The sequence below is a fragment of the Balaenoptera borealis genome (assembly GCF_965194805.1).
Source record: "Balaenoptera borealis genome assembly, chromosome: 10".
Classification (NCBI taxonomy): Eukaryota; Metazoa; Chordata; class Mammalia; order Artiodactyla; family Balaenopteridae; genus Balaenoptera; species Balaenoptera borealis.
In genome coordinates this window covers 77649764-77721852 of record NC_138874.1, presented here as the reverse complement: position 1 = coordinate 77721852, position 72089 = coordinate 77649764, and positions in this window count along the sequence as shown.

Here is a 72089-nt window from a genome sequence, read left to right as displayed (position 1 = left end):
AACACTTTGTGTTAGATCTCTCAGGATGTGAAACACATAAAGTTTGAAGATTTTATGTAGGTTGGTGTTTGAGCCCACTTGGATCCAAAAGTTCCGATGTAGAATGGCCTCAGACAAGGGTGGCTCTGTGGGTACCCAGATGGACTAGGCATTAGAGCTCTGGTCTTGGGAACTTGAGCAAGGATGATTCATAGCCAAGCTGGTAATAAGGGAATGAAATAACACTCAGAGCCACCCTCATTCAAAAGACCAGGCTGGCCTAGGCTGGGACTTGGCATGAAACAACAGCAATAGGCAGAGGAAGGAAGCCCCCAAAAACTCAGCAGTGGCCTTGTATACTAGCAAGTGACAGCAGAACAAACTGAGGGATGCCAGTATTCTTCCAGGCAGGATCTCCAGAGGCTCAGAGCCCAGAATATTTAAGAAACTCTCACCCACTTACCCCATATGTACATCAAAGTCAGCTTAATATTAACCATAAATGTAAAACTTTCATGTGTGCCAACATTAAAATGCCTTTTTTCTATATTTTCAGATGAAAAATAAAAAGTGAACTTATCTTGTTGATGCCTTTATTTTGCTGGTGATCTAAGCCTTTGCTTACTTACTCTATGTAAAGGGTAAGCACTAGCTCTTCCCCTCTTGAAAAGGGAAGAGTAAGGACCTACTTTCTGTACTCATTTTGGATGATCTAGGTTGGCAAATAGGTAGCATTAAGAATATGATTCTGGACTTCATGCTAACCTAGACTGGTTTTGTATTTCTAGAACATAATTCTAATTTAATTTGAGAAATAAACAGTATGGTCTTATTCATACCCTGAGTGGTGTGAAATAATCCATATTTATTACAGCTAAAACATAAGGGAGAAAGTGCCAAGAAGCATATGAGAGGTTTAAATAAATAATTAATGGAAATTCAGACAATGGAGGCAATTTAACATTAGGAACCTAAAAGGATTTTTGGAGGAGTTTGTATACAGGCTCTAAGGGTGATGGAAGTGCAGGGATAACAGATGTAAAGAACAGCTTCTGACTCTAGGGCTGAGAGAGAGAACCCGAGGAAGGAACTAACTTGGAGGAGCTGTCCTCCACCCCAAGGCTGGGTCCAGGCTTCTCTGAAGAGAGTGTGGCTATGCCCACTGGACAGTGAAGTTTGTTAAGCGATGCAGGCAGGAGCTGTACTGAAGGAAACCACACACTGTGGGTACCAGAGAGACTTGTGGAGAAGCTGACAACTGGGATACTGATGAGACTCACTGAGAAGATGCCCGTGGTTGTACTGGCAAAACTCTTTGGAAGGGTGTGTGCTACTGAGCCCCCTCCTGCAGTGGCATGGGAGCCCCCTGCCCACTAGCAAGGATGCTGCCTGCTGGCAAGGAAGCCATCCATTGGCAGCTGAGCTGCTGGAGTAAGAGATACAGCACTAAACAAAGAAGAGAAACCCTCTTCCCCTTGTAGTGTCTCCTCCCCCCTCCACCCCAGCATCTTCTACTGACAAAGCATTGTACCAGCTGGCAAAGGAGAAACATGTCACAGGGCAAAGAAGGGTGGATTTGGACCTAAGAAGCAACAAATTGCTAACTGGCACAATGGCTACATATGTATATATGTCTCAAAATGATTGAAGAATCACTTATGTTCTACTTATATTCAGGCTTTGAAGTATCAGAGTAAAAGTTATCTGAGGGGAACTGAAAATCTGTTTTTAATTATCTCATTAAGGCACTGGCTATTTATATCTATAGCTCCTTTTGTCCACTCAGTAGCACAATTTAAGATTTCTCCACAGAGGTTAGATAGTTATATTTTACTGTCTTGGGGCAGTGGAGTGGGAACTGAACTTACTTCAGTTTTAATAATTATACACTTTTGGCCTAGACTGTGCCTTATAAGTTGCACCTACCAATCTGCATCTGCTGTCTACTTTCTCTGAATTCCTCATAGTATTTGGCTAAGGGTACTCTGGAATTTTTTTTTAAATTGAATTGGACCTAAAAAAAGAGTAAGTAATAAAATTACAGTCTTTGGAGTTAGACAGACCTGAGTTTAGATTCCAGATCTTTCACTTAAGTTTTGCGTGACCCTGAGTACATTATTTAATTTTTCTTAAGACACAATTTTCTCAGGTTTATAAAACCTATTTAATATGGTTGTTATGAGGATTGAATGAGACTGCCTATAAAAAGTTTAACATGGCACATAATAAGTCCTCAATAAATGGTAGCAATTATTAATAGAGTGCATTTCAAGTTTCATTGATTCTTAAAATGAATGAAAACATGACATATTTTTTGGTACAGTCTCCAAGCTGTGCTTCCATAAAATGAAAAAGCAAAAACACAAAAGGATGTCAAGAAGAGAACGGAATTCTTGACGAATGACTACTAAAACTAGGAAGTTCATCCCACAAAGGTAATAAAAACAGGAATTTACAAAAGGAATAATCAAATCCCGTTTGCATTTCATCAGACTGTGTTATAGGCCAAATCTGTTTTACTGTCTCATTTATGTGACAGATGGTGTGACAACTTATTGAACTGATAAATTGTTTTCAGTTATTTAATCACAGCGCAATCATCTTACTGTATTTTTACTCTCTTAATTTGAAACAGATTCAACCCTTTGTCCAGATGGTTTCCTGTACCTGCAGTGCCAGTCAGCAGGCTGGGCTGTACCCTTCAGACTGTTTTCCATACCACACTCTTGGAGACGACAGCATGCTTATGTCACAAGCCACGTCTGTCATGGCAGGATTTGTGTTTCTCCTCAGGTTAATAATATCTGATGGAGGCACCAGGTCTCCTTTCCTTAAAAGCAAGGATACCAGTTTAGGAAGAGGTGCTTCAAAGATCAAAACCAGGTCTGTGACAGTGACATGTGGGTTTGTGAATTGGGAATGGCAGTGTCAAATCTCTCCTAAAGCAAGGAAATAGCCCTTGCCTAGTAGAAAGGGAACATGGTGTATTGCTGGCTCCAATTAGAAGTTTTGCAAAGTAGCCATGTTCGCTGGCAGTTTCTTATGAAGTACTGTAAAGAATGTTAGAAAAATAAACTAGGAAAGAATGGGAAAGATATGAATTACAAGTAGATATGCGACTTCAAAGATGAGATCACAAAAGAGTCGCCTTCTCTCAGCTTTCACTTTGAAGAGAGATTTTTTTTGCTCTGGAGAGGTTGGATATTTTAAATTTCTAACTGGGATAACAAGTAAGCAGGAACTAAGAACTGAAATTCAAACCTGGCAAGTTAATAATGATAATAATAATAGCTATGTTTACTTAAAGACCTTAATAATATTAATTATTATTTATAGATTTTAATAATAATAGCAATAATAATAGTTACCAACATTTATTACTACTTATTATGTGCCAGATAGTTACATATATTAATCCATTTAATCCTCACTAAAAACCATGCTAGAACTTTTCACTGGTCAATTGTACATTAATATATTGAACAAACATTTACTTAGCACCTACCCTATTTCTGACACGTAGTATCGTTTCTTTCTCACAGCACTAAGAGGTAGGTACAATTGCCACCTTATGGATCTTTAGAGAGGTTAAGAAATTTATCAAGGCTACACAACTAGCAGGTGGTAGAAGTTGTTTTCAAATTCATATCTGACTCATAATGGTTCCTTTATTCCTGGCTACCTCTAATCCTACATCCCCTAACCTTTTCTTTCTGCCACTTATTAATAAGGAGCCCTTGGGAAAGCCCCTAACCTCTCTTAGGCTCAGTCTCCTTATTTGTGGCATCATCATCATCACCCATGTACCGCATGGGGTTGTTGTGAAGTTACATGAGGTATGACGTTAAATTTCTTAGAATACTGACTGACACGTAAGTAATTTTGGTTGAATCAAGCCATAGTGTGTTTCTTTTTATATTAGGAAACTTGATCCATTGACAGAATGTAATAATTTAAATAATAAAATTTAAATTATTATTATTTAATAATAATTTTAAACCTACATTCTCCATTTCCCTAATGCCTTTTTTTTTTTTTTTCTTCAAATAGCTCAAAACCTGGCAGGAACATACAGAGAAATATAAAGGATTACATTTAAAAAACCCAAAACTTAGTAGTTAAGAAACTGTTCTCTCTTATGTAAGCTTTCCATCCAACTCCAGGTCATCTGATTATTCAGAGAATGCTTGTCCAGTTTGGGCCCCTGAATTTTTTTCTTCTGTTGCCTTCCATCTAAGTAGTTTTCATAAAAGGAAAAGTTGAAATTAAAGACTAAACTGAAACATGTTCCTAATAGGAAGTTTTGCTTCCATGACAAAATGCATGGGAAATATAACCTCTACTAAAGAAATGCAGCAGAGCTTATGAATAGAAACGTTTTCAAATCAAATAGTTAAATATAAAAACAGCACCAAGAGTCCTGGCTTTGGATCTATTTGTTAGTTTTTCTCCTAAAGCACAAATTTTCCCTACCTGTGGTATTAGCAGACATTTTCCTATCTAAGAGCTGAGGAAAGGAAGGTACAGATAACCTAACAAGAACCACACTTAAGGAGTCTTGAACTGTATTAAAATCATTTCCTTTGTGACTGGGAAAATTCCAAATGGAAAGTTTTTTGTAATTTTAGATCTTTATCATGACTATGCTTATGGAAAAATCTATCTGGTAGACTAACATTAGAATGATAATAATCTTTCTGATAATTTCATGCCTGTCACTTGAACATATTTTACTGAAAGTCTGATGAAATCAGCTACAATTTTGGGGGGAAGCTGTAGCATATCTAGTTTAGACTGTATAAGTTTAGACTTACATAACAGTGAAAGTGAATTTAAAAGTGGAGCAATAAACTATTGTTTTCTGCCATAACAATATTTACAAGAAAATGAAATTCAATGATCTCTTTTATTAAACTCTGCCAAATTATGTTGTTTTTGTGTTTACATCTATTCTTTGTTTATTAAACAATGAATGTACAATCACTACTTATGATTATACCCTATTTTGCTTTCAGGAAAAAAAATAAGGCCTGTATATACTCTACTGAAAGATTTAAAAAATAAAAATAAAGTGATAAAGTGATAAGTATAATGAAGAACTAAAAAAGTTAAAAAAATAAGGTGAAACCAGCATTAAGATTAATACAGCATTTGCATGCCATGAGGTCCTATGTGGTTGCTAAAGATGGGCTGCAGATTTAGTTCTGAGCTTTCTAGTGATCAAAGCAAGAAAGATACATAATCATTTTTTCATTCAAGAAAAAGCAGTTAATCTTCTGGTATATGGTAGCTGCCCTTGAGGGCCCTAGGTATTATAATCTTCTAAAGAAAGGGGTACAAAATTAGGTATTCTTATATTAAAGCCCAACAATTTATTCAAGAGAAGCACATCTTTTCCTAATATTAAGACCTGAAAGAAAGTCTTCTTGAGGATCCTTATAAAACAAGTCTAATTAATTTTGACAGTAATTTTTACTATTCTGTGATGGCAAACAAGCAATTGCAATGACTCAATGAAGCAGTTGTTGTAAGGATGTTGTGTACAAAGTACAGAGAGAACCTGGGAGAAGGACACTTGAGTCAGCCTGAAGGAATCAGAGAAGTCTTCAAGGCTAGTTAGCACTTAGGTCATTCTTGAAAACTGATGAATTGCATAGTAGAAGTAGAACTGCCTGGCATTCCAAGCAAAGAGAAAAAGTAAATGTGAATGCATATAGGCCAAGAGAGAAAAGAATATTCAGGAATTCTAAGTAGTTTTCGTTTGCATTTGTACAAATTTTGAGCAACAGATAAAGATGAGTGGGTAAACAGGAAGTCAATTCATAAAGTGCCTTGAATGTCATGCAAAATGAGTACTACTTGATTTGCTACAAATGGAGAGCTATCGAAGGTTGACAAGTGATGATCAGATTTGTAAGTTAGAAAGGATAGAGGAAAACAAATACTGGAAAAGCTGGGAAAAGATTACAGGGTGGAGAGAAGGAAAGGGAACTAATAACCAGGGTCAGTGGTGATTAGACAGAACTTTACCTTTGGCAGTTATAACAGGACAAGAAAGACAATAGATCTGGGAAATATTTAGAAGCTTGAATATTCATGCATTGATTTGATTGAGGTCAACTCATACTGGTGTAAACATGGAACGGTTCTATCTTTCCAAAACTGCTTCTAACTACACACTCTCTTTTTCTCCTGTAAGACTCTTTACAATATCAGTATAATTTCATAATATTTTAGTCATTTTGGGCTCTTAAAAGTTTTTTCTCTCATTCAAAATTCTCCTCCTCCTTCAGCACAGACTAGACTTGTAGGAAGGGGCTCTTGGTTGGTCCTTCTCATTTCCTCCCCCTCCACGCTTCCTCTTGTCATATCCTTCAAGCCTGGATCTATCAATGGCAGAGTGGGGGGAGGGGAGACATTGAATTGAGCGACACGTAGCTACTGGCAGGTACCCTGTCCCCTTTCTTGGCCACTCCTTCTCAGGGTAAAGCAGTCTGTAGATAGACTTCCAAGTATTGGTTCTCTTTTGTGGGTACATTTGCTTTTTCTGGAGGATATGACAAGGCTGTCCCTCCTAGTTCTCTGACTTGGGAGATCTGGCTGTTGATTAGCCAGTTCCTTTCTTCCTCAGAGCTCCACTTTCCTCCTAGATTCCTACCAGGAGGTCTGTTTATCCCACAGCATTTTCCTGCTGAGGACCCCTTAACCACTGAATGCCCATGGCTCTTGGTGGGGTGGTGGTGGAGCCAGAAATATGACTTAGGCTTCAATCTCCAGTCTAAACCAGGGAAATTTAGATTTGTGCATCCTTGCCTGAGAACAGACTGCCTCCTGGTGCTCCCTGTCTCAGCTGCCCTGTTCTCTCTTGACCCTTTCTTCACACCCCAGCAACAGCAGGTGCTCTACAGTTTGATGGCTCAGCTAAGCATTCTTCATCAGTTCCCAACTCAGTGTGATGTGGAAAGGGAAGCTTTTGACACCTCTGATCTTGTAAGAGAGGAACAGAAAGGTTGAATGTTATCTTTTAGGGTGAAGTGGAAGCAGATGCGAGGATTAAAATTCTCTAAACTCTGCCTCTCCCCAGAAAATGACATCTGCTTTTCTTCTTCCAGTTCCTACCTGTGCCTCTAGCTGATAAAGACCATCAAAGTAGTTACTGTCAAACCTGGGGGAAAACTAAGGGTCTCAGCTAAGGAAAATAGATGATGTCCTCACTGAAATGCCTTGCTTTATTGATTACCTCCAGGCACAGAAAAAGATTTCAATCATTATCTCACATTGTTTTTGTTACAGAACTTTTGGGAAAATTGAATGTGAATGGTAAAGAGCCATTTAAAATATCTCCAAAATTGTTGCCTTGGGAATCTGAAGTAATGGTAACATCATCTACCAGCATAAATTACACAAAAAGATGAGGATGAGGATAGATGACGCTGTCTTCCATTTTAGAGATGTTTAGTTTGAGGTACTTTGGGAGAACCAGGTGGAGATGTTCATTGAATATTTGGATCCATACATCTGTGTCTCCAAAGAGGGAAACTTGGACTTTAGCTATAGATTTGAGAGTCACTAACTGAGTTGAAGCCATGGATATCAATTTCAAAAATATTAATACAATATTTTCCTAAACTAGAACAAAAATTCATTTTTCTCCCAAATTTGAAAATTTGCATAGAATTGTAGAATTTCATTAGGGAGATACCTCAGATGACATTTATTTGGCCTTGCTGATTTTTTTTTTAAGTAGAGAGTACTTATTATACTACTATAGTTAAGTATTAACATGAGCTTTTAATTCTCCGAAGATGCTCTAAACAAGGCAATTGCATATTATGTGAAAAACACCTCATATAGGTGCATTTCTATGGTAGTGAAGAACCTGTAATGTTTGTACTTTGTGATCAAAGGAGCAATTTTACCCTCTGATCCTACTATTATTCTTTATGGTTTGGGAACTTGGCAATTAAGACCACAGATTATTTTCTTGGTATCCATCACTTTGATAAATCTTAAACAGCTACATGAGTTCTTTAAAGGAAATAATAAATCTAATAAATATACCTTAGTAACCATTTCAGACTATATTTATGCCCTGAAATCTAAAGCCTTCATTAAGCTTTCTCAAAAGTTCTTGTAGAGAGTTAGAACATAGCTTCAAATGATATTTTCCAAATATTATGAGACTTTTACTGGGAAAGAGTCACAGATTTTTTTGGTCCTTTTATTGAATGAGATTAAATTTCACCAGCTCTTACAAACAGAATGCTGCATTCTTATTGAATTTAAATTTTTTCCTATTATTTCTTTAAAACTCCCTGTGCAATTTAACTAGGTTGTTATAAAAAGCATGCCCAAGTTAAATGGAATCAAAATTTCCCCAATTCTATTATCTCAGTTTATATGGAGATATTTCTCACCCACTCAAAGCAATTGCTTCACTAATAAAAATTAATTTTCTATACCACTTTAAGACAAGAAGCTTTTGGTTCAAATTTATAATTTTTAACAAGTGATACAAACTTTATATAGTGCTGGATTTTAGAAAGTGTGAATGCCTCTACAATCAATTTTATATAACTGATCAGATCAGCTGGTTATATACAAATTATTGAACAATCTACAGGTTTTAGAGAGGACCAAACTGAGCTGATGGTTCCCAGTGTAATTGTCAGCTACGTAGCTGTTGGAGTGCCGAGCCATCACTTTAGTTACAACATGATTGAGTTTGTGGCACTATGTTGATAAAGGTTATATTTATAAAAATGGCCTGATAACCACATATCAGTGCCAAAGGAAGAGATCACCACTATCCAGGAATTTAAAATTTGATAGATACTGTAGGACAAGGGATATTAGCACAGATCCCAGAACTTTATGGGAACCATTATATTAAGGAGGACTTTAAAGTAAATCAAATTTGGGGGAAATTATTCAAGGTTGTACAGTTCCATGCTTTTGGCTTTTGATCAAAGCATATAAAGAATTCAATCTTTATAACCCATGTCCTACTTGCTTAGTATCTCACTGTAGTCTTAGGTTTCAACAAGAAGTTGCACTTCTGCTGTGTTCTTTTGTACAACGATATGTATTTTGTTCCTTAGACATGTTGGAAATGCACTATCTGAGCATTAGGTAGGCATGTATAGATCGGTTTTTACATGTATTCCCACAAATAGGGTCTCTACCACATTAAAAATAGCTAGACCATGTTTCCTTAGACATTATATTTCCTTTTTGAATGCTAAAACTTTCATTTGAACTTTTTTAGTTGCTAGGTTTTCTTCTGATTTTCATAAATTAACGACACTGTCCTCCAAAAGAAAAAAAGAAAAATGCATCTAAGTGTCTTCAGGAACCACCAGTTAAAATAAAGAAATCTAGTTTTTCACAATATCTCGCTGTTTTTCTTTCTTTTTATATTCTCTCTCTGTTCCCCTACCTAGTATTCTCTTCTAGAAAGTTTTCATCATGTGATCAACAATGACCCTATGTATTTAGAGTCTAATTATTATTCTTATTTATTACTACTGACAAGTCATACTGTGGATAAACACAGAAATAATAAAAAAGAAACTGCATAAACCTAAAACCATAATTTTTCAAGATAGAGAATTATTGTGACATACATGTGTGTTTGCGAGTATATGATGTACAGACATTTTTATCATCATTTGTTAGCCCCCATGAATCAAATGGAGAAAATTTTATACACATCAGAAAGCCTTTAATCCAATTAGGGAAATAAAATATATTCACTTTTGAAAGTTCTGATGTTTTGTGATGCATTGAAAAAAGAGATGCTAGAATCATACTGTCCAGTACAGTAGTGACTGTATTTAGCACTTGCAATGTGGTTAGTGCAAATTGAGATATACTGTAAGTAAAAAATACATGCTGGGTTTCTTAGCATGGTAACACTTAGCATGGAAAACCAGAATGTAACATATTAATGCTTTGGTGTTGATTACATGTTGAAATGGTAATATTTTGGACATATTGAGTTAAATAAAATAATTATCAAATTAATTACACCTGTTTCTTCTTACTTTTGTAATCTAGGTACTAGAAAATTTTAAATTACATATATGGCTCAAATTATATTTGCATTGGATTGCACTCTGTAAGAGAACTCGTTTTGCACAAAAAAGCCTGAGCTAATTTAAGACACTTTGATATCAAAAATGATCATGTATCCTGAATTACAAAGTGTTTGCGGGAGGATGGTATTCTGGCAGAATTGTGTGTAAGTACATGTTAGTGTTTTTATAAATGTGATGGATGTTGTGTTGATATGTAAAACAAAGGGGTTGGTATTCCTATATTCCCATTAAATTGTCCTCCTTCATTAATTAAGGTAGCATCTGGGACTGACTATTCTTAACCTCAGGGAAGTGATGACCCAGTAGAATCCAGAGAACAAAAGTAAATATTTATTTCTAAGTTTTGAAAGCCTGGAGCTTGGGGCATAAACAAAAGATTTAGGGGGATACCCTAAGTACTCTGCGTGATTTTTTTCTTATCTCTAAAACTAAATAAAGCTTTTCCTAACTGGGGGAGGGTGGGGAGAAAGAGAGAGGGGAAGAAGATGCAAGAGTTTACGTAGCATCATATCCCTGAGAAAAGGCCTATGCCCTGCATTTCATATAGACCACCAACCTGGAAGTGGCCAGGGGGAAATAAAAGAATTCACACACTGGGGCCCTGAGTCTTAGGCAAACAAGGTAGCAAGATCCCAGAGTTCTGACTTTAACTCGGCACAGCACTGGGGCTGTAGGATAAAAATGATTAGATGGTTTCTTTGGGAACATGGCCTTATTTAGCCTCATTATATTTCCAGAAGCCCCAAAAAGTCAGGAGAGAGAGCACCTGCATGTTTCCTATGCCCTCAAGAGGAGCAGGGAAATAACCAAAAGTGAGTTGATTAAGGAAAAGTTTACAGACAAGGGAGAGAGATGTCAAAGTATAATAGCAACTAGTGTAGACAGAGAACCAAGCACAGCCTGAGATCGTGTACATGGAGAAACTAAAGCCAGATTCTCTTCTGATTCTAAGAGCTGATTGCTATTTCAAGAGTTCCTGGAATATGCATGATAACTGGGGAGAAAAAGAAAGAAGAAAAACTCTGAAATAAAAATTGGGTTGGTTGAGAAATACAAAGGAAGTTTAACTCTTGCATACTTGAATGTAATCTCATGAGCTTCATATCTTCTACATGATCATGAACCACTTTAAAATTCTGGATGATTTGAAAACATTTTTATTTAGTTTGTTTTATGAGCATGTATCTTACTAGTGAAAAAACAGAGTTATAAATATCACTTTGGTTTGTCTCCGGTGGCCAGTCCTCTGTCTAAAGGCCAATCCTGGGAAGACTTTTCGTAGCCTCTCTCTCTTTCTCTCTTTTTAAACCTCTACTTCTCCATTTGTACCAGAATCTGCTTTCTTTGAGCATTTTCAATGTCCAAAACTGTTTTTTTTCTTTTATATCTTCAATTTTTTGTTATTCAAATAAACAGAAAAGTTGAAACACTAGTACAGTGAATACTGTATTCATGTCACATAGATTCAACAATTAACCATCTACTGTATTTGTTTTATATCTTTCTCTCTATTAATACACACATTTTTTCTGAAATGTTTAAAAATAAATTTTAGACAATGTATACTTTCACCCTTAAATTCTTCAAAATGAGGAAATTGTGTTACATAAGTACAATACTAATAACACACCTATGAAAATTAACAAAAATCCCTTGTTATCATCTAATCTTTAGACCATATTCAAATTTCCCCACTTATGCCAAGGATGTGTTTTCTAGTTCTTTTTTTTTTTTTTTCTAAAGAAGAATTCCTTCTAGGTTCATACATTGTATGTACTGCTACATCTTTTTAGTTTCTTTTAGAAAGCAGTTCCTTCCACATACCCATTTTTTTTTAATGACATTTTTTTTGAAAAGCCCCGACCAGTTTCCTCATAAAATGTTCCACATTCTGAATTTGTTTAATTACTTCCTCATTGTGTAGTTTAATACATTCCCCTATCTCTTGTATTTCCTCTAAATTGAAATTTATGTCTACAGGCCTTATTAGATTCTGGGTAAACATTTTTGTCAAGACTACATTGCAGTGACATTGTGTATGTCACGTTGCATCACATCAGGACTGACATATGTCAGGTTCTACCACCATTTGATCTCTCGGCTAAGGTAGTTACTCTCCACTATGCAAACACATTTTCCCATCTGCAGTAAGTCATTTGTGGTGTTACTTTAGACTTTTTCTAACTCCATCCATCCTTCCTTCCTTCACCGCTTTGGTTCTTAACCAATTGCTTGCCTCAAGGAAGTTGAAGCTTCCTTTCTTCCTATCCATTAATTCAGGACAAACATGAGATTGTAATGATTCAGTGAAATAAAGTGTGTGAAACAGTTTGTAAACTGCAAAGTGCTTTGCAATTGTAAGATATCTTTATTCCTATAAAAAAGTAGTTTCAGATGATGCTGTGAGCAGCCTAAGGGGAAGCAGTGGTGATCTGGTACGTGCTCAAAAACCAGCTCTCCAAACAGAAAAGCCCTGCTTTTTAAATTTTGCCAATTTCTGTGGTGTTAATACTCTTACTCTGGCCAATTTCAAACTATCAGCTTGATGCCAACCAGACTGTAAAATTTCATAAAATTTAACAATCAACTCTTTTGAGCTTGAATAGGCCAGTTTCAGCACAAAACTGAGAGGATGACTGCAGAGGAGGGTTGCCAGATTAACAAATAAAAATACACCTGGTATTTGAGACATACCTATACTAAACAATTATTTGTTGTGGATCTGAGTTCAAATTTAACCAGGTGTTCTGTATTCCCTCCGGTAACCCTATGTAGAGGGCATGTTTCCATGTGTGTGTATGTGTGTGTGTCAGAGTGTAAGTGAGGAACCTAAAAAGACAGATATTAACCTTCTGCCCCCAACAACTCAACCACAGAGTCTCTGCAATTATTTGGTTAATTTACATTTTTTTCTTTCCTTCTTTTTATTTCCTTTGCTTTGTTCAGAGAAATGCTACACCAGAATTTTCCCAATTTATACTTTGTCTTTTTTTTTTTTAATTAGGGTATAGTTGCTTTACAATGTTGTATTAGTTTCTGCTGCACAGCAAAGTGAATCAGCTATATGTATACATATATCCCCTCTTTTTTGGATTTCCTTTATACTCTTGTCTTAATGCTAAGGCTTCAGGACGAAAAGGAGATTTTTTTTTTTTTTTAATTTATTTATTTTGGCTGTGTTGGGTCTTCGTTTCTGTGCGAGGGCTTTCTCCAGTTGCGGCAAGCGGGGGCCACTCTTCATCGCGGTGCGCGGGCCTCTCACTATCGCGGCCTCTCTTGTTGCGGAGCACAGGCTCCAGACACGCAGGCTCAGCAGTTGTGGCTCACGGGCGTAGTCGCTCCGCGGCATGTGGGATCTTCCCAGACCAGGGCTCAAACCCGTGTCCCCTGCATTGGCAGGCAGATTCTCAACCACTGCACCACCAGGGAAGCCCCGAAAAGGAGATTTTGAGAAGAAGAATTGAGAAGTTTGAGTAATAAAATGAACAATTTTTAAAAATTCTGAATTATTTAAAGAGGCTTTCTATCTTGACCAAACTCAATTCTAACACTTTTCAAAACATATGTAAGTAAACAAATATCAATCATTATTTAAAAGGCTAGAAATTAGAATTTTCTTTAGAGAGTATCTAAGAAAATAGTTAATAAAAACTTTGTTAGTTTATAATAACTCCCTTACGAATAGGCTTAATTGGCAGTATTTCGGTGAAGCAGTTCCTTTTAAAAGTATGCACGTGCAAAATAAGCTGAAGAACTGAGTTTGTCTCCAATTGCCATAATGAGGTAGGACATACTCTGCCCAGATAGTTATATTAAATATTATGTATTAAAGATATTTATCTTTCCAGTAAAAAGAATAGGAAGAGGACTTCCCTGGTGGCACAGTGGTTAAGAATCCGCCTGCCAATGCAGGAGACACCGGTTTGAGCCCTGGTCCAGGAAGATCCCACATGCGGCGGAGCAACTAAGCCAGTGCACCACAACTACTGAGCCTGCGCTCTAGAGCCCGCGAGCCACAACTACTGAAGCCCGCATGCCACAACTACTGGGCCTGTGCTCTAGAGCCCACGAGCCACAACTACTGAAGCCCACGTGCCTACAGCCCGTGCTCCATAACAAGAGAAGCCACCACAATGAGAAGCCCGTGCACCGCAACGAAGAGTAGCCCCCACTCGCCGCAACTAGAGAAAGCCTGAGTGCAGCAGCAAAGACCCAACGCAGCCAAAAAAAAAAAAAAAGAAGAGGAAGAAACACACTTTGGTTGTCATTGTTGTATGCTCAGTGTCGCATGAAAAAGTATGCTCTTTCCCCATCAGAAGAAAACCTGCATTTGACTATATGGTTTTGTAAGGCATACAAATTTGTTTGCTAAGGCTACCATTACAAAATACCACACACTGGGTAGCTTAAACAAGGGAAATTTATTTATTCATAGTTCTGGAAGCTAGAAATCCAAGATCAAAGTGTGGGCATGTCTGGTTTCTTCTGAGGCCTCACTCCTTGGCTTGCAGATGGCTACCTTCTCACTGTTTCCTCACATGGCCATTTCTCTGTGCACTCCCCTCTTGTGTTTGTGCCCTAAACTCTTCTTATAAGGATACCAGTCAGACTGGATTAGGGCCCACGCTAATGGCCTCATTTTAACTTAATCCCTTTTTTAAAGGCCCCACCTCCGAATACAGTCACATTCTGAGGTACTGGGGCTTAGGACTTCAACATATGGATTTTGGGGGGCCACAATTCAGCTCATAACAGCATACCTCTCTATAGTTAGTTTAAGAACATTAGAGTTGGAATATATATTTCTAATTTTTTCTCACCAGGAAAATAGTCAACAGTTCAACAATTCTAGTCAGCCTCCAAACCCAGATCATGCACTCTTTTGTCAAAGCCCTCCAATCTCTGCCTATCTTGCTCAAAATACAAAGTCTTTCCTACGTCCTACAAGACTGTACTCAGTCTGCTCTCCTCAACCTCCTGCCTCTCTCTGAACCTACTTCCCACTACTCTGTCACCTGGTCTCTCTACTTCAGTGCCCTCAGCCTCTGTGACAGACCTCTCACCTAAGGGCTTACGCACTTACCCTCCATGTGAAATGAACTTTCCCCAATCTCCTTTTTTCTTTCAATTATTCTTCCTTTAAATATTATCTTCTCATGAGAAGATCTCTGCCTGACCTTCTAATATATAGTCTCCCACTCTGACTTTCCTTGTTTTATGTTTTTCTCTGTTGCATTTACCAACATATTTAATATTTTATTTACTGATCTTGTTTATTATCTGTCTTCCCACAAGTACACATACTATGTTTTTGTCTGCTTTATTGACCATTATATTCCCTTCATTTTAGAACACTGCCTGGCAAATTGGAAATGCTTAATAAGCACTATGAATAAAATGAATGAATGAATGCTGAAGTTCAGTTTGCATTTATCTTCTTTCAAACTCTCTTGTTCTTACTATGGGGAGAGGAATACAAGCAGTATATTTCAGGCCTTGGAGGCAGAGAGAATTAGGCAAAAACTGAATAAACCACTTACCAATGCTTGGTTTTGGTCAAGAGTCTTATCCATCTGAGCCTCAGGCTACTCAGTGATAAAATAAATTACCTTTTTAAAGGAAAGGTGAGATTAAATCAGTAAAAGGATTAGCAGAGTGATATTGTGATTCTGAATTCAAATCTGAACTCAGAGAATGTTACACTTGATTAATCAGGTCTGTTTTGGAAAGGATGGGGGTGGAGCTGTCATAAATGCTAGACGATGTCCAGAGTCAAATACAGGCATTCCTCATTTTATTGTGTTTCACTTTATTGTGCCTCACAGATATTGCATTATTTACAAATTGAAGGTTTGTGGCAATCCTACGTGGAGCAATCTATTGGCTCCATTTATCCAACAGTATTTGCTCACTTCGTGTCTCTGTTTCACATTTTGGTAATTCTCACAATATTTCAAACTTTTTCATTATTATTATATTTGTTATGGTGATCTGTGATCAGTGATCTTTGATGTTACCATTGTAATTGTTTGGGGATAATTGTTTTATTGTGATATTCACTTTATTGCAGTAGTCTGAAACCAAACCTGTAATATCTCCAAGGGGTGCCTGTAATCTGTCTTTATGATCAGAAGGTCATAGCATGTTTGTTTATTAGCTTGTTTCTCCTTTCATTGCATAGAGATCAGCTTTGAAACCAGTTAAAGAAAATGATCACAACTTATGATCACAACTATGAGCTTTTTTTGGTTTCAAAGCTAAAAAACAAACTTAAAAATGAAGAAGGATTCTTTACTATCATTAATATCTTTTTTTGTCACATATATTTAATTTTATAATTTTATTTTCCATTTTTGCCCTGCCCTTTCAAATTTCTTAGAGAATTTTATGAGTTGGAAGGGATCTTTAAATTATTTTGTCTATATCATGAATTCTTACAAGTGAGGGAGGTAAAACCCATACTAAGACTTGCCCAAAGACACACATAGCTATCGAAGACCAGGAACAAATCTGAGATGCAGAAGAAAACTAACACTGCATGCCACATGAGGTTGGGAACATAAGAGTTTTTCACTGAGGAAACTGAGGCCTGGCTGAAGTTATATGAAATGGTCACAAGGTCACTTAACTGGAAAGTATCTCCTACCTGCAAGTCCAGTTCTTTCCCTTATACTATTCTGAGTCTTCTTTCTTTTTACTAATGAAGGATTACAATCCTGGACTTTGGTCTCCCACTGAGAGGTGCCTTGTTGCTTAATGGGGTCTCCTGGTCACAGTGAGTATGAACTAAATGGTGCTTTGTGAAGATTCCTCATGATTTAAATTGACTTGCATTTGTGAGACCACATTTGAATTTATAACCTAACAAAGTGCCACCATCTATTTTGAAAGAACACAACTCATGCATGATCTACCCTCTCCACTCACAGTGCCTACAAAATAATCATTCTTCTAAGGCTTTTATATTTCCTGAGACGAGTTTTCTTCCTCTTGCTTTTTCCTGAATGAGGAAGTGCTTATAATCTCACCTCTTAAATTACATTTTAAGGCCTCACAAACCATAGTAAAGGAAGGGACAGAGTCAGCACTAATTTCATAAACTATCTGTAAGGGAATTAATTACAACCTGACTTATTTTTCTTTTAGAAAGAAGTTGTAAAGGAATCCCATAAATTTTGAAAAAGGAATAAATTCTTTCTCAAAAGGGGTGAGAACTGTAGTAAAATGTTAAAATAGCACAAATTAAAGTTGACTGGCAAACCAAGTCAACCTGTAAAATCAAACCAAGCCCAAAGGGTAGTAAATATCACTCTGAAGAAAAATCAGTGTCTTTCCAGCAATAAAACTGATTAAAATATTACATTTAAATGTATACTGTGAAAGACATTCTGAGCCAAAATACACAAAAATTGTACATGTTGATTTTAAGTTGAGTTTAATATGTTTTCTCAAACTTAACTCTCAAAAGGGAAAAGATACTGATTTTTTTTTTCTGAAAAGCTGATACATGCTGGAAAAATAGTTAAATCAAGATGTTACCTCAAAAGTAGGGTCACCTTACTTGTCACCATATGAAATGGAAAATAGTTATTTCTTTATATATGTAATTAAATATATAAATAGTGTCATATAAATATATGTAAGTATATAAAAAGTGTCATTTCTAAACTTTCCACATGAGGCTTCTCTGTATCATAGTTTTCTCTCACCCTATTAAAATGTTATCTCTCGTTTCCACATGATCACTGAGTAGTTAGGAAAACAAATTAAATTTTACTTTATCCAAAGCAAATTATCATTTTTGTATGTCCATTGCCAAGAACTGTACCATGCTTACAGCAGATTCACTCAAATATCAATTGACTATCTTTAGAAAATTGAATACCTTTAGAAAATTGAATCTGCAAAAGGGATATTTATAATGTGTTCTTAAGTCAAATGATTGATTTAAGATCAGTTGCTTGTCATTATTTAGGGCAATCTCCCCTCCATTTTTTAAATAGTTAAGATTCAATTAAAGCTTCATGAAACTTTACTGATCTAATCTTCACTATAATGTAGACATAAGGAGCATTCTTTGGAATCATAAACCGGAAGATGAGCCTTACATGCCGCCAATTAGAACATTACTTGATTTCTTTGCATCTCAGTTTCCCCATCTATAAACTGGGGACAATATATGTACTTATAAGGATGTTGAAAAATTTTTATTAGTTAATGCATGTGAAGCATTTGGAACAATAATGGAAAATAGAAAAAAAATGCTAATCAATGTTTATTGTAATAATGGTTATAAATGTTATTTTTATATACTAATGATTTGGATAAGTGTAATATCTTTGGTATTTAAAATTTTTATTTACTTTTTTATTGGAGTATAATTGCTTTACAATGTTGTGTTAATTTCTGCTGTACAAAGAAGTGAATCAGCTATATGTATACATATATCCCTTCCCTCTTGGACCCCCCTCACACACCCCCATCCCACCCATCTCGGTCATCACAGAGCACCGAGCTGAGCTCCCAGTGCTGTACCACAGGTTCCCACTAGCTATCTATTTTACATATGGTAGTGTATTTATGTCAAACCTAATCTACCAATTCATCCCGCCCTCCCCTTCCCCCTCTGTGTCCACAGGTTCATTCTCTACATCTGCATCTTTATTCCTGCCCTGCAAAAGTGTATCTTTGGACCTCAGTTATCTCATTTAAAAAACTAGTGGTTGGGCTAGGTTGTCATTAATGACCTTTCCAACTCTAAAAGCTAATAATTCTATATCTCTAAAACAAGGTATATAAGGTCTGAAAGATCTACTACATAAATTCTATTCAAATATCTCACAGTGTTCTCCCCATTATTACAAATAATACATGATAGAAGTGATTTAAAATAGTGGAAAGTGCACGAGAGAATTTAAAGAAAGATGTACTTGGCTTCAACTCAACTCTGACAGTAGCTTGATTTGTCATTTTGTCAAGTTACATATTTATGGCCTGTGATTCTGTATTACACGTGCACTGCAAGAAGTGAAATGCCAGTCTATTATTTTATGCCAAACAAAACATGAACGATATAATGATTTTAACAACTTTCACAGATTTTTCACAAAGTTTCAAGAATCTTTGTATTCTACAAACTTGTACATACTCTAGCACATTGGGGGCCATGGTGAGCACTTAAAATGTTACCAATCAAGCTTAAAATACAATATTTAATGTAGGTTATCAACTTTACCACATTCCCTCCAGAAAAACTTCTAATTTCCTTCAAAGTTAATACAGGAAGGGAAAAAGAGATGTCCTAGAGAATCTTTCAACACTTGGTAGACAAAAATACAAGACACAAGTTATGTAACCTTCAGCAAGTTCTTTGGCTAAGTTTATAACATTTGGAAACCTCTAATTTGCATGTGCTTTCTTTGGATTTTTAAGTCTGTCCAATTTTGTCTGGTTTTAGAACATCATCATTGGAGGTCAAACAAATATTTTGGAATTTTGGCAAGTTCCACCAATCCACTCTGATGAGTTGGAGCTACACTTTCACACCTATCTTCAGTTTTCAAACAAAATGCCTTAGTGAAAATTGTAGGGGTTTATGATGAGTGAGTTAAAGGTCTTCTTTCTCTGCTTCATTTGATCCAAGATTTGAAAACACTAAGTGATGTGGTTAGCTGTGAGTGTGGTTTGGCATCCATAAAAATATTTTATACCCTTAAGTAGGCAAAATCTCTGACTATGGCATGATAGAACTATCAGTGAAATGTACTGTGGCAACATTATTACGTTTGAAGTGTTTATTAGTGTTTTATTTCATTTACGTCTTTGTGTCCTGCGATGGCTTAAATAAACATACACATTTTATTTCCTTTGACAGTATAAGGAGTTGTGCACTAAATATTTACTGCTAATTAGTTCATTAATAAATAAAGTTTTTTTGTAAACTCTCTGTTGGACAAATTGATGAAAGTAAGAAACTTTTTCTCTGAAAATAAAATAAAACTACGTTCACTTGTGTTTAGATATACAGAAAGACAATCTGGGTATTTCATTCCCTATTAAACCTGTTTTCTTGTACTACTCATTTTTTTGACAACAATTGAATACTTAGAGAAGTGAAAACCTATGCTCTTTATTGATTAATTAGTCCTTTATAACTTTTTGTAACCTCAATCATATTAATTTATCCAGCTAAACATATCTTTTTTAATAGCTAAAAGTATTCCTAAAGATAGATGTTATAAGAATATTTTTTCCAGATCTGTGCATTGTTACTTTGAAATCTAAAAATACTTTCGATGTATTGTCAATAGTATTCATAGGATCTTATAGTACTTGGTGTCTATTTTAATGGACCAGTACAAAATAAGTCTAATTTATACAAAAGTACCTTTAGCTTGGAAGTGACAAAAGAATATTTTATAAATGTGTTCCACATATAACTTTTAAAATAAAAACAGATCATCTCAATAAGTCCTATCCATTTTTTTTTTTTTTTAATTAATTTATTTATTTATTTTAGCTGTGTTGGGTCTTCATTTCTGTGTGAGGGCTTTCTCTAGTTGTGGGGAGCGGGGGCCACTCTTCATTGCGGTGCGCGGGCCGCTCACTATCGCGGCCTCTCTTGTTGCGGAGCACAGGCTCCAGATGTGCAGGCTCAGTAGTTGTGGCTCACGGGCCCAGTTGCTCCCCGGCATGTGGGATCTTCCCAGACCAGGGCTCGAACCCGTGTCCCCTGCATTGGCAGGCAGATTCTCAACCACTGCGCCACCAGGGAAGCCCAGTCCTATCCATTTTTACTGTGACTTTTCTCATTCAAATGCTTTTGTGAGGCTTCCTATTTATCTGTGAGACTGCAGTGAACTGTGAGCCTATCCCAGAGCCCTTGGATAGTTCATCGTACTCTTGATCCCCATGCTTCTATCTCTCTGAACAAAACAAACCTGTCCAGGTGACATTCCCTTAGGTACCCATTCTGCTGAACTAGTTAGAGGTGACATGTTACACTCATAAAGAATAAATGCATTTTTACAGATTTCTAAAGTTAATGCCTGCCTTTAGGAAGTGGGCATAAATTTCAGCATCTTTTCATATCGTTTAGAAAGAGTTTCAAGCAGATAAGCTAGTTTATTATTTTTAGAATCATACTCTATTATGTAGCTACTTGCCATCTAATATGCATTGATCTACTTTGGAGAGAACTGAGATAAATACAGTGTAGAGGTTAGGATGGTTTTCCAGGACGACTTGGGCTACTCCACTCAACTAATGGATGTCTGAATAACAGGAGACACCCATCACGTGAACTTTGGACTTGGCCCATGTTTATACAAGGGTTTCTCTGTTTTAGAGAGGGAAAGAATGATGTATATATGGCTGGTACTTTAAAGAAACACTGGGCTGTCTAGCCAGTCATTTAGTGAGGTAGGCTGTTGAATCAGTGGGGAAACTTCCAGGTATGGATCCTGGTCTATCCTTATGTAAGCAGTGAATCAACTTTCGGCCAGGCAGTGCTCAAATGACAAAGTTACTGGATGCCGTCTCCTCCACAGAATTTGATTTGTGCACAAAGTTAAAAAGATAGGTGCAGAAGTTACTAATTTCAATCTTTATGAGATTTTGAGAGAAGAAAGATACATTTTTTAAAAGAAAAAACTGAACTTGAAAAGAGAGTGGGACATTAGGAACCAAAAAAGCCCTGCAAAATAGCACAGACTTAGTAAAGAACTCACATTCTGTTTTAGGTTCCACAGCTGTGATGATCGAAATTTACCTGTGAATATTCAGCATCCCACTTTCTGTTTAATTCTCTTCCTTCTACCCCAGAGCGTCTTTTCCCTTTTCCCTTTTCCCTTTATTTTTAAGGCCAGTGTTCTAAAACAGCTATATGTTCTCTTAAACTAGTTCTAATCTTAGCAGATTGATTGTTGAGATAAGTTAACTGTTGTCCAGATACAGCCAATCAAAATCTGTAGGAATGACCCTGGATCCTGGGACATGAGTCTCTGGTTTAAATACATTAGGTTCTCCTTAGAAAGGACAGGGGTGGATTTCCCATTTCTAAAGAGTTTCTAACTTTATATTAAAGATTTATAAACTACATTGGCAAATACACAAAATTCAACACTCTCCATTTTCCATCGTCATTTTCTATAATCCCATATCACATTACTTATCACATCAACCTTTCACCCTTGTCAAATGGATCTTTTCGGTTTCTCCTAATAAATCACCTCCTAAATTTCTACTCATTCTCCTTTGTCCTAGCCCAGACTTCCTTCAATTAAAGCCTTTCCCAAAGACCATAAAGCCTTTCTTGACAATCTGTGCTCTCAAAAAGCCTTTCCATTTCAAAACGTCTGTGTTCCTATGGTTCAGCCCTTGTAATTCAGTCTCGCCAATGGAATCATTTGTAGTAATCTAACAGTGCCTAACTGTGTACTTTTTATATTGAAGACACTGTTTGGGTGCTAAACAACAAATTTTATTTAATCCTCCCAGAAATCAAATGAGGCAGACATTTTTTTAGAAAAGGAGGGGCAGAGACTGGGACCCTCCCCAGCAATCAAAGGCATGCTTATGATGTTGACCGCCATATTCCCCTGTGAAGACCCCCATGCGCTATGAGTATTTTATCTTTCATAGTACCCAGTTGTGTATGTATGTTTATTAACACTAAATAGAGACTGACAATGTCAAAATTAAATAGCAATTATATTTGGATATACATAGTCTCATATTATCTCACAATGACCTTGAAATCTGGAAGGAAATAAGAAAGAGTGACCACGAGATTGTACAGAAATTCTGTACATCATCACATTTACATGATATCTGAGAGTTCCAGAAGAGCCAAATCAGTTAATATTTGGAGGTCCAGGCATTCCTACTTTAGCTTATATTGCAGATACAACTTTTGCGTTCATTTTTAACTCTTCCTTTCACCTTTGACAAGAATCCAGAAGGGTGCAGGATGGGAGACAAAAACAGAAATGATGAGAAGATAATTATATGCTCAACCACACTGAACAATTGCTCCAAGACCTGATATAGTGAGAAGGATGCCATGAATCATGAGGTAAAAGACAGCTTCAGAGTTAAGTGGCTAACCACAGAAAACTGCATGTAAACCAATTAGCCCTCGAGAGACACAGAGAGTCCACAAATGCACAGCATGCATTTTTTTAAACCACTTACCTGGGAACAGGAGATAGTAATTGCAAAAATGAGATCATGAAAGTACTTACCCTGTGACCATATCAGGAGATGCTGGCGAAGTGCTATGCCAAGAATAAAAAATAAAAATAAAAAAGTGAGTGATTACATACTCTAGATGAATCTCCAATTTACTGCTTAGCCTAAAAATAATTTTCTTGCCCAATTTAAGTCCAACGGTATTTTCAGTGCTACAATAGTATAAAAACAAAGCAAAACAAAACAGTATTTCTTGCTTTCTTTCATGCTTTCCTCTCTTCCTCCCAACTCATGCTCACTCACACCAATAACAGGAGAGAACATGTATATAGCATAGGTGTGGGCTGTGTGTCTAAGAAGGCTTTCTGTGCAATTTGTTCTATATAACCATTTTTCAGGTAGACGACCAAAGACTTTTGTGAAAAGCAAGGGATCCAAACCTTTGACTTTTCTTTATATTTCATATGCAGCATTGAGTTTATTAGAAAACTAGTGAATAGTGAAGTACTGATTCATTAATAAGAAAAATAACACGACTTATTATAAGCCTAGCTGTCATAGGATTTCCCTCCCTGACTCCATCTTTACAAACTCAATATCATTTTAAAAATTACTTGATTTATATTTCCCTTTTCTTTAAAAAATATTTTTAAATACCCTTGAATCACATTTTCTAAAGCTTTTTACTTTTTTCTTTGATAAAAGTTCACACTTGCAATAGGCTTTTATATGTCATTACCAAATACTGTTCCAAAAGGAAATCCCAACATGGCAGAAAGCTATTAATACTAGCTATTAATAGTATTAAAATATTTAATACTATTTAATATTAATAGTATTAAAGCTATTAATATCTATACATTGTGAACTTTAAAAATGAGAATTACTTTAGGCAAAGGAAGAATGTGTCTATGAATTCGCCCCAATACACACACTATTGTAGGGGCCTTTGTATGTTGATTGAAACTCAACAAAACTTGCCCTTTAGTATTTATCCATGATAATGAGTTTTCTTTAGCTAACACTCACTACCACTGAGCACAGCAAGTGCTTATTGACAGCTGGTTATTTTCGAGATTAAATATATATTCTAACTGGTTCATAAACTATATTTGTACTTTTAACTCCACTTTGACTTAGACACCATAGTCATATGATTTGCAAATAATGCTGCACAGGAAAATTCTTTAGATACAGTTTGCCACAAGAGAAAATGGCAAAAACCTTTTAAAAATATTATACATACATTTTTGTGTAGAAAGATCAAATTATATTTTAGTTCACCTATGAAAGATTTAAAATATGGTTGGATATGCTTAGGTTTTGTTTTGTTGCTAATTTTGGAACCATACCATTGGAGAGGTTTTTAAGGCAATTAATTTCTTTAGGGAATAAGTAAAATAACTAGGTTTTTAAAAAATCTCTAATATAAATACAGAAATTCACCACCTTATAAGTAGATTATTTTGATAAAGTTCATTTATAAGTCAGTAGTTTGAAAGTTGGTGCACATGCTTACGGAGATAGCAAAGCTGAAAAAGTTTACTCAGTTTGGCACATTAGAACGGAAAAATAGTGGAAAAGAACATTCTTAAAATACCATTTTAGTATTTATTTCCTAATTCTTGAACTCCTTCATTATTCCATGTAGTAGTGCCTCAATAAACGTTTTAAATTTTATGACAAGAGGATTGTTAAATAAAAAATCTGAAAAATAAAATCTACACAGTGATGACATTTGTGGGAGAAAAGGTAAGTCTAAACAAAACCATATATTTATCTATATGCGTAAATACACGTGTGACAGAATAACATCTTGAAATATTAATCTCTTGGTTTCTCTATGTTTCTCTTTCTCTTACTTGAACCCCAAGGGCATTCTCAGCCCATAAGGAAGCAGAAGCATATATTCAAAGAAACTGCTGTCTAAGACAGAAGGATTTGGGTTTGTGTTCCAAGAGACAATTTTTCTGCTCACACGTCTATTTAAAGTGCATCCAGAGAGAAAGGAATAGGAAGACCAGAGTCCTCCATTGGGAAGGAGGAAACCTCTCAATAGGACCAAGGAGTAGAGTAGAAGGGAGTGGGGCTGCACTTCTGCTAGTGCCAAGATAGATCCCTTCCATCCATCCCTTGGAACTGTGTGTAATCCCCCAAGCACAGGGTCTGAGAATTGAACAATACGTGTGGAGATGACCAAAAAAGAAGTGTCCAGAGTCAGTTAGGAATTTCTAAAGATTTGCACAATAGGAAAATACAGGGAAAAGACCTAAAATGAAATACACCAAAGGGGATAATCTTTATATCTAGGGCAGTTTGTAGAACTAGCGGAGGAGGGAATCAAGGAGAATATTTGCATCATCTCAGGTTTAAAGGTTTTACAACAAGAAACTATTCTTTTAGTGTTTTGTGTAATTCAGATAATTTTAAATCATTGAGAAATTGGAATAAAATATTTTAAAAAGTATTTTCTTGACAGCTGGTTATGTTTTAAAATAGGAAGTTTAGAAAGTTATGAACTAAATGTTTGTATTCCCCCCAACTCATATGTTGAAATTCTAACCCCTGAAGTGATGGTATAGGAGGTGGGCCTTTGGAAGGTGATTAAGTCATGAGGGTAGAGCCCTCATGAATGGGATTAGTGCCCTTATAGAAGAGACACCAGAGAGCTCTATCTTTCCTGCTGCCCCTGAGGACATTGTAAGAGGACAGTATTCTATGAACTAGGAAACCAGCTCTCACCAGACACTGAATCTGCCAGCACCTTGATCTCGGACTGTGAGAAAAAAAAAATTCGGTAGTTCAGAAGCCACCAGTATATGGTAGTTTGTTATAGCAGACTGAACAGACTAAAACAGGAAGCATATAAGATTTTTACTGAGATTCTAAATGGCTCCTCTGAGTATTGCCAAGAGAATTATAAGTTGTGTTAGTCAGTCACCTGTAATTCATGCCAAAATATATTAATCTCCTTTCCTGTGACACAGTCACATCTCTGATCATTTATGATAATAATATATTTATCAGACATAATTTAGGTTGATTTGAGAGAGATGGAAAAATAGTCAAAATTGGAAGAGAAGGGGAAGCAAGAAAGTGACTAAAAAAGATATGTGCATATACCACTTGCTATTTATTTAGCATTTTCTGCATGCCAGCTACTAATGCTAGCCTTTTACATGAATTATATAATTAATTCTTCAAAATAACTTTATTAGATAGGTGTTATTATTAGTCCATTTTACAAATGACACAATTGAAGGACAAAAATCTAAGCAACTTGTCCAAGGTCACAGAGCTGGTAAGGAGGGAAGAAGAGAAGTAAACCTAGAAAGTCTAGCTCTAGAGCTATACTTATAGCCATGACATCATATTTCCTTCAGTTTATATAATAAAAATTTTCATAGAAGAAATTAACTGAAGCCAGATATGGAAAAACAGAAGAAAGTGGCATGTATAAAAGAAATGATACAGGAGATAATCTATTTTAGATCAAACTATTCCTTAAATTACCACTAGGTGGCAGTCATGGCTCAGGACAACTTAATTATTGTCAGGCGCAAGAGGGTTAAATAATAGGGCTTGGGGTGGTTATAAACTAGAGAAACTGTATAACCTCATTCAAATGTATGAGATGTTTATAAGTCATCTATGACTCTTAAAGGGACCTTTCTGACTTTGGCTTAAGACAAGTGTGGAATATGATCTATGAACATTTTAATTAATTCTTTCTGTGAACCTCAAAATTTGTTTCTGAAATTACTAATATCATTATCTTGATAAGGAAATAATCCTGTTCCCAGTATCATGCATGTGTATATATAAATATATAAGTTGATGAAAAGACTCCATCCTTTTACTTCAGGGTCATTATCAAAAAGATGATAATGCAACTCAAGATGAAAGTAAAATGGTAATTATTAGAAATAATTGTGGCATTGGACTATAATCAAGTGATATTTAGCTAGGGAATCTAGAATTACTGAGCCCCATAACCACTCTGACCTCATGAAGTTCCTGAGAAATACTCACAAGAGGGAAACACAAATGATAGACAAGTCCCACCCCTTTGTTACGGATTAAGTCCCTGATAATTACCCCCAGTTTGGAACTTGCTGGAAGACTGGACATTAACAAATGATTTGGGCTCAAGAACTAAGTGGAACTTCTGTCTTTTTTAGTTCCCTTACCACCAACTGGTTTCCAAAATGAAAAAAAAGAGTTTATTTAAAAGTCTAAATTCTTCCTGGCCTGTAGGAGCAGATGAGAGCTCTGGATAGTTGGCCTGCATTAAAGGGCCAGCTCTGGGGTCACTTTTTCCTATGGAGGCAGGAAAACAGCAGACAATGTAGTAGCAAAGTCCAAGAGAGAGAGCCACACCCAAGTGTTGGAACTTTTAGCACAGAGTGATCATGAAATGTGTAAATGTGATGAATCACTGTTCTAGAAGCTGTTGCCATCAAAAGAACATCTCCACATTTTTGCAGGCAGTCAGTATCAAGTGAGGAGAGGACTAAGAATTATGTCCCTCTCCATCACCACACATACAAATAAAGATAACAATATGCATTTTATTGTTTTTAGGCTTATGCTACTCAATACAAGAGCCATAGTCATCAGCAGATATTAAGAACTTGAAAATGTGAATGAGGAACTGGCGAGACTGAGAAACTGAATTTTTTATTTAATTTAATTTTAGTTAATTTCCATTTCCATTTAAAACCTGGAGTAGTGTATATGTATAAAATAGATAACTAATGAGAACCTACTGTATAGCACAGGGAACTCTACTCAGTGCTCTAAGGTGACCTAAATGGGAAGGAAATCCAAAAAGCAGGGGATATATATATACGTATAGCTGATTCACTTTGCTGTACAGCAGGAACTAACACAACATTGTAAAGCAAGTAAACTCCAATAAAACTTAATTTAAAAAAATTTTAAAAAGTGAAACCTGGAGTTGTGTAAAATATTTTTCTGTAGGAAAATACTGTTTCACTTTAACAGTAGTATTGCAGAAGATATTGCTACATTATAGTGAGTGTTGATAGTACATCCTTTCTAGTACTACAAATACATCATCAATCAAATCAATGTCAGTGGATTGATTGAATTCAGATGATTTTTGTAATGTATTCACATGAATTTTTTATTCAGGCAATGTGAGTTACAGTGCTACCTATGTAAGATGTAATTAAATTGAAATATGATTTTAATAATAATGTACTTAAATTATTTTTTGCATTAAAATAAGTAAGGGCAAATTTTCAGATTTAAACTAAATGCATACATTTGATGCGGAGCCAGTTTAAAAAGAAGTTTATTTTGATGGGAAGAGTAAAGAAAGAAGCTAGAAGAATGTATGTCAAAATTTAATAATGACAGGCAATTATATTACGTTGGGCGGATGAAAACAAAATAGCTGCTTGCTTGCTGTGTAAAATTTTTTTAACAATAAAATGGACACTATTAAGAGATTTTTTTAGCAAATGCATAGTAAATTTGATAATTAAATGTTGAACAAATTTTAGATTTTTTAACATGATCTGAGCTTTTAACCTTGACAAGCTATAACATAGCTTGGATTCTTGCACACACACAAAAATCATTTTTAGATCGATGGTAAAAAAAAATCATTATTTCAGTGATGGTAATTTTGTTAGATAATTACGAAAAAAAGACTGAAAAAGATATTTTACAAAAAGTTAAAAATTTCAATTAAATCATCAAACAATTACCAGCAGAACACAAACTTTCTGAAAATATTAAAGATCAATTGATAAAAAAAATTTGAAAAATCAAAATCTTTTGTTTAGGTTTAGAGATACTATATGAGATACTTCTCAATTAATATCATAGTTACAATATGTCTAAAAGGACTTTTAAATTTACAAAGAAATAAAATATAAAAATTTAAATTACCTACATGGCTCTCAGTATACTTCTATTGAGCAGCAATCATCTAAGCTATATTCAGAATAACTTGGGGAGTTGGACTGAGCTCTTAAGAATTTTGGAGTCTTATTTTGATCTAACATCTTTACAATGTTTGATTCCAGAGTACAATCTCAGAATGAAAGACAATGTGGTATATATTCCCCTCCTAACAGAATATTTTCCTGGTTTATCACACCCCTTAAGCATAATTTCTTTGACAATCACTTGGGCATACAGTATCCACATTAATTCCCCTCAAATCTGTGACTGCCCTTCCCCTCTACACCCTCTACACTGTTTCCTTATGATCTTCTACATGAAACCCTAATCCCCACATCCCCCTTCTCTAGAGGTCTTATCTTTTTTCTGTCCAAGTCCCTAAAAAAACCACTACTGCCCTCTTTTCCTTCCCTTTCTCCATTTCACGCACATCTGCTGATGCTAATTGGCTTCCTCTAAGGTCTCTTAGAAGGAATCAGACATTCTAATCAGCAGAGAGGTTATCATTTAGTCCATCTGGTTCTGAAAACTTTAAGAAGTTACTATCTACTTAATGAAAGACATGTCTCCTCACCTTTGTATAAACTTACAAAGAGGAAAGAAAACCCTGTGGGTTCATGCTTCCCTTGCTTCCAATTTGTGGCTCAGAAAAAAATCAGAATTACTATGGAACATGAGTCAAAAAGCTAAACCAAATGGACATATTTATCAGGCAAGGACTGATTTAGAAAGTGTTTTTGAAGATTAGCATGCAGAGAAGGACAAAGTTTAAAGTTAAAAACATGATCTGCAAAACTGAAATGTTATAACAAATTAAGTTTGAAATTGTTTTAATTGGTGTGTACATGTGGAAACAATAGAAAACCACCAAGTAGAAAATACATCTATTCAATTTTGAATGCACTCAGGCATTTTATGAATTATTTTATATTAGAATTCCAGGCAAGATAATATTATAGCTCTTTAGTAACAGCAAATTTATCCTATAATTAGTCTTTTCCATAGGCCTAGCAGAAATAAGAAATAACTTTGCAATGGTTTTCATGTAAATATTCATGTTTCTATTATGCTATTTAGGGTAATCACTCCATTTTCTGATTTTTTTAAAATCAGAAAATGCAGAATTCTAAGGTTACCAGTATTTTAAAAATATATATTTTGCCTATTCTTTAGGCTGATTACTTAATGCTGTAAGACACCTACCTCTCTGAATAGTGTGTCTCAGTTTTCTTTTCTTCAAACAGGGATAATAGTAGTTATCTACCTCATGGTGTTGTTTTGAGGATGAAATGAGATAATGTGCCTGACACAGAGACATGAAAATACTGTTATTATTATCATCATCTTCATTGTCCTTATCTAACCACTTTCAACATACTTGCATCCTGTTTCATTATCAAATATTTCTTAGAACATTTTCCTGCATATTGTTGCATTACATCATAAGTACATCTAACCTTTGCCACTTGAACTCTACATTCCCTGGTAACAAGAAAGAGAAATAACTTTATTGATCCATTAGTACCATTTTTATAATGTGTTACTGAATATGATAGCAAAGTTTGAGGGTATATCTTTTTTATACAATATACCCCTATTTGAGGAGTAAAAATTGGTTGCTGGGCTAACTGAAAGGTCGTTTTTCATTTGTTTTTACTTTTTCTTAGAGTGAAATACGCTTTACAGGCAACTTAAGGAATTTCCAAAGACAATTTTTATGAACGCAGTGTTTGCTAATTTCAGAACCTAATTCTGACAATATATGGGATTTGACTAGATTGGTCAAAATCTGCCTCTTGCCAATTTTGCTTAATTAGCTGTGAGTCTCTTAGCTTAGAATCATTAAGTCTCTTCCTCTCTTACATAGAAGTGAGAGGGAAGCCTGGGACTTGTGTATGCCTTTAGTGCCACATAGCTCTGTACAGATTCAAAAAGCATTGGCAAGTACTGAGGATTTTTGAATAAGAAGTGTAATTGAAATAATATTTTTTAAGACGCTAAACTAATTTTTAAAAACTGTCCCCCAAGTTTTGTTGCCTCATAACTCTCAATCCAGAGAATCAATTGCTTGCATTGCATCAGTGGGTACAATAGAGAATAAAGTCAATGTTCAATTTGGAATTTCAAGTTCAAATGGGTTTTTTTGGTTTGATTTTAGGGGCTTTATTTTGTTTTTTGGTTCAGAGCAAGGCAATATCTACCAAGTTAGGTTTTTGTGAAAAAAAAAAAAAAAAGATTTCTATATCCTAAATCTTCCTTTTTGTATCAAGGATGAAACTTGGGATTCAAGGCATAGAGCTTTGCCCTCCAATTCTATGAAGAAATATATAATGGAGGGTGCTTCCTTTAGGATAGAAAATGGAAATCGAAAGCTCTTCCACCTCCAAGATTAGTAAATGAGGGGCAGTGAAAAAACCAGGCAATTTAGGTGAGGATGAGCTTTCTGCCCAAGGATCCTTGGGTGGGGATGGGGAGGAAAAAAGGCAGTATGATAGAAACGCTGATCTGGATTCCAGACTGAGTGAGGGGAAATCCAAGCTTCTTGAGATTGAAGCTTGAGATCCAAGCTTCTTGTCTGCTTCTCTCTGCTTCATGCAACGTGGTGCTAGAAAGCTGGGTCTGTACAGGCAGGTGGAGGGTCTACATGTGCAGCCTTGGAGCAGCAAGCCTCTCTATAGCCTATATGTGATATGAAACAGGTCCTGATCCAGCATTTCTGTGAGATAGAAGAAGTAGGTGTCTGAGAATTAAAAGCATAACTAAATAAAATTAAGCATAACAACCAAAGGGTCACCATGGTTCAGGGTAAAGATACCACTGCAAAGTCAACAGCCCCAAGGAAACGTTACTGACCCTTTTGAGTCGGGCCCCAACAAGGGTCCTCCTGCCCCGTGTCCTTTGTGCCAAAAGAACAAGACTGAGTTGGGCTCAGAAGCAAAGGAAAGTTTTTTTTCTCTGATCAAAGAATGGAAAGGCAGGAGCTTACGCTCTGGAGGGCAAACTCTACATAATGAGCCACTGGCTGGGCTGCTTTATAGGGTTCTCATTAGCCGGAGGGGCTGAGGCCTTGCCAACGAGGCACAGGTGTGTTTCCCAGGGTGCTCCGGGACCACAGTGCCGGGTGCAGCGTCTCTGCGCACGGCCCGCCGCCGCCATCTTGCCGCGAGGCGCCGTGCGTAGCGCTTCTCCCCTCGCCAAGGTGGGGTGCAGCAGTTCTGTGCCCGGAACTCGAACCTGACGTGTTAGGTTCAAGGCCTCTGCACACAGTCTAGTTTCACAGGCAAGTGAAACTAGATGCAGCTAAAAAGAAAAGGTTAGACCTTATCACCTAGATTCCATCTTATTTTTCCCGAGGACGCCAGTGGGCTTTGCAGCTGACAGAAATGCCGCTAAGTCTCAGAGAATCAACGCTGCCAGAAAAAAAAGTCAGAGTTCAGCGCCCGACTAGCACAAGACAAAGAATTTGTTAAGCTTCATGGGACCAGTCCCTCTGCCTATCCTGAGGGCACAGACCTTGAGGACCATGGTCTGCAGATACTTCAGCAGTGAATGCAGCAGGGACGGAGACCAATGCCGAGATCGTCTGTTATTTCGCAGTCAGTCAGCAGGGCTAGCGGAGGATGACGTGTGGATCCAAGTTCGCTTTCCCTTGTCCTCATGCGATTACATGTCCTCAGATGCTCTCCTAAAGAGGTAAGAAATCCAAAATGATTATTTACCTTTAAAAGATTAAATTAACCTGAGAAACTTTTAAACCACAAGAGACAAAGTTATCATTCATCATTTTGTTTAGGGTACTTTTTTTTTTTTTTTTAATGAGAGAAATAGAGGATCAAGGGCAAGATGAGGTCGATCATAGAACATAACAAAGTATGATTTTTGCGTATCCAAACTGTAGTGTGTGAATTTTAACCTAAGTCCTGTAGGAGCATCCAAGTGCTGTTCAATCCTCCTCTTTCCTACTATGCAAACCGTACACTTTCTACACAGTGTAGAATGGAGTCTTTTTGCTAGCTAACTAACTCTGTTGTTAGTAAAGGTTAGAATATGTTAGAAATTCAGCACGTGAGTCAAATAGAATCAAAATGTTACTTTGAATGTAGAGTAGGAAATCTTTCTTTACATGTGAATCAGATAAGAGTGAAAAAGAAAAGCTATTCTCAGAGGAAAACCACCATTTGGGGATGGTGGTCAGTTGGCATGGTTATTTTGACTACCCTCCCACAGGTATCTAATGAATGAGGCTAACTAACCCCTTGGCTTGTTACAATAACAACTTGGCAGTTAGACATCCCCTGCCCCCCAAACAATGTTCCTGCTCCAGAAGATAATTGACAATGCCACACACTGAGATCATTTATATCCCCAGGGTGTTCTCTTGAAATTTATTTTTAGTTATTTGATGGCACATTTCTCCTGATCCACAAAAGTTTGCTTTTTTGCCTCTACATTCACATCTAACCAAACCACAAAATGAAGTTTCAATAAATAATTTCATATTCTTGCCCCTTAACATCTTTTCTACTTTAAAAAAAAAATCCCCACTTGTTTGCTGTTCAGATGTGCCTTTTATTTCAAGAAGCTAAAGAGGCAAATCATTTTTAATTGCCCTACAAATATTTACATCCTATACATCCTGTGATTACAGCAATTACACTTATCAGTTTTCCACCCCTGCTAAAGTAACCACAACATTGTCATGAGGAAATCATGATGAAGAAGAAAAAAATTGCTGCAGCACACTTTGAATATAGTAGAAGAAGAAATGCCATACCTCACTAACTTGAACTGCAAAATTATTTTCCACCCTCAGGAGCAATTGGTCTTTTCCCACCACTGATGGGCCACCACTGTTGCAGGATTTAACTGTTACCTCGGAAATACCAAAAAGATTGTTCTGTTACAATTCTGTGTCCTGTAAATACTTGAGTCATGCCTGTAATTGCCTTAAAATGCATTGCCTGCTGTGCTTGCTTTTGTCCAAGGGCAGTTTAGAAGGTCAGACTGAGAGCTTTAATAGCCTTGATTACTGGCTGTTACTTGGTTATGGAGTGACTGGCAGAAGAAGCAAGAGTTAATATTTGTGTCTTATTTACCAAAGAAATGCTTCTGGAGCTCTTTCATGGCATGATGATGTAATTCATTTTGATTCAGATATTTATTTAGGGTATTAGGTTGTTCTTGTTGTTGTTATTGTGTTTATGAAATTTGTAGCAAGTGCAGAACTTTCTGCTTGCAAATAGACCTTTGTAGTAATTCTAGTAATTTGATGAATCTATATAAATTCTGCACCTCAGAGGCCTCTTGGCTCTTTCCCTGGACTCTTGCTCTTGGAATAGGTTAGATTTAGAATCTGAAAATAGCAACACCAGTGCCAGGCTGGTTGGGGAGTATTGTGTGGTTCTGTCAAAGTACATGATGAGCTTTTCCGGAAGGCTCTGGGCCATTTCTGAAATTCGCTGAGAAAGAAGCACACTTGTGTTCCGTCTGCATGGAACAACAGTGACATCCAGTGCTAATACGGTTGATGCGAAGAGCCCAAAATAGTAACATCACATCATTTCTTGGTAAATGAACAAATATGATGACAAGGGAAATGTGGTGAAGATGAGTGTCTTCACTAACAGCTACTAACAACAGGGTCAAATGGTATTCAAGGTTAGAGAAAACATTTATGTAGCACATCCTAGCAGAAAGCAGTGCGCAGTCTTATGTTTCATTTCCAGCCTCACTTCTGAGAAATACTGACAGGACACGGGGCCCTCAGCACCCTCTCAGCTTATCTCTCGGGACCCTGTCTTCAGTTTTGCCTCTGAGATGGTGGCAGTGCCCTTGAACTCTCAGCGCTCTCTTAGTTTATCTCTCGGGACTCATGTATTATGGAGATAGTGATGCCATTCTACCACTTGATCATCAGTGCCAGGGGATCAGCATTCATTGATTTGCAAGTAATCTTTCCTCAGATGTAAGATGGTTAGAGACACCACCAAAGATATAGAAAAGCCCAAAGAGTTTGTAAATTTATTGGGTTTATTTAAAATTTTATTGCAGGCTATCTTCTCTCCAGATAAAGATTCACTACTTGGTGCTCTTTCTGTCATGACCAGCAAGCAATGAGAAAGCCATATGCTAGTCTGTCTAGTGCTTCACACCATGTGGGCGCTTACTGTAATGCCCTGTGTTGGAGAAGAACTACTTTCCGATGCTACAATAAAAAAACTTTCTCTATTTATTTGACTTTAGTAATAAATATTCCCTCAATAACTATCCCCTAATCAATCTAGAATGTATTGAATACCTAATACTAGCAGGCACAGTGCTAAGCCCTATTCACACGTTATCTTTAATGTTCACGTTATCCACATAAAGAAGCTTTTGTCTCCATTTTACAGATAAGGAAAATGAAGCTTAGAGGGGCTCAATAATTTGCCCAAGTTCCTGAAACTTGTAAGTGGGAATTTCAGGATTTGAACCCAGGCTTTCTGATACCACTGCACCCTTTGTGCAAATGTAGAGTCCTGAGCCTCATGGGTAGCATTTCAAGGACCCTTAAAGGCCATATAGCTGGACCATCCTATTGGTAAGAGCCTGTGATGGTTAATTTTATGTGCCAATTTGACTGGGCTTTGAGATCTCCAGACAGCTGGTTAAACAGTATTTCTAGGTGTGTCTGTGAGGTTGTTCTGGGAAGAGATTAATGTTTGAATTAGTAGGCTGAGTAAAGCAGATTGCCTTTCCCAATGCGGATGGACATCAATCAGTTGAGGGCCCAGATAGAACAAAATGGCAGAGGAAGGTTGAATTCACTATCTGCCTGATTTACCCTGTATATTCATATTTACACTTGAGTCTGCCCATTGAATTTTTACTTAGAAGAATGCTCTCCTCACAAAACCATATATGCAGAAGTTGTAACTGACAGTTACTCTTGGAGTTCAGCTTGTGGAAGATGATAAGAGTTCATTTCAGTGGTTCAGATCTTAAAATCTTAGATAGTGAATAAATCATTGTGCCCCCAAAAATCTGTCTATGCTGGTGAAGACTCAAATAATGCTTCTTTAATCAACAGCTGCATGAGGCTGTAGAAAGTTTACAAAAAAGCTTAGAGGAGAAAGTGTTACATTTTGTATTGCTGTCATTTTTGTTTGTTTCAGTGTATAGTCAAGGTCAAATTTTGAAGGGTGGTAAAGATGGAGAGTTAAAAAATGGAATATATTTAATTTGATGTTAATATGTTGGGGGCAGGTAAGGGCCAGGAATTTTGCAAACAGAAGTTTCTTGTTACCAACAATTGAAAAACTCTTCTCTATCATCACCTCAGAACAGAAGCAGGGTATGCTCTTTATCCAGAATGATAGGTTTAGTCATCATTTTTGAGTGTGTGCCAGCTTTGTTACTCTTGAATTCCTGGGGCAAAATGGCATATGTGGAGAAAATATAGTGTTACAGCCTCTTATTCTTAAAGCCCCTTTCAGGTAAAGCACATCTCCAATTAATTTCCTAGGTTTATTTCATATTTTACTGGTAGGATTACATACGTTTGTTATCCCCATAGTGGAAATATTCAAGCTGTCTTTATTGGGTCCTTGACCTACCTTTAACTCCAGTTTATGTACCTTCCTCAAAGACAATAACTGATTCGCAGATTGAACGTCCCCTTTTTCCTAAATCCCCATTCTAGCAATGCTTTGGCTCTGGTTTTCTCTTCTAGCACACATTGTAAACATGTATCAAAGAGAAGTTTCTTTGAAAACAAAATGAGTAAATGCACTGTCTCTGGAGTATTTATCTGGCTTCAAATCTTGGCTCTGTTACTGGCAAGTTGTGTGAGGTTGGGTACATAACTTATTTGGCCTCTCCTTTTTTATCTGTAAAATTGGGATAAAAACAGTACCTTCCCTGTAGGATTATTAAGATTATATAAATTCATAATTGTGAAGTGCTTACAAAAATGCCTGGCCCTTAGTGAATATTATGAAGTGTTTGCTAAATAAATAAAATAAGGAAATCTTAAGACTTTCCTTTCATCTCTCAATGTTTTCAGAGTGTGTTTGTGTCTTTTTCTGCCCAGCCATTCAGATTGCATTGCGTTGGTTTCTTTGCAATGATTTCAAATGAGCTTTTTAAATCTGTAATTTCCCCCTCTTATCTTGTTTCAGACATTTAAGATTCTTTTGCTAGGACCCTCCTTCATTGAGACTGAATAATAAAATAAGTCATAGTGTTAGTAATTTCTAACACTATTTGAGTACTTAATTATAAACCAGAAATGATACTAAGAACTTTACCTAAAATCTCCTTTAATCCTCACAAAAATCCTATAAAGTAAGTATAGCTATTATCCTCATATTAAATAAGAGATGTGAGAGATTAAGCCCCTTTCCCAAGGTCATACAAGTAGTGGCAAAGCCAGGCTAGCAACTGGATTTATCTGAAGCTTTTTATCACCACCCTTTTTACTCTGTTTAATGCACAGGTAGATCAAAAACACTTAGTTTACCTTTTGATTAGTCATCCTCTAGAAAGATGCTACTGCTATTGATGATGACAATAATATTAACAAAACAACAGCAACAAAAATAGCAGCTCTTTACTGAGAGCCTAGAATTGTCAGGTAGTTGTTCTCATTTAGGCCTTTAAAACTAATTAAACAAGGAGACCATTAGACTGAGGAGGCTCTAATACTATGACTGCCTACATAAGCAAACCAAAATCTAAGCCTGTAAATGCCTCACGGTTACAAAAGCAAAACGCTAAGGATAACCAATCACGAAAAGGCAACTAGCCTTTAAACTCTAGCCGATCAAATAGTCCTTTCTTTGCTTCTGCACTTTCTCTATATAGGTGTCTCTGCAGGCTTTTTGTACTCAGAGCACTCCTAGCCATTTCCTGTTTGGTGCTGCCTAATTCTAGTCAATAAATGCTCAAATGAACTCCTGAAATTTTTAATATGCCTCAGCTTATCTTTTAACAAGTGTTGAAATAACTTTCAAGGTCCAAGATGGAGCCACTTTTGTCTGGAATGCCACATCAGTAAACCAAAACTTATGTAACTTTCATGCTCCTGTAAATGTTCCACTTGACTTGAAACATAGTATATCATTGTTACCTAACTAGGTTCTTTTTGCCTGATGGGCAGCAAGCCACATTTGCAGTAGAGAGGGTTTATACAGTAAAGAGAGGGTTTATTTACAAGGCAGCTGGGCAAGAGAAGGGGGAACAAGACTCAGAGTCCCGCCTCCCAGGGAAGCAAGGGGCTCAGGGTATTTATGGGATAAAGAATAAAGAAGCAGGGCAGTCTGGGGCATGGGGAATGTGGGGAAAGGTGATTGGAAAAAGGTGCAATAATAATCATTCTGCACAGGTGTAACTAAGCTACAGGGCTCTGCACATTAAAAACTGGAGGCCTTTAGCAGGATCTGAGGGTGGAGTTTTTGATCTTCTGACGTCAGGAGGCCACCAACTGCACACGAGCACATGCCCAGTTGGAGGGTCAGTGGTCCTATCCAGTCTTAACCAGCTCAACTCATACTAGACACAGCTGACTCCAAGTTCCTGGAAAACAACTCAGGCAAACATCTTATTGTTTAGGCTGCATGCTGCTAAAAGGACCTTGATTAGTGAAGGCAGGTGCAATAGATCTGACTAATGATCACCCAGGGTTTTATTCAGTCAGCCAATCCCCAAAGCCAAGCCACTCCTGGGCCTTCTCACCCCAAACAAGGTTGACTACGTTGTGCCAGCCAATCAGATATTTTCTATTTGTCTTTTCATGGTCTTTATCCTATAAAAGTGTTTTGCTCCACCCCCCACCCCATTTGCACTTCTCTGGACTCTTGAGAATGGAGAGTGCCCACTTCATGAAGTATTAAATAAAGTTTGCTTTTATCACCTAAATTGTTTTCTTTAATCATTTTTTTTTAACAGTTTTCGGCAATGAGGGATGAGATCCAGAGCTGACTGCTAGCAGCCTATGGGGCCATGACATGGATGCGGCACCCACTGAACCCTTTGAATTCACCGTTCCTCTCAGCAGTACCATGGACTGTGGGTAAGTCACTCTCAGATTTGAGCTCCGCTCCCCTGCGTGCAGCTCTCTGATCCAAACAAACTTTATTTTAAAACAAAATTTTAAATAAATATATGTTATTCATGTATATTATTCCCAGAAAGATTCTGGGGTCCCAGAAAGGTTCTGGGATAATTATATGGGAGTCTGCAGCAGGTGGCAGCCATTAAGGGACTCAAAAAGAAGGAATTCCAATATCCACAATGGGTGGCAGCCATTAGGGGTCTCACAAAGCCTCAGGGCAAGTCTAAAGCATAAATCTCTGGGGGACTTGGAGAAATAAATTAAGACAAGAAATTTGTACTGTTTTGATCATAAAAATCCAAACCTAAATCTAAGTAGGCACCAGTATGACTATTAAAAGCCATCAGGGCTTCCATTGCTGTAAAGAAATCTCATGAAAGCTATAATAAATCTATTGCTAATGGAAATCTTCAAAGCCAAAACCGCAAAAATGGTGGGCACAGATATTTAAAAGCTGGTAGAGTGCTCACCACCTAACTCTAAGACTCCTAGGCTATGATAAAGTGGTAACAGAACCGGTTAGATTGACACTAGGTCACCAGCCAACCTCAAAAAAATTTCCATGCAATGAGGTACACTGTAAAACACCACACACTCCCCAGCCCAGCAACACTTCCTCTTATGTATTAATTTAGCTTTGAGAGAACCAATGCTTAGCTTAAAGAAATGGAAACTTTAAGTGTCAAAGAATTAAGCACACTGTCCTCTGGCATATCTTCCTATTTTATATCTAAGAACCGTGGTCATGGAAGCTGTGGATATCTACAAAAATGGCGAAATCTTATTAAAACAACCTAAAATTACAATTGCCATTATGGGGAATGTTCCAGTTAGACAAGGTTGTTCATTTAAGAAGTGCACTTGAAAGCAAGGGTTCCCAAATCAACAGAACGGGATACCTCTTTTAATTGTCATGCGGAAGCCCCCAGAAGTCTTCAAAATAGTTTCATTGAAAGATTCATTGCAAAATGCTAATGAAAAATTAAAGACATAGTGGTACCTAAAATCAAAAGACTATGTAAGAGTGACTTGACTCCTACTACTCCCCTTTATCCTTCTTTACCTGAGTATTCAGTGTCTGCTAACTTTCTATCTGAATTGCTTTTCTACGCTGAAAAGACTACAAGACTGTAAACAAAAGTCTGACAAGTTAGTGGCCTTACAGCTGCATCACCTCCAAAGCCAGAAACCTAAAATACCTGGGCCTCTTCTTTGCATCCTCCTAGGAGTTCATCTTCGAAACACTGGCCCAGAAATTGGTGTCTCATTTGCAATCAACTGTGACATTGGAAAAAAGATTATCCCCAAAGGTTTCGTTAAATCTTTTCACACCAGCTCAAACACCCTCATATCTATCCTGGAGGGATGCCTGGGTCCCCTTCCCAGGTTGACGGGACTCTGAGGGATTCTCTGATAAGCTGCTACCAGTTATTCCTTTAAATAGCCAAGGCAAAACTAAAATTAAAATTAATGGAAAACATTGCCAAATTCTGGTAGATACAGAGGCTCCATTCTCTAGTTTAAACCCCACTCACTGGGGAGCCTACAGATGGGATCCTGGGAAAATTGGCAAAAGCCAGAAAAGGGTGAGAAATCTTACCAGAGTTAGCTGCCCCAGATCTCTGTAGTGCCTGTTTGAGAGAGAAGGGTAAAATTTCATGCTGTCCCTTCCTTTCCAGATCCAGACTCTTGTGAATTTGGTTTTGGGGTACCTATTGGTTGTCAATCTTTTCTCTCCCTGGGACAGGGAGAGAAAAGATTTCCATCTTGTTTGTCTTGTTTTGTGTCCTGAGGACTGCTTTCTCCCTGACTGAGCCATGCAGGTTGTCCGTTCTAGTATGTGCAGGCAGCTCATTCTTCAGGGTAGGGGGCCCAATATATGGCCAAACAGAAATGGAGGTTGCTGTCCATTTGCAGCTAAGGTCTTACCAACTTTTGCCAGTTCTCAGGGGAATTGTCTTGTTTTTCTTTCTTTTGGCTATCTTTGGGAGTGGCTCTGGATCTTGGGAGGATAGCATCCTTTGTACCCTCTTTGGGGACATTTCTTTCATCCACAGGGTCACTCAGTACCACCAGGAATGTATACGTTTTTTTTCTGGCTTAAACCTGACAAGATATTTGAAAGGATTTTTTAAAAAATTCATTTATTTATTATTTATTTATTTTTGGCTGTGTTGGGTCTTCGTTTCTGTGCGAGGGCTTTCTCTAGTTGCGGCAAGCGGGGGCCACTCTTCATCGCGGTGCGCGGGCCTCTCACTATCGCGGCCTCTCTTGTTGCGGAGCACAGGCTCCAGACGCGCAGGCTCAGTAGTTGTGGCTCACGGGCCCAGTTGCTCCGCGGCATGTGGGATCTTCCCAGACCAGGGCTCGAACCTGTGTCCCCTGCTTTGGCAGGCAGATTCTCAACCACTGCGCCACCAGGGAAGCCCAGGATTTTTTTTTTTAAAGTATCTCTATGGCCAGAATTTGGCCAAATTGGAAGTTGATATTCAGAGTCTGATATAAATATTTTTTAGGCCTTCTCCCCTAAGCTAACATGAAACAGTGTACCCAGACGGAAAGAAAAATATCCCAAAGACAAACAGCTTTAAATCTAGAGCATAGGAATCTTTTGATTTCTATCTTAGTTTAAGATCTTCTCCCTGATATAAAGAAGCAAATTAAAGATAATGTAGTTGGATGAGTGGATTAGCCCTTTCATATCATTCAGGTTGCAACCTAATTCTTTAAGGAATTAAAAACAACTGTTCTATAAATTGAAGCAGAATTTGTTATATAGATCCATCTGTCTTCAAGCCATGTCATGTTACCTCTTCTGGGATTCCTTGGTCCCATAACATTTTGAAAAAATAAATTTTTCTATTGAACATATGTTAATGTACATATGTTTATACGTCTGGATTGGAGGAATCTAGAGGATAATCTCCTAAGTGAAGTGGTATGTCAAAAGAATGGTAAGTCTCACTAACAAGAGTTGTGACATTATTATGCTTTTACCCCTTATGAGTATAAAAATCAAGAAGAGAAAAAGTCCTAAATGTAAGACATGAAGCCATAAAACTCCTAGAAGGAAACACAGACAGTACACTCTTTGACATCGGTCTTAGCAATATTTTTTGGGTTTGTCTCCTCAGACAAAGGAAACAAAAGCAAAAATAAGCAAATGGGACTAAATCACACTAAAAAGTTTTTGCACAGCAAAGGAAACTATCAGAAAACAAAAAAGCAGCCTGCTGGATGGGAGAAGATATTTGCAAATGATATATCCAATAAGCCATTAATATCCAAAATATACAAAGCACTCACACAACTCAACATCAAAAAAGCAAGCAACCCAACTAAAAAAAAATTAGGCAGAGGACCTGAATAGACATTTTTCCAAAGACATATAGATAGCCAATAGGCACATGAAAATATGCTCAACATCACTAATCATCAGGGAAATGTAAATCAAAACCACAATGAGATACCACTTCACACATGTCAGAATGACCATCATCAAAAAGACAAGAAATAACAAGTGTTGGTGAGGATGTGGAGGAAAGGGAACCCTTGTGCACTGTTGGTGGTGTTGTATTGATAAATTGGTACAACCACTATGGAAAACAGTACAGAGGTTCCTCAAAAAGTTAGAAAAAAAACTACCATATGATCTAGCAATTTCACTTCCAGGTATTTACCCAAAGAAAACAAAAGCAATAATTTGGAAAGATATATTCACCCATATGTTTATGCAGCATCATTTACAATAGCCAAGATATGGAAGCAACCTAAGTGTTCATCAATAGATGAATGGATGAAGAAGATGTGGCATATACGTACAACGGGATATTACTCAGCTATACCAGAAAAAAAAAGGGAAGGCTTGCCATTTGCAACAACATGGATGGATCTAGAGGGTATTATTCTAAGTGAAGTAAGTCAGAGAAAGGCAAACACTGAATGATCTCACTTACATGAGGAATCTAAAAAACAAAACAAACAAAACAAAATGAAAATAGACTGATAGATACATAGGACAAATCATTGTTTGCCAGAGGGGAGGGAGTTGGGGGGGTGAAATAGGTGAAGGGAATTAAGAGGTACAGACCTCCAGTTTTACAATAAATAAGTTACCAGAATGAACTATACAGCCAAAGGAGTATGGTCAATAATACTGTAGTAACCTTGTATGGAGACAGATGCTTACTAGACTTACTGTGGTGATCATTTCATAATGTATGCAAATGTCAGATCATTATGTAGTATACCTGAAACTAACATAATATTGTACATCAACTATATTTCAATTAAAAAAATAATAAAAAAAGAAAAATCCATAATTTTGTTAAATCCAAAAAATAATAAAACCCATTGAATCATTAAAAAAAAAAGACAAAAAGTCAAACTGCAGGAGGCCTATCTTTGCTCTTACAGTAAGTGGTTTGGTGGGGGATGTAAAAGACTATAGATCTAGTTTATTGTTTGCTTAAAGCATTAATATTCATCCTTTACTGCCAGGAATGCTTGTGAAGCTCTGTCACTCTAATTTAAAAATGCTTTTGAGGAGGGCTCCACACTGTCTGCTCTGAAATGGGACCTTGCTATTCTTATTTGTAAACTGTCAGCATGAGGCAGGAACTAACCATCAGTAAGATTTGCTTTTACAAAAATATGAAGTGGTTGGAAAACCCCAAACGTCTATACGTCCAGCTTTTTAAATTCTTTATAGTTCTCTTTTTCTTGTGCCTTTTGAAAAGAGCATACCATGGGGTTTTTCATTCATTGTTTTGTTGACTTTTAATTCTCAGTTGATTTATTCAACTGCTGCATTTGCAGAATCATATCATGAATGTATAGGCTACAAGAGAATCAAATAGCATTACGAAAAGCACCCCTCACGCAAAAGTTTCCATGACATTCAAAATGAGTGCCTTCTGGATTTTTTTCCCCATTTCAATACACTGGAGAGCCAGAAGATGGAATCAACATTATATTAAGGACTGAATAAAAAGATCTGTCTTACTAATTATTTGGTATCTCCATTTCATGTGTGGTCTCCTCAGTATTTACAAATGCAGGATAACTTTTCCAATCACTTATGCTGCAATCTCCTAAAAGTGTTCATTTGGAGACTTTGTGCAGAGTGGGGAGGAAACACTGAGCAATGAGTTTTAGAAATGAAAACACTGGACAGCTCAATCTTGGTTATCATAGGGCACCACTGAATCTAGGGTACACCAAGGCTTATCTTGACTAATTTCAAATGTCTATTAGGCCAGGTGTGTGTTGTTTGTGGGAAGGATGTATTTCAGTAAGTACAGCCTTTGAATTGGCTCTGTACAGTCTGCTCAGACACTTTCTTTATCAGACAGTCTTCTGCAAAGTTTATTTAATTGAAACATTTCTCATGTACAGAGAGGGAAAAACCAGGGAGCACAGAGAAAGGCATTTACCATTCTTTCCAAATTGGAATCACATACCAACAACCCCCTGGTAAATGACCAACATTCAGTGGAATTTTAGTCTGCCATGGGAATCACTATTTTCCAGAATAAAGGATGCACAATCACCTGTAGTCCATGAAGCCTTTACAATTTCCCATCATCCTCCATGTTCTTTTCTCTCACGATATGGTACATATTCTTCTTGCAGATCAGCTGTCAGATGGTCTATAATTACTGGTTTCCTAGTGTATTTACCAGTGTGAGTTCTTAGAGAGCAGGAATTCTTTTCTCTAATGCAATACCTAGCAAATGTAGATATTCAAGAAGTATTTGTTTAATAAATAAATGAATAAATGAATATAAATAAATAGAAACAGTGCTTCATTTACTTCTTCAATGTGCCACTTACTTGCATAGATAGGAACTAAAAATCATAAAAAGTAATAATAAATAGATGTACTATTCTTTAGGAAGAAGTTAAAGTACTCAAATTGAGAAAGGAAGACTAGTCCCTTGCCAAACTTTTAAAAAGGAAACAGAAATGTCTTAGAAATCTTTGGAGGCTTTTGTTTATAGAGGCAGAGAAAAGGTATGGTATTTCATAGTCGAAAACAAAGTGATTAATATATTGTAACTTTGCAAAATTATCTACATTTAATTCATTTTATATATATTTTCTGGTTGATTTTTATAAACTATTTGTAGTAGAGTTGGAGCTGGGAAGAAATACAAAATTCACCTCCTTTCTTTAAGAAGATTAAGATTTAGTATATATAGAGATTTATAATTTGTAGATATACTTTGATAAATCTTATAAGTTATAAGATCGATGAATTCTGTAAATCATAACAAGGTTTTCTTGGGTCAGTCTCCCAAGTAATAGAAATAAAATAAAAAATAAACAAATGAGACCTAATCAAACTTATTAAGCTTTTGCACAGCAAAGGAAACCATAAAGAAAACAAAAAGACCACCTACAACTAGAAGAAAATATTTGCAAATGATGCAACTGACAAGGGCTTAATTTCCAAAATACACAAACAGCTCATACAACTCAATAACCAGAAAAAACAAACAACAGAATCAAAAAATAGAAGACCTTAATAGACATTTCTCCAAAGAAGACGTAACAGATGACTAATAGGTGCATGGAAAGATGCTGAACATCACTAATTATTAAAGAAATGCAAATCAAGACTACAGTGAGCTATCACCTCACACTGGTCACATGGCCATCATCAAAAAGTCTACAAGTAATAAATGCTGGAGAGGGTGTGGAGAAAAGGGAACCCTCCTACACTGTTGATGGGAATGTAAATTGATACAGCCACTATGGAGAATAATATGGAAGTTTCTTAAAAAACTAAAAATAGAGTTGCCATATGATCCAGCAATCCCACTCCTGGGCATATATCCAGAGAAATCTCTAATTTGAAAAGGTACATGCACCCCAATGTTCATAGCAGCATTAATTACAAAAGGCAAGAAATGGTAGTAACCTAAATGTCCATCAACAGATGAACGGATAAAGAAGATGTGGTATATATACACAATGGAATACTACTCAGTCATAAAAAGAATGAAATAATGCCATTTGCAGCAATACAGGTAGACCGAGAAATTATCATACCGAGTGAATAAGTCAGAAAGAGAAAGACAAATACCATATATCATTTATACGTGGAATCTAAAATAAGATACAAATGAATTTATTTACGAAACAGAAACAGACTCACAGACATATAACACAAACTTATAGTTACCAAAGGGAAAGGGGGGAAGAATAAATTAGGAGTTTGGGATTAACAGATACACATTACTATATATAAAATAAATAAAAAACAAGGTCCTACTGTATAGCACAGGGAACTATATTCAATATCCTGTAATAAACCATAATGGAAAAGAAATGAAAAAGAATATATATATGTGCATGTGAATATATATATATGAATATATGTATGAGAATCACTTTGCTGTACACAAGAAACTAATACAACATTGTAAAATAACTATACTTCAATAACACATTTTTTTTAAAAAAGGTCGATGACTTCTGAGGGAACCATGAAGTCTTCACAAAGGGAGAGCATAGCATACTGGCTAAGAGCTTGGACTCTGTAAAAAGATTTCCTGCTAACTCTGCCCTTATAGCTTAGTGTCCTTGGGAAAGTTATGAATCTCTCTGTTCCTAAATTTTCTCATCTGTAAAATGGGGATTTGGTAGTAATAGTGCCTACCTCAGAGGATTTTAGTGAGAATTAGGTAAATTGATGGACTTAAAGTGCTTAAAACGATATCTGGAGTATAGTAAGTAAGGTTAATGACTCTTCTGAACAGAGTAAATAATGTTTGCCTGGAGCAGAGGAAAAGGAAAGGCAGACCAAGAGACATAACATTTGCAAGGTTTGGAAATTTAAAGCATGGGATGTGTGAAGAGTTGTAGAATTTAAGGGAATTGGAGCATGTGGTTCACATCCAGCCTGAGGCTGTGGCTGTAACAGAAAGGCAGGCAGCTCTCGGATCAAGTCTTAGCCTATGAGCCCATTACTATGGAGTTTTTCTCATGAAGTAACCACACCCAGAACATTAGCAAACTTTTATTATAATAAATGCTCCTACTTGACTCAGTAGTCTTTTTATTTTAAACTATAGCAGATTTTAAACTATTTCATATACTTTGGCTCTTAGTGCCCTTATTCAGTTGTATTTCCTTTTATTAATTGTTTTAAAACTATATTTAAAATCTTTTAAATAAGGTACAGCAAAGGTAAAAGAGAGGAGTTGGGATAGTCCCATTTCAGGGAGGTGATATATCTTCTTCTGGTTAGTTCAGAACCCTTCTAGATTCTCGTGGTTCTTTTTGACCAAAAACCATGTCTCTGAAAAATACCAATAGTCCCTTTGTAGAATCAGATGATATTTCTCTTGAAAAGCACAACTAACCCATTTCTTAGTGGGACCTCAGGAACTTCTTTGGAACAATTGTGGTTTGGTGTTTCTCAGGCCTGCCTAGGAGGAAGCCTGTTTAAAACAAACAAACAAACAAACATGATCTCCAGCACCATCAGCCTCCCATTTAGTTAATGGCAGGAACTGTGACCATGCTGGATGGAAGCCCATTCATATGTTTAATTTTAAAGCAGTGTTTCCCCACCCTCAAACAGCAGATTGTTTTCTCTGGTTGGGGGAAATGAGAAAGAATGACAATATGAGAAATTTTTCACAAAGCTATCTTTTTTTCAATTTAAAGGATAATAATTTACTCTGAAATTATATTTCCTTTTTCGTGATTGAAATCTCATTTCTTTCAAGAATTTATGGTGATGAAAGACAACAGTAATTAAAAATGTTCTTATGTCCCAAAATAAGATGCTGATGTCCTTATAATGTCCCCTGTCATTTAAAATTTTTTACTATTTGGTAAATTCCAAAAGTCTGGGAACTCCTAGAGAATAACTAAACAGTTCTAAACCAACTATGAGATTTCTTTGAGGAAGGCGTAATAACAGAGCAACTACCAGAATTCTTTCTTCTATGTGCTTTCTTCTAGAAGAAGTCAAATTAAACTCCGCCATTGATAATAATGTTCTTAGAATTCACTGTACATATCTAATACATAAAGCAAAGACACAACCTCTTTTTCTTTTAAAAATAATCTACATATCCCTGCTTTTACACCTTTGCTTGAAGTATTTACTGTTAGAAATGCCATCCTCCCATCTTTGCCTGCTGAAACCCACATCCTATAATGCCTAGCTCAAATATCTTTTTTTCCCCATGAAAAAGTCCCTGATTATTTCCACTTCTTCTTCCAAAATCTTGGTATGTTTAACATAAACCTTCTTTATATTATATTTACTTCCTTCTTTTAAGGACATGCGTGACACTCTTGGGAAGCAGTAGGTAGTTGTACTGGTTTCCTAGGGCTGTCATAACAAAGGACCAAAAACTGGGTGTATTAAGACAACAGAAAATTATTGTCTCACAGGTCTTGAGGCTAGAAGTCTGAAGTTAAGGTGCCAAGAGGACCACGCTTTCTCTTAAGGTTCTAGGGAAAGAACTGTTCAAGGCCTCTCTCCTAGCTTCTGGTAGCCTCAGGCATTGCTTAACTTGTAGGTATCACTCCAATACTCGATCATCACATGGCATCCTCCCTGTGTGTCTTCATATACTCTTCCCTCTGCATGTCTCCCTATGTCTAAGTTTTCCCATTTTATAAAGACATCAGTCATATTGGATTAGATCCCACCCCAATGACCTCATTTCAACTTGATTGCCTCTGTACAGACCTGATTTCCAAATAAGGTCATGTTCTGATGTGCTAGGGGTTAGGACTTTAACATATCTTTTGGTAGGGGGTGGGGATGCAGTTCAACCCACAACAGTAGTCCAGAATGATTAGTTCATGAGGCTCTTAGGAGATACTGAGAGATGAGGTTGAAGAGATAAACTATGAACACACGATACAGGCACTTTCTACCAAGCCAGAAGTTTAGATTTGATCTAATTTGAAAGGACTGGAAAACATTTAGGAGAGGAATGGGTGATATCATATTTAGGTTCTAGGAAATATATCTATTATCTTCATGTCTTTGTATTACTAGCTCAAGATTTAAGAGTCCTAGAGAATTTGAAGGTTTAAGTGCTATCCCCTTGCTACTTAAAGCAGGTAGAGGGAAGACCTAGCCCTTTGACAGCTGGAGGCAAATACTTTCACCAAGACTTCTCTTAATGGTGGATTTTCCCAAAAGAAAAAGTGGGCTGCATTTAGAAAGAAAGGCTGGATGCCAGAAAAACAAACAAAAAAAAACATTCCTTAACTCAAAATGATTAAAATAGAATTTAATACTAATTCTCATAAAATTTAATCAATTTTGCAAGAATATAGGTGACAACACAACAAGATATGTGTGTTCCAGTTATTTACTGTTGCTAACAAAGTACTCGCAGCAAACCTTAGTGGCTGTGACATAATAAGAGGTCCTGACATAGAACTCTTAAAACCCTTATAATTTCCTGAGTAATGGGAGAAATAGAAGTGTCTTACACGGAGATCCTGAATCCCTTGGAATTTCCTGGGTAATAGGAACATCTTTTGTTCTAATGAGGCAAATCTTGGGGGCTCCTGGATGAGGACTGGTCACCAGAAAGACCATGCTGATTAGAAGCTTGGCACTTTCAGCCCCACTCCCCATCTTCCAGGGAAGGGTGAGGGCCTAGAGATTTAGTTAGTAATCAAATATGCCTTCATAAAAACCCCTAAGTTATGGTGTTTGGAGACCTTCTGGGTTGGTAGACACATCCACCTGCCTGAAAGGTGGCACACCCCAATTCCAGGGGACAGAAGCTCCTGCGCTCAGTACCTTTTCAGACCTCACCCTGTGTACTTCTTCATGTGGCTATTCATGTATATCCTTTAATAACATCCTTTATAATAACCTGGTAAACATAAGTGTTTCCCTAAGTCCTGTGAGCCTTTATAGCAAATTATTGTTACCGAACCAAGTTCATTTTGCCCAATGCACAGTAAGCCAAAACACTGAGATTCTGAGGTTTGCAGCAAAGAGAGGGCTTATTCACGAGGCAGCCAAGCAAGGAGACAGGAAAACAAACCTCAGACCCACCTCCCTGAAGGCAGGGAGCTCAGGGTATTTATGGGGTAAAACTGAGGCATGGGGAGCATGGGGAAAGGTGATTAGAAAAAGGTACTGTAATCATCATTCTGTGCAGGTGTAACTAAGCTACAGACCTCTGTACACTCAAAAATGGAGGAACTTAGCATGATCTGAGGGTGGAGTTTTCAGCCCTCTGATGTCAAAAGGTCATCAAGCAGACATTGGCCCATTGCCAGTTGAAGTGTTGCTGGTCCTATCCAGTTTTAACCAGCTCAGCTTAAACTAGACACAGCTGACCCCAAGTTTCTGGCCAAAAACTCAGGTAAATATCTTATGGTTTAGGCTACAGGCAACTTGGAGGATATGAAAGTCTTTTGTAGCAACAATTAAAAAGACCTTATTAGTGAAGGCAGGTGAAATGGATTTGACTCATGATTACCCACTGTTTTACTATTGGATCTGAGGAGGGAATTGTGGAAACCCGATTTAAAGCTGGTGAGTCAGAAGCTCAGGAGGCCCAGGACTTGTCATTGGCATTTAAAGTGGGGGTTAGTCTTGTGCCCTTAACCTGTGGGACCCATATTAACTCCAGATAGCTAGTGTCAGAATTGAACTGAATTGTTGGACATCCAGCTGGTGTCCAGAGAGTTGGAGAACTGGTTGCTGTGGTAAAAAGGAAACACACACATTTGGTGTCAGAAACGTTGTGAGTAGAGGAACAGTTTTCCTTTAGCAGCTTAAGACAACCACCTTTTTATTATATCTCACAATTTGGGGTCAGAAATTTGGACAGGGCTCAGTTGGGTGATTCTTCTGCTCCATATGCTATCAATTAAGGTTACTTGGTGGTATTGATCTGGTAATCAGACTGGCCATATTTTAGTGACTTGACAGGAATGAATAAAAGGTTAGAATAAGCTGGGACTGTCAACCGGAGTGTGTACCAGTGGTCTCCCCAGCACAGTGGTTTCAAAGTAGTCAGATTTCTTATATGGCACCTCAGGGCTCCCAGAGAAAGAGTTTCAAGAAGCTTGAGGAAGTTGCAAGACTTCTTGATATCTAGCCTCAGATGCCCAGGATGTAACATTCTACTGGTGTCAAGCAAATTACTAAGGGCATCCTGGATTCAAGGGGAAGAGAATTAGACTCCACCTCTCAATGAAAGGCATAGTAAAGTATGCATAGACGTCTTTAATCTATCACAGTGAAAGTTAATATTAGGATAGCTGCTACTAAAAGTCCTGCAATAGTTTTGCAGATGTTGATAAAGTTTGTAATTTTATTTACTTTATTCCCAAGCAAGTAAACATTTAAAGGCTAATCAAGTACTTAGCTGTATAATTATAGTATTGTGCACTGATGATAGGTATAAATAAAGCTATACCTGTATACTGGAAAACATTAATCACAGCTCAAGATTTTAGCAATTTTGAGTTGATAGCATTTACTTAGTTAAGCTGTCTTTTTAATGTTTCAAAAATATCTTATGTTAATATATTTCCCAGTATAATATAAACTAATAGTATGAGAATCATCAATAGAATGCTATCCATTTAGACAAGTAATTAAAATGTTAGATGTGCACAGACATATTTCAATATGTTTCTCTTTGGACATAAAGCACAGTTTGAAGAAAAACAACTTTGGAGGTGTTGCCATAATTAGTTAGAGACCATTGGGAATATTTTAAAACCCAACCCTTGGATACTCTGCTATTTTCTTAGTTTAACATAGTTCCATAAAACACAAATAGCAGTTTTATTGTTGCTCTTCTGTTGTTTTACAAGCTTAATGTTGGCAGCCAGGGTCATGATGCAGTCAGCATTTTCAGACTGACATGCATGAAAACATTAGATCCAAGAAGAGAGACTCAGCTTCACTGATACACTGCAGTGTTTTGTTTCGGGAAATGCCATGCTGGTGGTTATAAAGGATGAAGTCATATATTTCTACCAACCACATCCTACCATTATGGTAATTCTAATTGTAGTGAGCTGTGGAATCAATGGAAGCAAAAAAAATAACTTCCTTCCAATAAAATAAGAAACAAACAAAATAAAACTTTAAATGTTTGTCAGCCTTTTGTTTAATAACACAACATTACACAAAAAGGTACATTATGGTTCTGCAAGAACAAAGGAATGGTAGAAATGTACCAGTTTTTAATTGAGGATCTCTGAATATATACAAAGCTATTAGTAATAGTATTATTAACATCATCACTTTGTATCATTATTGTCTCAATGGCTCTCTAGTTGAGGCTAAGCAACCTCCACAATTAGTTAAGTCAACAGTTCATCATGCTGCCTTTCACTAACTACCATTAACTATTTCTCTGCCAATATATACTCTTATGCTATGGATAGCCTATTCTGCTTTTTTTCTTACCATTAAATCCACAAAATTAGAAGTAAAAGGTAAAATTGGGACCACTCTGAAATTCATTCCTACCTGTGGAATCAAGATTTTCCCAATTCTAGGTTCAATAAGAAAATAAGTACTTGCCTTATCATGGTATGAGTTTACATGTTGGTCCATTTCACAATATCAAGTCCATAAACACAGAGAAGGGATCTTTTCCTTTCTCCTCAGGTCCATGATTTAAAAGTGTCAGATTTATTCATTTAGTACTTTGTTTCCAGTTACTCAGTATATGTAAGGCCTTATGCTATTTTGGAGGTTCAAAAGATGAGTGAAAAATGTCTGTGACACATGGGTTTATAATAAAGTCATAAAGGAAAATATATATGTACAAATATTGTAAGTGGTGATTTTATTCTTTGATTGGCTCAAGTGAGACCTTAATAGATTTTTCTTCATAAGGTTTAAGAATAATCATTTGACCTATTCTTTCAAAGGTTTACTATCTTGCAGAATAAATGTAAATTTTCATTCATCATGTTGGGATTACTATACATTCTCAATTTCCAGTCACTAGATTTAGCCATAGACTCCAATAGATTAATGTTCTTTTTACTTTAAAGTTATATTTTATCTCCATCAAGGATAAAGGTAGTTGCAGTGCAAGTTACAATACACTTACAATAAGAAGGTATGTTTTATCCATATTGAGTTTTTAACTTTGTATTGTGCTAGGATTAAATACATAAACTATTATAAATTAGGAGAACCTACATGATTTGGGGCTTGCAGTGGTTAGATAGTGATATATGTGAAAAACTACTGTCCAGAGGTGTTTAGCGGTATTATGAGTAAGTTATTAGTGCCACAATGGGAGGAATCTATTTTTGGCTCTGACTCCTATCCACAAAAGAGAGCAAATGTAACCCTCCCCTTTGCTATAGCATGTGAGGGACTCCAAATCATGGCAAAGATTACAGTCACGTAAAAGAGCCGGGATGTAAAGAGAGAGTCATAGGGCAGAACAGCAGACAGAAACCTTTCTTTTGGTACCAAGTGAAACAGCTGCCAGCATTTTGTTCAAGATACTGGAGAAAAGCAAAACCTTACAGAATCATTTGCTAAAATGGAACATAAATTAAATTTTGAGAAATTTTATTTACAGGGAGAGAATAATCTTCACATGGTCATAGAGGTCCTGATACAGGGATGCTACAGGTTAAACACAGATTCCCCTGGAATAGAACTACAATTAGAAACCATTTTCTTAGTCATACTTTTCATGATGTCTCTACTGTGGAGAAAAATAAAAGTTGTCTTCAGGACCTAGGGTAAATACACACACACATACCTGCAATTTATGTACTAAAATTCAAGGGATAAAGGGACTGCATATCCCAGGAAACTTTCCTTTGGCCCCAGGGTCACATGTTGGGAGGGTTTGGTGAGGTAGTGGAGCTTGACAGTCATGAAAATGGTGGAGATACTTTGATTTCTGTGATGTGACTCCTTTCAAGAGAACCCAGCAAACCTTTAGCAGAGTGAATTCTCAAGATCCTTCTCTCCAACTGATGTGTTTTATGGAAATCGGAACAGTGGAAATAAGGCAGCAGATGCAGAAGCAGAAATGGGAAATTATAATGGAGAAAAACATCAGAATTTAGAGAAAATATGGGGAAGGCTTTAAATTTAAGGGTAGGAGACCCAAACATGCATAAATGTCTCATTCCAGAGTTCTAGTTCCATCATGATCAACAAATCCCTAAGTGTCTATGTAGTATCTTAATTTAAAGCACCTCTACCAGACTAGCTGGGTTCAACCAATTAGAATAAACATTCTAGTACCCAGAGTAAGTCAAACCAGCTAAATAATAACCTTTCCAGTTTCCTCTTTTAAAAATATCTGATTCTGCTACATTTTACATTTCATTTTAAATTGCAAGACACCTACATGCATGCCTAAATTGGCAAAAACCTTAATTATGTAGGGACTTAACATTTATTCAAAACATAGGGGTATTATGTCTTGCAATATTTTGGTTGAATTTCCTTGCGGAGCTGAACTCAGTTTTTCGGTCTTTTCTTCTTACTTTTGCACCTTAACCTTTCTTACAGAACCTGTCTACCCAACCTTCTTTTATTTTTCGGTGCAGGGGAACACAGCAAAAATAGCAAGACAGTGTATGGGTAAATTAAAGAATTATTTCAATAAACATGTGTTCATAGTCAACTAATGGCAGACACAAAGTGTGTCCAAAAAAATCAGGGATATTCTTTAGAGTACCAAGGAGATTGAACAATACCCATCTTCAACTGCTTTGAGTCTTCAAGACCTACTGTTGCCTATTATATACAGCAGGTACTTAATACGTGTGCAGGCATTGATTTGTGTTGGATTATATGGGACACTCCCTAATTTTTTCTATAAAGATGATTCATTAGAGTTTTGAGTAAGTGTGATTTAACATAAAGATAAACATGTAAGACTTTTATGCCAATTGTTCTGAAAACTAAAGAGTACAAGCTCCATTCCTTCTGCCAGAGCCCATGTTCCTTCCCTTAAGGCAAACAAGATATGTACTGAGGACTTGGTATTGCAAGGGCCTGCTTCTCTGAACATAAGAAACATTCTTAAAAATAGAAAACATGGGAGTTTTTTTTCCCATTAGCTGAAACTGATGTGGTTTGTAGAAGCTGCATGTTATAATGTCCAGTTGTATATTTTTTATAGGAAGTTTTGTTTGGGGAATATTTCATTTGTAAAAAATATTGAAATAGTTGGTATCAGATATTTACCTCAAAGAATAAAAACTCTGGTGTTTCATGAAAAATGCAATAATTTCTGCAAATTTACCTCTATCTGAATTGGTTAAAAGTGCCTCCATAACTGACCAAGGAACCAATCAGATGACAAGCACATTGAAGCAGACACAGCTGAGCCTTTAATCACATGGGACCCCCAAAGCACTCAGTGTCTGGTAACCAGTTAAGGCAATAGTTGTTGTGGTATTATACAAACAACAAAATGTGAATTACCTGTGGTTAGTAACTAATAATAAAATGATTAAGTTCTATCCATGGCAGAGATGTTTTTGAGTGAAAAAATCCTGACAATGACAGAAAAGTTGAAACAGGTGATGTGAAAGACAAAAGAGAAATTTTAGAAAAATGTAACTGCCTTATGATTTTCACCTACTTCCAGAGATACTTGTATCAATATATGCACTGAATTTTGGCTCAGCAAAATTGGTAAGAAATTGATCCTGTGCATAGAGTTATATCTGGCATTGTGCTGCAGAGGGTGTGACCCATGCAGAATATAATGTGGTCTAGAATTCGTAGAATACTACTTGATGCTCCATAGTTGGGCAAGACAGTGGCCCTGTCTGGATGTTTCATGCCAGAGGCCTTGCTACTTACTAATACAGCAATGTTAGGTGCCATAATACCATCGTATTTTGTGCTTGCTTTCTGTGAGAATCGAAGGTATGCAGACCTGTGCTATCCAGTATAGTAGCCACTAGCCACATGTGGCTATTGAGCACTTGAAATGTGCCTAATCCAAATTGAGATATGCTGTAAGTGTAACATACATACCAGATTTTGAAGATTTAGTATGAAACAAATAATGTAAAATATCTCATTGATAATTTTTATTACATGTTGAAATGATAATATTTTTATTATATTGAGTAAATTAAATATACTATTAAGATTAATTTCATCTGTTTCTTTTTACCTTTAGAAAATCTAAAATTGTATATGTTGCTCACATTTGTGGCACATATATTTCAATTGGACAAAGCTACTGCAGACGGATGGTTGTGGTAGAATATTGAGAAAAATAAGATGTGAGGATAGCATTAATAGTTTTGGGTGTCACATTTTATATTTTTAAGGTTTAAGGATTTTGAAGACATTAGTAAGTATAGTTAACGAGAAAAGTATACTATAATTGAAAGAATGCCAGTAGAGTCTAAATTCTACGTTATCGATTTATTAATTATGGCTGACAAAATATTGAACCATTGTGCAGGCTTTTCTGTTAGATCAAGGAGAATAAAAATTTTTAGGAAGAATAAATTACAAACTAAGTTAAGTGAATCAAAAAGTATATAATTAGGTATACAATTATGTGATGTGATGGAAGAAGTTAAGATTTTCATCTGTTCCAATTTTGAGACATTTGAGCCTTTTAAAAATATGCAATCATGATATAAATGATACATATCAATTGTTAATTCATATAAAATTATATACTTCAAGTAAGGCATCTTCTCATTGAAATTACTCCTATAATTTAAAGCTATATAGTATATGTGGTAGAAAAATAATATACGATATTCTTCCTCCCGAAGATGTTCATGTACTAATCCCCAGATTCTGTGAATATTTTACTTTAAATGGCAAAGGAAACTTTGCAGATGTAATCAAATGAAAGACCTTGAGATGGCAAGATTATCCCAGATTATCCAGGTGGGCCCAATGTGTTTTTACAGGAGGAAGGCTGAGGGGTCAAAGTCAGCACAGATATGGCAACAGATGCAAAAAGTGAACTAATGTACTTTGAAGATGGGAAAGGGACCCCAAATCAAAGAATGCATGCAATCTCTAGAAGCTGGAAAAGGCAAGGAAATGGGTTCTTTTCTAGTCTCCAGAAAGAATGCCGCTCTGCTGATACCTTGATTTTGGCTTGTATGACTCATTTGGATGTCTCACCTCCATAACTGTAAGAATATTAATTTGTGTTGTTTTAAGCCACTACATTTGTGGTAATTTGTTACAGAAGCAACAGGGGACTAATACAGTAAATGACTGTTGCTACCCTTTTTGAAAATTCTAATTATTTGACATATTTTATATTTCTTTCTCAAATTGGGGATAAGATATACCCTGTCTGCTTCACAAGGTTCATGTGAATATTTTATGAGATGAAACACATGGAATGCTTTAAAAAATATAATACACTACATAAATACATATTATTATTGTTTCAAACACAGCATTGATTTATCACTAAAATATAATATGTGTACTTCATTGTTGGAGTTGCTTAGATCTTATTCTACTGAATAAGAACACATGTCTTGGTTTGAGTATAGTTAATTTGGAAGGTGATCCCAGGAAATGTGCAGGGAGTAGGAAGTGAGACAGACAAGGAAAGGCAGCCAATACAGAGTCAGATTTGTTATATAACAATTTACTACTGTGAGCTTGATGCTTCTGAGAGCCAGTGTAGAGCAGAGGTCTCCGAGAGATTACTTCTGTGTAGTGAGGAAACCGAGGTATTTGTATGTCAACACCATGGTTCAGGGTTGCTTCCTGTTACCACTAATTCTCTGGAACTTCTGGCCTACTCTTGGGAGAGGTGATGAGGACTCTTTCCTTGACAAACTTTAGTCAGGTTCCTCCGGGCTTGTTCTTGGTCTGCTGAGCCCAGTTTTGGCAAGAACCCTACTAAGCCAGTCCAGTGAGATAGACTAGATATTCCAACCCTTGATATCTAATCAAGTTCCTCTTCCCCCACCCTTGATACCTAAGTTCCTCCCAGTAACTTTCTATCCACTGACCCCTTTATCCTGCCTATTGGCTATAAATCTCCAGTTGTCCCTATCGTATCTGGAGTTGAGTTCAGTCTCTCTCCCCTAACTGCAGTAGTCTTGACTCCTATTACAATAGACTTGAATAAAGTTTTCTTTGTCTATTTAACTCCATCAGGTGCATTTTTCTTTGACACAGACATAACCATCTCAGGCTACCAGAAAAAGCCCTCAAACAAAGAAATGCAGGTGTTGGCAATTAGAAGTTGGGCCACAGTGCATTGAATTGCTAAGGGCAAGGGGATATGGGCAAGGAACTGACACACCATCCTTCTTCTCAGAGTCTTAATGGTTTTAAAGATAATGATTATTCTTCTAATATTAACAATGTCTCTAAACTTCAGTTTTCTCTTCTGTTAAGCAAGGATAATAATGTCTACCTTGTAAGATTGGTGAGAAGATTAAATTAAACAAGCATATGAATTCCAGACATCTAAAAGTTTTCTAGAATGCTTTTTGGTCTTTAATAGATATAGTTTGAACTTTGATTTCAACTTTGAGCTAAAACAGAGGATTGAAGAGTCAAATGAAGCTCACATCAGTCAGACATTTTACCAGTATTAAGTTTTACTAATAATTTGAAGGAAACCTATAGCCCAAGGTGAATGGCCTTCTGCCTGCCTCCCTGAGCTCACCTCTAACCTGTCTCTTCTTTGCTCCAATCATTGAGCCTGTTCAGCATTCTTTCGGTTCTTAGACCTGCCAGCAGGCCCTTCAGGGCCTTTACACTACCTTCTCTTCAGAAGACTCTGGGTTTTTTGCTTCTCTGCTTAGCTTCATCCTTCTTGTCACTCAGATCTTAGCTTCTTGTCACCACTTCAGAGAGGTCTCCTAACCACCTACTTTAAAGTAGCCACCAGTAATTCACTATCACAACATCCTAGCTTCTTTTCATAGTACTTATTACTATCATATTTTTCTTGTTTAGTTTTTCATTGAGTTGTGATTGTTTGCATCAGCTACCCCATCTCCACCAAAATATAAACTCCATTAGAGTGGGCATTCTGTCTGTTTGTTTCCACTAAACACCTCTGGCACCTAAAGTGTCTGGAACATAGTGAAAATGCAATAAATATTTGTCAGATGAATGAATAGTGTGATAACTTTTCTCCTAAAAGATGTAAAACATTGTAATCTGAATTTTCTATATTTATGTTATGCAGGTTATATAATTTGAACTATTAAAAATACTTCAGCATATTTTAGCCTATAAGACATCATTACATATTTTCATTTACTTAATCATACTTTATCCTGGCCATATTGCTGCCAGAGTAATGAGGAAACGATAACTTAGAGCTAGACCAGTAGTAATAAGAGGTCTAGAAATGAAAGACAAATAGATATCAGACATGTTGAAAAATCAATTTTAAAGGGCCTTTTAGAGATTTGTTGTGGAAAGAATCTCCATATTCTCATTTAATCTATATGCAGTTCACAATGAATACTGTGAAATTTAAGTAACTAATGAGAAAAATATAGTTTAAATATTTGCTTCTAAGATTCTCCACACAGTCTCTTGGGTTGAATGGGGATATGCAGCAAGTTATAAGTATACTTTGGGGAAATTTTTGAGAAGATAGACATACATATAGACTCTAACTCTTATTGAACACTTCATGCTGTTTCCTCATGATTACTTTTTAATATAGTAAGGTGGCATAGCATAATGGTTAAGAACCCAGGATGTAGTTCCAAACTGCCTGGATTTGAATTCAGGTTCTGCCACTCACTAGTTGTGTGGCCTTAAGTACATTACACATCCTCTCTGTGCTTCAGTTTCTCCATCTGTAAGATGAACTAAAATAATATTTTCCTCATAGGTTGATGTGAGGATTAAAGGAGATAATGCAGGTGTTATGGACTAAATGTTTGCATGTCCCCAAAATTTGTATGTTGAAGCCGTAACCCTCAACCTGACGGTGTTTGAAGATGGGGGCTTTAGGAGGTAACTAGAGTTAGATTAGGTCATGAGGGTGGAGTCCTCACAATGGGATTAGTGGCTTATAAGAAGAAGAGCTATCTCTCTTTCCCTCCCTCCCTCTGCCTATGTGCACCTAGGAAAGGCCATGTGAGAACATAGCATGAATTTGGCCATCTACAAGCCGGGAAGAGAGCTCTCATCAGGAACAGAATCTACTAGCACCTTAGTCTTGGACTTCCCAGCTTCCAGAACTATGAGACATAAATTTCTGTTGTTTAAGCCACCCAGTCTGTTGTATTTTGTAATGGCAGCCCAAGCTGACTAAGACAACAAGTAAAGCTTTAGAACAGTGTCCAGTATATAGTAAGCACTCAATAAATATCATTAATTATAATCATAAGTAAACACATACCTATGAATGAAACATACTAAGATGAAACATGGTAAAGAAATAACTTTTTCAGTTTAAACTGGCGAGAAAGGAGTTAAAACAGCTCGCCTGTGACCTGTTCCTCTCCTGATAACCATGGTAATATTCCTGAAGTAAGAAAGAAGGCAGGTGACCAGTCTTCTTGGAAACATGGTACTGGGATCTCTGGGCAAATATACTGATGATACATGCTGGGGGGAATATCCTTATATTTGGAATGCTCTTAACAGTATGTTCCTGGTTTGGGATTGCTCATGCTATGAATCATGGCTCCTGAGAAAAAATCATGTAATCTTTATGCTCCCAATAAATGAGCAGTCCATGTACCACTTAGAAACCTCATATATTATTCTAGGCCAAAGAGCTTGTGTCTGATGCAAGATAAAAGACATGTGTAGCCACATGTGTAGACACACAGGTGTCCCACACTTTTTCCCACTTCTCCTGTGCCTCACAGTTACATGTTTTATAAGTAATTGGATTTCTTTTTCAAGTGTGATGGTGAGCCATACCACAGTAGGACAATGATATGATCAGATGTGCATTTTAAAGATCACCCAGGCTGCTATGTGGAGAATGGATCACTGATGGTGTCAGTTGAAGCTGGGTTTGGCTGCATATAATAGAAAACCCCAAAATAGAAGCTTAAATGATAGTTTTTTGTTTTGTTTTGTTTTTTCTCACTAACACAATGTCCAGAGGTAGGCAGTTTGAATGGTTGTAGCTATCTTTGCAATTCCTTTCTTTGGTTTTTTTCTTCATGGTCAATATTAGCCCCAGGTATCAGGTCTTTGTTCAATCTAAGTGTTAAAAAACGAAGAGTTGTGCCTTATTAAGCAGCTTTTTCAGAAATCTCACCTAAAAACTTCTCCTTACAACTCACTGGCCGATACTTTGTAGGTGGCCAACACTACTTGCGATGAGGACTATTTTTGACTTTTGAGCTGGACACATTGCTGCTTCCATTGAAATTGTGGTTAGCTACTCATTTCTCTAAGTTTCTATTTACTTGCCTGTAAAATAATAATAATAAGAAGAAGAACAATGCTAATAATGATAAATAGTTAATTATGGTTAGCCTAAAGGTTTAAATGAGATGATACAAGTACAATGGGTAGCACAATGCATGGAATGTAGCTAAGTTCAATAAATGCTATTTATTAGAATGTAAGCTCCATGAAGGTAGGACTCAAGTCTGCTTCATGCAAGTGTTTAATAAATATTTGTTGGATGTTGAATAAATAAATGCAGGAGGTAAACTCTCATGGAGTTTAGAGGGTATGACTGTGGTTGCACCACAGTTGGTAGAGTGTATATGTTTGTGTTAAAAATAAATACATGAGGGGAAAAAAGCACCAACAGAGTGCTTTACAAACATGTAATTAACTGAGCCCAGATTAGGCTCTCATTGCATTCTCTGGATTTTTGGAAGAAAATTCATTGCTGGTAATGTTGTCCCTGGAGTATTGCCAAGATGCAAAAATATCAATTTGTTTCAAATGATGTTCTGTAATGCAAAAGAAGAAAGAATGTAACTTAAAATTCAAGGGTTCTCAGTTAGTGAAAAAAAAAAAAAGCCAAACACCTCTGTACAATTTTAGATTTGTTTCACTTCGGGGAATAATTTACGATCAACTGAGAAAAAAAGCAAAACAAAATAAAAAACTGACCATTGTCTGTCTTATTAACCTGAATTACATTCCAAAGAGGTAGGTTGTTTTTCATAAGAAATATAGCAATAGCTCCTTAATTATCAAACCATTTTTATGAGGTCTTTGTTGGTTTTTTTTCTGCCTTGAATATCTATGTAGAGGGGGTTGCTGACCATTTACTAGCTTATTTTTATATAAGTCTAAATTTCAAGCTCTTTGTTTCCAGTCTCCCTTTTTTTCTATCTCATGCCATTGCACATTCATCTTACAGAAGCAAAAATCATAGTCACTGACCAATTCTGAAAAAATTAACTTTCTAAAGCCCAATTAATAGATAAGGTTTTTTGAAGCAGAGGAACAAAGGTATAAGCATTCCTATCTTTGTGGTAGAAGTCATAAAGGAAGTCAAGGAACTTATGAGGAAGTTCTTGAAGGTCATGCAAATGAATTTAGATTCTATTTTTTGACCATGGGGAGCTGTTGAAGGATTTTGAGCAGAGATAAAATGCATTCCAATTTTTAGGCTAGAAATACAACTCTGCCTGTAGGATAAAGGATGATGGATTGAGGTAATCGTGTGATAATAGAAACAGAGTTAACTAAGTAGGACACTGACATGGTCAAGAATGGGCAGTTCTGACTTAGGGCACCATTATTGTAGATGCTTGTGAGTGAATCTGTTTAAATTATATTTTGATAGTAGAATCAACCATACTGAACAGAAATTAGTTATGCAGAAGTGAGGAAGAGGAGGAAATTAGGGAGAGCTCTAATTTTCTACAGGGAAAAATTAGATGTGTCATTAACCTGAATAATGAAGATAGGAATAAATTTGAGGAGAAAGATATGTAAATTCTGGACATAGGAAGTATCCACTGGTGTCCAGTAAGAAGTTGAATACAGTGTTTTAAAATCCAGAGAGAGGCTTGAGCTGTAGGTGTAACAGCCATGGGAGCAGAATATTATGTAAAGTAAGTTGAAAAGAGTACAGAAGAACCAACTTTGTGGAACAGTGGAGCATGAATAAGAGTTGCCAGTTTACAGGGGAAAGGGATTCCCTGGCAGAGCAAATGGCCTGTGTAAATATGTAGGTGCATAGAACAGTAAGATAAATGTAGGAACTAGAAGCAGTTTCATACCAAAATATTGTGTGTGAGACTTCAAGAGGCAAGCTGTGTCCAGATTTTAAAAAGGGAAATCTGGTATGTTAGGTATCCCAAAGAGCTTGGACTTTATCTTGCAATTAATGGGAAACCACTGAAAGGTTTTTAACAGGGAGTGATCTGATACCATCAGGCAATTATGAAGGATGGAATGTGGGGAGTCTGGCTGGAAAGAGGGAGACTAATTAGGAAGCTCTTGCAATCACTTGGTGAGAGATAATAAGAGTGTTTACTAAGATAGCAGCAGTGGAAAAGGATGTGAGGACAAAGAGTGGAGATATATTTAGAATTAGTTGGATGTGAGAGCAGAAGGAAAGTGAGTGGTCAAGGATGATGCCCAGTGTTTTTATTTGGGGGAATTGGATGAATAAATAGTAACATTATCAACTGTGAAAGATAATGGAAGAAGAAAAGGAAAAATAGGCTGAGAAGATATAGCCAAATAATTAGGAAGAAATTTGAAAAGAAAGTAGTATGGAGAACATCAAGATGGTAGAGAGTTTCAAGAAGTGGTCAGTAGTGCTAAATGCTTTTAGTGGTCAAGTAATTTAAGAACTAAAAATTTTCCCTCTGGTTTAATGACCAGGAGAAGAGTCTCTGGGTGAAAGCAGCTTCAGTGGGGTGGTACGGACAGAAACCAGACTGCTGTGGGAGGAGGACAAAGGGAGGAAGTGGTAATACTCTAGACACCTTCTTCAAGAAGCTTAGAAAATAATAAAAGAGAGACAGAGTCAAAGAAGAAAGTGAGACTATAAAATAAATCCAGTTTTTAAAATTTTCTTGACTGGGTGATAGGTTGTATACATATGCTACATATATTATATATAGGTGCTATATATATATGTGCTAATATTTTTCTGCAGACTAAATTAAATCACTTAATATACGATGAGAACAATTTAAGTAATAAAAAGTGGGACATGAGGTAATAATATTAAGTAGCATCACTTATTACAGAGTGAATAATTTAAAATGATAAAAAGTGGATCATAAAAACAATAATATTAAATATATCTATCAATAGCAAACATTAATTATATTATTGTCTTTTTAGAATATTTCAAACAGGTAATATATTTCAAAAAAATTTTCAAGAATAAAATCCTGCTTAAGAAGAGGAAGTCCTCCCCAACTGCTTATATATTCCATATGTTATTTATTTTTTAGCAATAGGATAATTATTTCCAGACTCCTATTTAACCTCTGAAGCCCTCTGGAATGTTTACTTTACTTGGACTTTGTCTTATTATTGTGGTGCTAAGTATTTCTTTTAGTGGGATTTTGGATACCTAGGATTAACAGTCATAAAACAGCAGAGTTCTCTCATCAAGCAAACCAAATCCCCAACAAATTCATGGCTTAATGAAGCAAAAATGTTTCCTTCTTGTTTAAAAACAGAATATCAGCTATGTTGGAATAATGTTCTTCAGGTTTATATTCTAAACCATCTCCTGGAAGCTTTACTTATTCGTTAGTTCATCCATTACACAATTCTTATTTTGCATCTGTGTGTACTATGTGTTCAGATGCTAAAGGATACACCAAAACAACATATATAAAAACCCCTTACCTTCGCAGCTTCCGGAATTTCTTAATCACAAATTGGAGCCCTGACTTTAGGTCCTGCATAGATGCCCTCTGCACCCCTGCGCAGGTGCCCCACACATGCTGCGCCTTGTGAGCACACTCCTCTCAGACTTTGACATCTCACACTCAGCATGACTCCCTTTCTTATGTGAATACTGTCAAGGAAAAAAAATCGTTTACATGCCTCAAACAGAGGTTAAAGTCTCGATTCAGCTGGTGCACATCCAAAAGCACCTGAGGAGCATCAAAGTAACTCCCCTAACTGCTGCAGGGCTGGAGTTTTATAGGGTGAGGAGAGGAGAGGTGTATGTGTACTTGTGATCCGGCTCAAGTAGAAGTTTTCTTCATCTTTAACTGCTGCAAAACCTTTAGTGGAAAAGATTGAAGATTGTTTTGATTTTCATGCTTCTTGCTAGAGATCATGGATTCAATTCCTTCCTGGCAACTGTCAGAACAGTTCTTTCAAAAGATAGTTTTGCAGTTTCTGCAGTTTTTTTTTTTTTTTAAAGTTTAGAAGTGGGGGAAGTAGTAAAAATAATGCGAGAGGGGTGGAGAAAGAGAGGAGGAAAACAGCTAGTGAGGCAAGGGCTGAAACAAGAGAATCTGGGGTCTGTTGTGATCCTTTTACCATAACAAGAGGGTCACCTTGGTCAGCTCTGACTCCTCATGCAGGGCAGCTTCTGCCCTGACTCCTCATGCAGGGCAGCTTCTGACTTCTGTATGGATGTTCTCTACCCTCTGATTGAGCTCCAGTAACCCTGTCCTGAGCCAGCTTTCTTCATCCTCGCAGTCACAGATGCCTAACTTGCTCTGCCCAAGTTCAGCATAGGCATTAGGAGAAAACTGTTCCAGAAGGGAAGGGAAGGGGAGGGGAGAGGAGGGCAGGGAAAAGAGGAAGAAGGTAGGAAGAGGAATCTTAATTACATTTATTAAACTCTCACATCACTGATATGTCATTCCCCTTTATAAAACTTCAACAGTGCCCTTGAACTTTCAGAATATAATTTAAGATCAATAATTTATATAGTCAGAAAAATCTGGATTTCTAGTTCACTCTTTGCCACTTAGTACATTTATGCCCTTGAGGAAAATACTTTATATACTTCATCTCTCCAACCTCATCATCAGTTACATATATATCATTGTAATAGTAAAAAATTTTTGGATGAAAATTAGTAGAAATATAAATCTAATTGGTTTACAAAGAAAAGGCGAAATTAGTGGCTTATAGAACTTGAACACAGGAAAAGAAAGCTAGTGTCAGGAAGATAGGATCCAAGGACTGGATCCTTCTCAGAGCTTTGTCTTATTTCTTCTCCTTTTGTGTGTTGGTTTCCTTCTCTATGACTGTAGTTAGGCTTTTTTCCCCTGTGAAAGAGATTAGGGCATGGACATCCCTGAACTTGCAACCGACCTATCTACCAACATCAGAGAGAAAATGTTCTTTCACCTGTCAGATGCAGCCAGGAAAACAACTAACGATGAATGTAGATTTTGGGCTAGTTTGGGCCACTTACCCATTTCCAAGTCAATCTCTGTGGCCAGGAGTATGGGGCATATGTCTAGATTATTTACTTACTCTTGTGGCTAGGATAAGTTGTCAGGTACAGAGCCTTGCTGGGCAAACCAAGACAAAGGTATCTACCCTTGTATAATTTCTATGAGGATTAAATGTGATAATAAGAATACAGCCATTGTATTAAAAAATGGGACTTAATAGAGAGCAATCATAAAGCAACTCTATTCCTTTTCCCATTGCCCCTAAAATTCCTCTTGGACTAGTTTTTCTGTTTTCTCTGTGCTTGGATTAAATTTAGGTAGGTTGTACAATTTTTCTCACTCATTTTAATCATAAGAAAAATCTCACTTTAGTTAAAATGCACATTATAGTATAATATAGTACGTAACTTCAAACTTAAGCCTAAAATTCTATTCACCATAGATAGATGGACGGTTTGTTTTCTCTTTCTCAGATTTATTCTTCTCACCCACTAGCTGTCTGTCTTAGACCATTCAGGCTGTTTTAACAAAAATACCATAGGCTGGGTGGCTTAAAGCAGAAATATTTATTTCTCACAGTTCTAAAGGCTGAGAGGTCCAAGATCGAGGCTCTGGCAAATTCAGTATTTGGTGAGATCCAGCTCCCTGGTTCATAGATGGATGTCTTCTTGCTGTGTCCTTGTGTAGCAGAAGGGACGAGAGAGTATTTTGGGGTCTTTTTTATAAGAACACTAATCCCTTTCATGGGGACTCAAACCTCATGATCTAATCACCTGCAAAGGCCCCACCTGCTAATACCATCACATTGGGGGTTAGGATTTCAACATACAAATTTTGGGTGGGCACAAACATTCAGTGTCCATGATTTCTAATCTCTGAATTTTACCCAAACAAAAAGGGGACCAAGGTAAAATAGGGCAGAGTGGCTGGCACTGTTGTAATATGGTTGGTCCCATCACTGAGCATAGTGCAATAGAATCTTACAGGCTCACAAGATTTCAAAACTTTCTCATAAGTGATTTTGCACATTCCTCAGACATTTCTCTGCAAGGAACTTCCAACTGCAATTCCATTGATTCTGAGAATGCCTTTTGGGGTAGTCATTTTTAAGTTCCCTCTCATTCCTCAGGCTTTCCTAGCCAAACTTCTAATGAATCGCTTGACCCCTCCCAAAGGCCCTCTGGCCTTCTTGAATGAGTTCCCTTTTAAGATAGTCTAGGTTACCTCTTTCTCATTTGGCCTTAATTTATTCCATAGAAAGATCAAGCTGTAGAATTTAACTTTAAGAACATCATACGTATGACTTTCATACAAGTATAAAGTGAACATATGTGAAAAAATGTACTTAATAAATTAGTAGGAACCAGTAGAATGATAAAGCCACTTCAGAATATTTGAGAAACTGAATATTTATAGATACTGAAGAAAAATGTTAGCCAAGATTTGGTAGGTTAGATACAAAACTAGTTAATGTCCTAAGGATCAATAAAAACTACAATCTCTGGAGTTGTTTCTTCTAGTAGACGGAAATGATATGTATATACTGAACAAAAATCTGCAGGTAAATATATAATTTCACAGATTCTGGATCTTAATGACAAAAGAACACTCTCAAAATTATTAAATAATCCCGAGGTGAGCCCTTTGTACAATGTTTCAGCACAGCATGGAAAGGAGTTGCAGTCCTTCTTTTGCATTGTTTCCAAATTTTGTATCATTTTTCCAAAATGTGTGTTTATCCTGCTGTCATTAATGGAAATGCAGTTTCCCCCACTGCAGCCCCTACATTTCTCTTTGTTCTGTTTTTTCCCAGAAATCTAGTCAATCTTTATGCCCTAACCTCCAGGGGGCACATATTCTAAATGATATTGGGTTGGCCATAAAATTCGTTTGGGTTTTTCCACATCTTACTGAAAGACCCAAACCAACTTTTGGGCCAACCCAATATTTTCGGTCCTTCTCAAATGGCCTAAGGTGGAAAAAACACCGCTTTATCTCCCAAGGGAGAATGGAATGCCTAAGGAGACTGCTATAGCATAGGCTTCAAAAGGATGCTCCCATAGCCTCAGTCTATGGAATAGGCTGGGTTGGGTATCATGACTGGGAGCAGAAGAGCTTTCACCCTCGCTTACTTTGCCCTGAAAACACTTTGCTCTAGGTTGTGGGAGTACTTGCTATCTATTCTATTGGTCTTATCCCTTAGTATTCTGGCTAAACTTCTAGCATTTAACGTTCTCTTATGTGTGAAGTGCTCAGTACCGAGACCCAGTGACCCTGAGGGTGAGTGCCTCCTTAAATTCTGTACCCTGGCAGCCTCTTTGGTCTCACCCTAGTCCCAGCCCTTCTCAGTAAAGTACCTGGTATTTAATAAGTGCTACGTAAATGATCATAGTCTGAATTTTATTACTGTTACTGTTATTGTTACTGCCAAGAGAATAAAAAGTTTACATTTTTTTTAACTTGACACACATGACCATTTACAATATTTTCTGAGATTTCCTTTTCAGACTCACCTTCAGTGATTTTTTTTTCTACCAGTCCTCTTTCCCATGCACCAACCACACCAGAGTAGTTATTAACATAGACATAATTGTTAAGAGCATGCAGTTTGTGGTCAGACAGAATTGAGTCTGAATCCAACTACACAAATTACACTTGGGACCATGGACGAATTACTTAACCCCTGGAAGTTTCAGTTTTCTTATATCTAAAATGAGGATAGTAGAAAACGTCCTCAAAGGCTGTTAGAAGATTGAAAGAGATAATGTACATGAAAGGCTTGGTGTATAGTACACGCTCCATAAATGATGGCTATACTTTTTATGACTCAATTCTTGGCGTTTTTGGTATCTTCTTGATCTTGTATATGTTACTACTTCTGATTCAAATCATTTACTCACCTTCTCCATTCTTAAGAGTTTTACTTGTCTTATAAACACACCTCAGATATGGCCTCATTTGACTTTCCTATGTTCTAATAGAACTTTTTATGGAAATTGTTTCATATATCATAAGTTATTCTTAAATTGGAAACCTTATAAAGAGAGGAACTGATTTCCTTATTTTTTGCATTGTCAGAAGGCAATACACAGGCATTTTATAAAGTTTATAAAAGAAAAAAGGCAGAATATGTATAAAATATAAATTATATAAAAGCTATTTATTTCTAAATCTCTAAATCTTAAGCTATTCATATCTATTTATTTATCTACCTATCTATCTATAGTGCCCCCATCCCACCCCCACTCACTTTTAACTCTCAGAGAACTTTGTTCTTATGTGTCTTCTGGAACTACATAGTGTATCTTTTGTTAATACATTTTATATACTTATCTGCCTTTATGTTGTTATAAAACAATTAGCATACCAAGGAACCCAACTGACTAATTTGTTTTCCTTCTCAATTGATAAATGAACCTAATATAAAGTATAGGGATGAGATTTAAAGCCCCTATAAATAAGCCACATATTCTTTGTTATGCCTTTCATAACTTATATCTTTCATCATTTTAATTTCTTTCATTGTCATTGATCATTTGTAGCTTATGACACAGTTATTTAGGAATCAAGATTCAATTTCTGGTCCCTGTTCTGGTTGTATGATTTTGGTCAAGTTGCTCTCTGTGTCTCAGGTTCTCATCTATACAAATAAGAGAACTTTAGTCTGGTTAACCCAGTGCTTCCCAGACTTATTTGACCGTGCTACCAGTTACCTTCAGAAATGCATATTAACACTCCATAGATCTTGCTTCTGGAGAATACACTTCGCCAAAGAGTAGTCTAAAACATCAAACTAATGAATTAAGTCACAAGAAGCAAAAGTAAGAAATAAAACTGTTGAAATGACACACAAGTGGCCATCGTTTCTAGGCAATATGTTTGTACTCTTAAATTATCCGAAGAGAACTCATTAAAAATCTTATAAGAATTAAATGAAGTTGCTATCTGAAAGATAAATATATAAAACTCCATAATTTAACTTTCGCTTTTAACTATTTAGAAAGTATGATCGAAATATGCCATTTATAATAGTACCACAGATATAAATATTTGGAAATAGCCATAAGAAAAAAATGTGTGGGAAGGTCAATGTGAGGAAATTGTGCTGAGAGTCACTTTAGAAGATATGATTAGATAGAGAGAAAATATGATCCTGATGGAAAGATTGATATTATAAATATATCAAGTCATTACAAATTTATGGATTTAATGTCATTTCTATTAGGCTTCAAATGGTTTTCTTAGGAGAAACATTGATGAAAAATGTCATTATTACCACTTAGTAAATCCTTTCTATATGCCAGGCACCTAAATTTAAACATTTTACATAAATTAACATACTTAACCATAATTATAACCCCTTGAGGTAGTACTATTATTATGACCGTCTTAAAGTTAAGAAAGCTGAGGCATAGAAATTATGCAATTTGTTCCAGATGACATAATTAATAAATGGGGCTGCCAAGATTCAAACCCAAGCAGACTGATTTCACTTGTTGAACTTCACCTACAGTAACAAGCTGGGAAAAAAAAAAATTCTACATTTTTTTAAAAAGAGTACAAGGAGATACTTGCTTTATCAGTCAGATATATAAATATACCAGAAAGCATCAATAAATAGATTTATATCACATACCACACATATGAAATCCAGGTGGAATGAGAATTAAATGGAAAAAAATATAACAAACACACAAAAGTAGAATGATTGCCACCCCTAGTTCAGGTAAGACTCTCTACTTCTAAATGCAATTAATAGATTAATACAACAGATATTAACAGAGTGTCTCTTATTTGCCAGGCAACCTGCTAAGGCATTGTGTGTATGAAAATGAGCAACAGAGAACCATTCTCTGCTGAAAAGGCATAAACCTTAACCCAAATGGATGTTAATTCAATATTAATTTTAATGACTATATAATTATAATTCAGTTACTCTGGCAGGCGTTGACCAAAATACCTGACAGACTGGATCCTCAAGGAAGTGATATTGGAACTGAGTTGTAAAAGTATGAAGGGCATACATACCTTTGGAGGGGTTGATAGGAAGATGTGAAGGGAGAAAATGCAAGAATAGGGGACAGCATCTGTAAAGACCATGGATGGACTGAACCAGGCCTGTTGAAAACTATGCAGAAAGACTAATAGGCCACAGCATATAATGAGGAGGGTGAGGTAAAATGTGTCTTGGATGAATTTCTGAGTATATAAAAATATAAGATTTCAAGTATATAAAAATGTAAAAATTTCTGCATGTTAAAATCACTTATACTAAAGTACAAATAACAAATATTTGCCAAAATAGTCTTATTTATAAAAAGTGTGTATAAATTATCTAAGATATGTACCCAACTCTACATATAAATGGACCAAGGAAATGAGCAGACACCTGGACAAAGAGAAAATATGCAAATCTAACGAACATGGAAGATATTTAATCTCACTTTTATTGAATGGATTAATATATCAAATTTACAAAGATTTAGTAAGGAAAACATTAATTGGTACAGGTAAAAGTGAGCTGGAAT